The sequence below is a fragment of the Eretmochelys imbricata genome, chromosome 7 (assembly GCF_965152235.1).
Source record: "Eretmochelys imbricata isolate rEreImb1 chromosome 7, rEreImb1.hap1, whole genome shotgun sequence".
Lineage (NCBI taxonomy): Eukaryota > Metazoa > Chordata > Testudines > Cheloniidae > Eretmochelys > Eretmochelys imbricata.
Window position 1 is genome coordinate 44,927,830 of NC_135578.1, and position 56,610 is coordinate 44,984,439.

At 44.9% G+C, this 56,610-nt stretch overlaps 1 protein-coding gene across 2 annotated transcripts; it reads right to left on the reverse strand.

Moving 5' to 3' along the window:
- Positions 1 to 322: 322 nt before the first annotated feature.
- Positions 323 to 29,082, reverse strand: WDR82 (WD repeat domain 82). Of its 2 annotated transcripts, XM_077822961.1 has the most exons (9): positions 28,563 to 29,082; positions 15,489 to 15,586; positions 11,495 to 11,561; positions 11,150 to 11,249; positions 8,613 to 8,729; positions 6,996 to 7,151; positions 4,725 to 4,794; positions 2,218 to 2,360; positions 323 to 1,398 (listed from the first exon to the last, which is right to left on the reverse strand). In XM_077822961.1, the coding sequence occupies exons 1-9, from the start codon at positions 28,721 to 28,723 to the stop codon at positions 1,369 to 1,371; spliced, it is 942 nt and encodes a 313-aa protein (XP_077679087.1). In that variant the 5' UTR covers positions 28,724 to 29,082; the 3' UTR covers positions 323 to 1,368. The 2 variants fall into 2 exon arrangements, with proteins under 2 accessions (XP_077679087.1, XP_077679086.1); XM_077822960.1 differs by lacking the exon at positions 323 to 1,398 and having other exon boundaries at positions 2,227 to 4,794.
- Between the last annotated feature and the right edge of the window lie 27,528 nt (positions 29,083 to 56,610).

Genomic DNA, 56,610 nt, shown 5'->3' on the forward strand with positions numbered 1-56,610 from the left:
AAATACCAGCTGGTAGGCTTGATTTACTTTTTGCATTACCCAAAAATGGACCGCAGAGTGCAGTATATCACGAACAGAGGCATAATACTTCTGCAAGGGCATTCTTTACAGCAATGCCAGGGCAAAATACAAGAAAAAAAAGGGATATCAGGTGGATATCTCAAATTCTCCATTTGGCTTTGGATAACACCCATCCGACTTAAGCGAGCCATAGCCTTTTAAGCAATTGTTGAGAACTTGCACAATGTGTGAGGTAAATGCATAATGGAATGAAATCTTGTGTGTGAAAGTATTATTAACAAAAAAGGGATACAGGCCTGGACCCAGTTTGGGGAGAATTTAATGGAGCTTATTTACAGAACAGGAGGAGAAAGCTGCATCAATGGAAGGTAAACAGCCTGAACTCATCCCACAATACTGGCCCACATCATACTCTTCAATACCTAAAAGTAAAAAAATATGACCCCTCCCTACTATCCTCCCCCCATAATATTTACAAGTAAGATCAGCAAAGATGATACAGAAGGAAGATGCATTGGAGACTACTGCAGTTTCAGTCTTTGTTTTAATCATCTTCCTGCTGACAGACTCCTTTATTGCTTGGGATGCCCACCAGACCTCTTCAGTACTCTATGTGCCTTGGATGTTGGGATGATGAATGGCACAGAGGCTGCTTCAAGCTTTCTCTGCCAGCAGGCAAAACCTGTATGGTCTGCCAGACACTAGACCACTAGAAATTGATGATGGAGGCCATGATGCGACTATGCAGCCTTTGCCCAAGTGTTCGATAGCAAAAGAAATCTCCGTGCATCTGACATTTGGGTTAAAAACAGTCAGTCTACTTGTATTTGGCACAAATTAAGTTTGTATTTGTAGAATTCAACAGTGACACTGTAGAGATCCCAGGCGTGATAAACATGCAGGTGTGGGACAGAACTGCATGTCCCACTCATCCACCCCAGTTTGTCTGTAGGCTTGTGTGTTTACAGTAAGAGAACAAAACACAATTACACCTTAGAAACTGCAGCAAACTTTTCATAAAATCAGACTTTCCGTTATTCCTCCGCTGCGTTCTCAAAAGTAACACTGTGCCAGTTACAAGTTCTGCTGGAACCTATTGGACTTTGACTGGAAAGTAGGTACATGTTGCACCCAGCTTCTGGGTACAGCAGGATCAGACTCTCGGAGGTCAAATGAAGGAGTCCTTCTGAAGGAATGCAGCAAATAAAAGACATACATGAACATACGTGGGTATGATGGATGAGAACATACAGTCCAGGAGAAGTAGGCAGCTCCAACACAATCTTTGCAAGAACACGCTGCTATTAACAGTACGGAAGCCACCCAGTGGGCATTGTGGTTTCAGAATTAGTCATCTATGGTTGGCAACCAAAAGGCCTAAAAGAAGAAGAAAATGTAAGCATGGAGCTAGAATAGGCGCCTGAAATTCTTCACCCAGTGAGCCCCAAAAGCAAGCCAAGAAATCCGATACATGCTACCAGCAGTTTAGGATTAGTATCCCTGCTTGGACTGGTTTGGTATGCATGTCAAGCTGATGCTGCCAAAGGAAGCCGCTCATTCTATATCTTACACACAATACATGGGCATGCTCAGGCCTAGCAGTCCTCCCATACCTTCACTAGACAGTTAAGAACTCTACTTCCTAGCAAGCCCCTAAAACTGAACCTGAACAGGACCTTAAAGCCCCCGGTGTTTATGATGGAGAATCATGAAATGTCAGCCATATTATGGTGGTGTGAAAGAGCCCATCTTTCTGTGTGCATGCACATGCACTGCTTGTTCTCAATGTTTTCATATACATTGTTCCTTTCTGTCCCCAGTGCCAGGCTGTGGGAATCACAGGGAGGGCAGGATGTAAGTTGGACTGGCTCTTCCTGAGCTTAGGAGAGGACCTAGCAAAGGATGACTACCTCCTCCCACACAGCCATCCAGGGCAGCCTAAGAGAGGAGAATTAGAAAATCCTGAAGACCAGCCACTCCCCCAACCTCAAGCACAACCTCTGCATCAGGGGCTGTGAGAAGAGAAGCAAATGCATGGAGGGGACTTGTGGGTGGTTTCCACTCCTTTGGCACTGAGCAGTCCAAAGGGACTAGAACAGGATAGAGAATCTACTTCAATATTAATTATGGCCCATTGACCTACCAGAAATAAGGTGTTTGGCCCTCAGACTGAAAAGGATGGACCTGTGTTCTTACCATGTTGGAACATGCACTGGCAAAGGTCATGAATTTGGGATTGAACTGCAGACAGGTTATAGGACCTGTATGTTTCCCATCCAACACAGCCACCTTCATCCCACTCTCCCCATTCCAGACATGAATTTTTCCATCCTCTGAACCTGTGAGTTGGAGAAGATAAAACACACATAAAAGGCCAACAACAGAGGACAGAGAGTCAAAGTATCACTGGTAAACTGTAGCTGAGACACCAGAAGAGAGCTATCAGACCTACAGGAATCAATCTTTGATTGCCAGCTTTTTAAAAAGGTTGCAGGGCTAAATGCTGCCCATACAGAATGCCATTCAAAGTCAGTGGAATTTGTACATGCAAGTATGAAAGGAGAATTTACCCCAACTTGTTGTGGGGGTATAGTTACCGAGAGGGAGTATACTGAGTTGATCAGAATAACTTTATATACTCAAGTCTATATATACACACACCACAGATGGTGACACTTGGCATCAGCAGAGTGAGGTCTTGCATACATTTAAAATGCTAGTGGCACAGCAGCAGCTACGCCAATGTAGTGCTTCAGTGTAAACACTACCTATGCCGACAAGAGCAATTCTCCCATGGGCGTAGGTAATCCACCTCCCCGAGAGGCGGTAGCTAGGTCGACAGAAGAATTTTTCCACTGACCTAGTGCTGTCTACACAGGGATTTAGGTCGGCCTAACGATGTTGCTCAGATGTGTGGATTTTTCACACGCCTGGGCAACATAGCAAGGTTGACTTAATTTTCTAGTATAGACCAGCACTACAAAGAGAACAGCTTTGCTATGCACATTAATGACTTGAAGACCAACAGAGGATAAAAGGCATTGTTAAAAAGGTAGCTGTAGTGCTAAATAAAGCTCAATGGCATCCTAAAAGCCATCTGATTATAATCCTGCAATTTGCATATCATTAAAGACCTGGTTTTCAGCAAGCTGTGCATGTATCTACGCATCTACTTGAAAGATGGAATATTGTATTGGTCTGCACAAATTCCCAGTTCATACACAGAGCAAGGTACGCATTGGACTTTGTTATATGCTTACTAGTTACATGCAGAATCAAATCAAAGATTCACACATGCGCACAACAGCTTGCTGAAAATCAGGCAATAGAAGTGCAATCTAGCCACTGAAAATTGTGCAGTCTGCAAATATGGTATGGTAAACCAGATTTCAGTGAGTTACGCTAAATGTGAATGGCCAACCTTGTTAAAGAGGTTTCAACTCTCATGATCACCATACAAGTTTTTATAGCAGAAGTCCATACATTTTCATTTTAATGGGACACCTTGAATTTTTAAAATTGACCTCTTTTCAAAAATATTTTAGTCTTTGGTATAACCCCTTTTACATAAGATATCCTGACTTTTCAACAAAACCCCCAAAAAGAAGGTGGGGTTTTTGTTTCCTTTTTGTCTATATGGGATTTTTAGGAAAGAAGAAATTAAGTTGGCATTCAGGGTAAATTAGTCAAATTGCACACAGCAAAATGGAAAAAAAAAAGCATGATTCTGGAGTTTAGCAGTTGTAGGGACAAAGCTGAGAAAGAAGTGAATCTGTCCAACAACAGGAGGACTGAGGATACCAAAGAGTTTGAGAAGGGATATGTTTCCTGGCAAGAAGGGTAAAACATGCAAAACTAAGCTGTCTCCAAAGGATAAAACGAGGGTTTGGGGGGGGGGGGGGGGGGGGAGAGAAAAATAAAGAAAAAAGGGACAGCCACCAGAATAAAGAACCACCATCAGAATGGTCTTCCCTGAGAAACTGAAATACCACCCTAGGTTTAATTTTAGTTATTAAGAAGAATTTATGGGCAGGTTACTGATGACCAGCTAGATTTCAACATTAGAATATCTTTAGGAGGAATATGAATGAGATTGTGGAGTTGTTTTGCAGACCAGCTTTCATTCACTGAGAGCAATGTATCCTAGAAGAGCCTAGTTGATACTGCGCAGATTACAGTACACAGGTAGCCCAAATAAAGAATGTAGTCCACAGGTAGGATGGAGGGAGGCTGCAACATTCTAAACTATTCAGTTGCTTTTTCCTCCTACACAATTTTACCCAGGCTGCTCTGCCAATCCATCTCAACAGCAGCCTGAGGGGACCAACTCTTGGGGGTGATGGTAAGAGGGAAGTTCAGTCAGTAGCCCTTTCTAGCCTTCCTCTTGGCTGAGATTGCCAGCCAAGCTATCAATTAGCATCAGCTGTAGTGGTAATATGTGATGCAAACACTTGGCCAGTGGGAAACAGGGACAGACCTACTTACTAAATTAAACATTAAAGTACATTGTACTGAAATGACAGAGCATTGTAAGTGTCTCCCACAGCATAGTGAGGAAAGCATTTTGTAAGTCCTAAAATAGCCTCTTGCAGCCTTTAAACCAACTTTCAGTTTAATTATATTAATACCCAGTTTCAAAGCACTGAAATTGCTTTGTAAGAGGACACACAATGGCAGGCTACAAGGGGGTAAGGATATCTTACCAATCATTATGAACTGGGAATCTGGTGTGAACGATGCCTCCAACGTGACAGCCTTACTGTTATTATAACCCTACAATACAAAAGAGGTTAAAATGCCTTCAAGCCTGTGGCAAAGGAGACATGTTAAACCATACTTCCAGCTGAAGAACAGGAGCCCCTCCCTCAAGCATTACAGACTGCCCTATGCAAAGCTCTTCAAGTGCCACAGGAGGGGACAGAGCACAGATGTAAAGATTAGGAGTGGGGAATAATCTATCAAGGTACTAAACCAAACAAACACTTTTCCCTCACTAGCAGAGCTTGAAAGCTCCATTAAAGGGAGTTAAATATCACAAGTAATTTCTAAAAGGGAAGAGGGAGAGAAATTTTCAAGTGAGCCAAGATTAAAGGGCTTGTCTACACTACAAAGTTAAGTTGACATAAGGTAGATCACATCAACCTAACTCTGGAGGTGTACACACTACAATGCTCCTCCCGCTGCTTCAACACACCTGCTATGCCAACCTAATATCACCTCGATGAGAGATTTAAAAAACTTAAGGTCATGTAGTTAGAGCGATGCAGTGTCAGTGGAGACACTGCGTTGCTTACGTTGCTTACTTCAACCTAAGTGACCTCCAAGAGATGTCCCACAATGCCTGTCATGACCGATCTAGTCACCATTTTGAATTCTGCTGCCCTCCAGCCAGGTACACAGGCTTGCACTTCCTCCCCTTTTAAAGTCCCAGGAAGTTTTGAACTTGTTCTTTCTATGAGAGCTCTCCAACAGGAGCTGCTCAGTTGACCATGCCAGCTCCACACAGCAAACACGCTCCTGCCTGGAGTACACAGGAGGTGCTGGATCTCCTGGGTCTGTGGGGAGAGGAGACCGTGCAGTCAGAGCTCCACTCCAGCCTTAGGAACTTTAACAGGTACAGCCAGATTGCTTGGGGCATGGAGGAGAACAGCTTGTAAAAAATCAAAGAGCTGCGGCAGGCATACCAGGAGCAAGGGACGCAAACAGTTGCTCTGATGTAGAGCCACAGACACGCCGCTTCTATACACTCTCCATATATCTTCCAGGACCACAGCAGTATCCAAGGCACTCTACCCAGCAGGAGATTAAACACAATGACAGCCTCACAGTCATTCAGCTGCAAGAGCCTCATTGGTGTATGTCCTTGTGAATCCCGTTCCCTCCCCTTTAAAGGTGCTTTCCCCTGCATATATGAAGTTTACCTCAGCATTACACAGATAGGTTAGCATGGGTGTGGAAAAAAAAAATCTACTTATGGAAAGTATGAATTTATCTTTATTTATATTCATCACATAGTGTCTGCTGCTAACATTCACAGACAACAGCAACGGGTGCACACAGTCATTATTAGAAGGTTCATAGCACGGTGCAAACAAACAATGCCAGGCTCAGCACACTACAGCAACACACATTACTGTGGCTCAGTGTTAAAATGCTCCCTTCAAGGCCTCCCTCAGCCAAATAGCCTCCCCATTGAGCTCCTCTTCTAGCCTTTCAGGTTTCAGAGTGGTAACCATGTTAGTCTGTATCACCAAAAAGAGGAGTCCTTGTTGCACCTTAGAGGCTAACAAATAAAATTTGTTAGTCTCTAAGGTGCCACAAGGATTCCTCATTGTTCCTTGTTATAGCCTTGTGTTCATAACGCACAGCACAATACCAAACAGCAGTGCAGGATCCATGCTTTCTGACAGAGATGGCTGGCTTGCAGGTTACTAGGGCAATTGAGTACCCATTGAATGATTGGATTGAAAAACTTGCATAATATAATGCTAAACCTGCCCCCAAGGGACACTGCAAACCCTTCCCCAAGACACCCTGTGACCAGTTGCACAGTGGGATAGCTACCCATGGTGCACTGCTCTCAGTGTTGATACAAGAGCTGCTCCTGTGGATGTGCTCCATTGACACAAGGAGCATCGTGTGGACATGCAACGGTGTTTTAATTACAGAAATGGCTGTACGTCCATGTAACTTAAGTTACTTTAACTTTGTAGTGTAGACAAGGCCTAAGAAATCAGGGGTACAATCAGCGGCAAATTAGTAAAGAAGCCCTCTCTTTAATACTTATGTCATCCACAGGGCATCAGCTATCTCTATTACTGCAGCTGGAAGGGAGCTCCAAGAGACCTGCCCCTGGAATACATGGAACTGGGGTGTTTTATCCTCCAAACTAATAATCCCACATCATCCCATCCCTGACAAGGACGTAGCAAAGACAGCAGTTTCCAAGAAGGCAACCAAGACAGCATACTCACCCCAAACGTATGCAGCACAGCACCCTTAAAGGCATCAATCAGTCGAAGGAACCCTCCGTTGGTTGATATGAGGATGAGCTTCCCGTCATTACTGAACTTCAAGCCTGTCCACTCACAGGTTCGATCGTACTGCATCTTGAATGTAGCAAACGGACCCTTAAAAAAAAAAGTGGTGGGGGGGGGGGAAATGATTTGTATGTATGTGCACACAAACATTTACTTTGTTGGTAAAAAAGAATTTTCTATCTCCAGCACGGAAAAACATTTTAGATTCCTAAAAGGAAATAAACCAGACTGATATTGAACAAGCCAGTACTAGGTGCCATGCAAAGGATGGCAGGGGAAAGTAGCAACAACCTGTCATATATTGTGATGCAGCAGTGTTCTGACATGCCACGATTCTGCCATCTCCAATAGCAACCAAACCACAACAGGATGTTTAGAAAACTTGTGGTTTCACCACCATAAAAGAAACGACAGTGAACAAACATCTGGTTCACCACTACAGTCACCAGAGAGAAGAATCAATTCTCACATTACATCTGATTATACAGGGGCAGATTTAAATGTACAATATAGTGACCGTTTGCTAACAAGGCCCCCAAACCTAATTTAAACTAAGGGCTGGAGCATCAGCACTGTAGCTCTCATCTAAAAACAGAGCTGTTCTCCATCCATTTGCAGCTACTGTCGCCCAGTTACAGTTTTCCTTCTCTCTTGGATGTTGCTGCTAGGTCCACCTGACCTAGATATTCTTCCAGCAGGGCCAGCAAGGAGGAGGAAACATTAACTGCTGCTTCCCATGTGTTACAGGAAGCCTGAGAAATGGATTGAAGTTCCCACCGACTCCTATCAGCCTCCCTACACCCAGGGGCATCATCAGCTTAAGGTAGCAATGCCATTCAGCTCCTCAGTGATGATACCCATAGGCTTGCTCCCAAGCCCTCTGTCTAGTCTCTGACACCAGTTCTCCTGGAGCAGAGAATAAGTGGATTGTGCACTGGTAGATTGTGCTTCAGACCCCATTCTGTGTAGAAATGTGCCGGGCCTCTGAGGCAACAGCATATGCCTGAACCTCAGAAGGTGGACCAGGTTCATAACCAGTCTTGGAGATACTGTTATCAAAGATCCCAAATGACACAAGAAAGCAAGGCTATGGAAATGGAGTATAGTTCAGTGCTGAGTATGTTGGTGGAGGGAGCACGAGGATGTAAAGGCTTATGATGGGGAGAAAAATGTGCGGGGAGAGCAAATGTCAGAGAGGAAGAGGTAGGAAGGTGAGAAGTGGTTGGGTCAGTAGGTGGGACATAACCCAGAACAAATGCTTTTACAAGAAGTTGATCTGGGGACTCAGATTTTAATAATTCTCTGGCTCTGGGGTTAACTAGACTGAACTTGAAAGCAGATCCAAAATGGGATTTAAGGGTCTGGTGGTGGCACCTACTTGTACAAGAAACTCTTATACAAAGCCCTTTTTATATATTAAGTTTTATCTCCTTGGTGCTGCTGGCTGTAGCACATGCTAAGATGTTTCAAGGGATGCTCCAAAGTCCAGGGTTTACATGCTGTTTCTTGTAAGCTATAAAGTATCAGAAATGCATCTAGCTTGTCTCTTACCTTGTCAAAAGAGCGGAGATCGTACAGCTTCACCATTTCAGAATTGACTCCAGCAGCAAAGATCAGCCCCTCTGGGTCAAAGGAGCATACAGGCTTCCCCTGAAGATGCATTAAACCCTAGAACATGGAAAACAGTTAAACTTGAATTCAAGTTGGGAATACTGGCGTATGCACTAAGTCCATTTCTGACAGCTCCCTCAGCCGTGCACAGATCCAGCAGGGCAGTCTGCTGGTAGAACAGCTGGGTTTTCAATGGTCAGTCTTCAGTCTTATCAAGTTTCAGAGTAACAGCCGTGTTAGTCTGTATTCGCAAAAAGTAAAGGAGTACTTGTGGCACCTTAGAGACTAACCAATTTATTTGAGCATGAGCTTTCGTGAGCCACAGCTCACTTCATCAGATGCATACCGTGGAAACTGCAGCAGACTTATCAAGAATCTTTCAAAAGGCAGCTTCTCATGTCCCACACTGGCACTAGCCTCTCAACTCTGTACATGGAGTATCAACAAGTGGCTAAGTGGCCATTCATCCAGAAAGGGTATGAGGAACTAAATACATGGCCTCAACTCATCCCTAGTGGCACGTGATTATTATGGAACACTGTGAAAAGGACAATCCTAAGAGGTTAGTCAATTTAATACATTCTAAAAGTTAGAAGGTTTAGGACAGAGAGATGAGAAAGACTTTATATTAGCTTCACTATTAAGGTGAAATAATCTGATTGGTCTGAATTACTGCTGAAGAAATTTAGGAAAACAATTCAGATACACCCCCTGCTCAACACCCATCTACATCTCCTATGGGAAAGAAACTTGCATCACAAGAACAAAAGTAACCAACCAGAACAAGGAGTGCTGCAGAGGCAACATACTACACACTTCTGTGGGGAAGGGAGACGCATCTTGTATTAGTAACAATTATCAGTTCTGAGAGTTTCACAGAACACTCCTGCTGGAAGTGATGGAGGTTGTGGGGCTAAAAGACTGACCATTCAAGGAGATGAGCACCCACATGCAGCTCTGATAAACACTGTCACTACCTATGCTGATTTAACACAAAAACAAACCTTCTAAAAGCTAGGAGGCAAAAAGTGTTAAACCAAAGAGATCAGATTCCCACACAAGGGTTAGCATAAGAGTCAAGGACAAAATTCTCTCTCACTCCACACAAACTTTGCACTGGTTTAACTACAGGTGTTACGTTAAACAACATAATGCAGCTTTGTTTAGTGGACACTCTTGCAACATTGTGTTTAGACAAGCCCTCAGCGTGAACCTGAAAAACAGGGGAAATTAGACTTTTAAAGAGATAGTTTACCAGTCTTCCCTAAGACTAAGATTTTTACAATGTCAAAATTACATAAAGTCGCACATAGAATGGAAGTGAGATGTGGAGAACAATGTCATATCAGCAATATCTGCTGACTTCCCATGAGACCAAGCTAAAATTTAGAAAGCAAGAGGCTCTTACCAACATGCACACTACCAAAGAAAGCAAGGTTTCTGATTTAAAGGGCTTATGCTTAGGCAGGTATAACTATGCTGCGAGTAAAAAAAAAAAGTTTTCAATTTGTGCTTTACATCTGGTCCTCATGAATCAGTGACTGTCTCCCTCTGAAGCTCTGTACTCCCAGTAAGGACGGAGGCATGTTTAGGACCTGCCAGCCTCTTCAACAAACGTTTTATCAACACTGCAAATATCGCAAGAGTCAAGGTGTGTGAATGCCAGGTACTTTCAGTGTCCATTTTATAGGAAGGCCTATTCAAGTTTCTGCTTTGGAGGGATTTTACTATGAAACCAGAAATAGTAAGTACAGCATACTGGAGGTAACTGGTAATAACAAGAGATGTTAATGAATATACAATGTTACGGTAAGCTTTAGACAGCATTTTGGATAATTGACAAATTAGTTATAACATCCACAGCACTTGAAACAGTAAGGGCTTATCATAGACAAAGTTGCAGTGTTAACATCGGGTGAATCTTCCAGCTTCCCCAAGTTTAATTCAGCTGGGAAACCCTGGAATCCTCCTGGCTCTAAGTTTGCTTGTGTATTTAACTGCTTAATGTTTTTCATTTTAAAAAAAACAAACAAAGCCAGACCACTCAAGTAAGGGGTCCCATTCTGTCACCACTGATTCCAAGGTACATGGGAGACTTCTAGAGAAGACTGAAGACTGTTTGAGGCTACGGTGTCATTAATATGCTGACAACATCCAACTAGCTCCTTGTTTCATCAGCTCCAGAAGTTGCTCTTTTCTTGCCCTTCCAGCACTTCCCCAAGATAGAACCTGGAGGAAAGTGAGTGAGGACACAGTGTATGCACAAAGTGAATACCTAAACAGGGATTCTGCCTGAGATGACTTCTTTCGAATTCCAGGAGTGCTGGTGGCAACCATGTAATACTTTATGATAGTATAAAAACGAGACCACCTATTTATTTAATCTACAACCCATTTTTCATCATTTCAAACTAGAAGCTTTCTTGCACATTTCATGACAACTGTCAGCAGACATACAAGTGAATTTGGTATCCCACCTGGCAGTTTGGAGAGCGGAGATCCCAAAGTCGGATGGTTTTATCGAGTGATCCAGAAATAAAGGTATCATCCACTGGAGACATGGACAGGGCAACCACTCTGCAATACAGAAGATTAGATAGATCAGGTATCACACAGGTGTGCAAGAAAGTTAGCAAACTAACTATTATCCTGTTGGCTTCACACAAGTTCAAAATACTTAACATTTTTTATGGCATGAGAAGCAAAGTGAATTAAGTCTAACATGCTTTAGGTTCATTACAACACTGCTTTAGTCTCTCTTGTTCTGTTTCATAGCCACCAAGATCTTGATCACCGAAGTGTCCCCTTGTCACATCTCTTACCTCTTGCTGTGCCCTGGAAAGTATCGGATGTATTTATTATCATGTAGGGAGAGGTAACGAATTGTATCTGAAAGAAAATATAAGGAACACATAAGTATATATCATACAATAAACGTTCTCCACCAGATAGCAATAATGGTCTGCTTTGTCTTCAAGAGGGATGCTAAAATGGGATCAACTGAATTAGAAACTGAAACAAAGCAGTCTGGAAGAAAAAAAACAGCAGAACTAGTGAGGATGGTCCCAATGGTCTGGAGAGAATACGAATACTTCATGTAGTGTAAATGAATTGCCATGAGATGTATACAGTTCTCCACTCCAAAGTTACTGAAGCAAAATAAAAATCAAATAATTGTTCAGTTTTTACTCAAGCATTTCTCACAGAACTACAGCCTTCTAAAAGTTCGTGCCAGCATTTCCTGTTAGAAAGGAAGGGAGTATAGATTTATCATGCAAATACCATAGTCCTGTTAATGCAGCCATGCAAGAAGAACTGTCTCCAGCTAAATAACCACAGCAAAGGTGTGAACTTTGTCACTCAAAATGACAATGAGGCCATGTCTATGCATACAGCTCTTCCGTCAGCATAAGAAACCCACCTCCACGAGTGTCATAACCTAGGTCGGTAGGAGAAGCTCTCCCTCCAACATAGTGCTGTGCACATTAGCTCTTATGGTGGTATAACTTATGTCGCTCAGGGTGTGGAATATTCACACCACTGAGTGACATAAGTTTTGCTGGCATAGGCTGTAGCGTAGACATAGCCCGAGATGCAAATGTCAAAGCCAGGCTGGGACCATTTAAATACTAATTGCTAAGCACAGGCATTAAATACCTCAGAAGAGGCGGCTTTTTTAAAACAAAAAACAAAAAACAAAAACAAACTTGTTCCCTTTGTGCTTTCTTGCACCTCTTCCTGACTGGAAAAAGCTTTGGGAGTAAAGGAGGAATAAGTAATGAGAACAGAAGAAAAGACCCTTTTCATCTAACAGCACTTTCTTTACAAAAACGTAAAATAGCACAGGACAAAATCAATCATAGTATTTTGAAGTCAGTAATTCTTTTAAGTGGCCTTCACCGAATATAGACTACAGTACTAACAGCAATTTTTCTTTTGGAAGATTCTGTTGAGATTTTTCACCGCAGATAGAAAGAATTCTACAGAACATAATTCACCTGAATACAAGTGTTGAGAATACTTTTACTTGCACATGCATTTGTGAATGGAGCAGTGTAAATAGGATCAAATTAAGTCTCCAACATCAGCAGTAAACTTTTATAGGGGAGACAAAAAGAGGGAAAAATAAAAGTAGCTAACTCCCTCCCAATTTCTTTTTTTACATACACCCTGTTTTAGAAATACAGATGGACAAAAAGACTGATGTTATAGGAAACCAAAGCAGGGGTTTTTTTTGTTTTTGTTATTAAGCTTTGACACCTGTTGATTGTTTATTCAGGTTGACATGTTCAATACAGTTACATCAACAAGTGGTGCTGAGACTGCAACATTAATACCAAATTAAGGTAAAGGTGGAAAATTCTGTTTTCACCTTTGTTATTACAATACTAGCTGGTGGGCTAAATGACTTTTCTGCAAGGCAGGGTGAGAGTAATGAGTTTGTAATCTGTGGAGAACACCTTCTGGACATCTGGAAGGCTAGAATATTTTTCTAATGCCTTTTTCTGTAAAATACACGTTATGTGGAAAATCCCTCAAATCCAACAATTCTCGACAAAGATTTTCCATTGAGTCAGCTGAGGTCAGAGTTCTGCACAGTCCTCCAGAGTCTGGCAAGAGAACTTTAAGGGTAACTTGGTGACCAAGCATGAATAGCTCAATCTGATGCATCATTCTGAAAGGCTTCTTTTCCTTTGGAGTACCTTCAGATGATCAAATGTCATAAGTCAATCCACCAAAATCAGGAGTTTTACATCCCATTATCGTTAGTACTTACCTGTTTTTACACAGCAAATTTGGTACATATTCCTAGTTTTTCTGCTAAAAACTGCAGTTACCTGTTTTAGAAGAACACAGGTGGAATCTTACCTTCCTCTGCTAAATACAAACCGTTTGTGAAGCACGAGTGGGTGATCCTTTTAGCCGACAGTGCGCTGTCCCAGGCAAGGCAGTGGCCTGTACAGTTATCTCCTGTACCGGGTGGTATCATAGACCCTCAAACTGTACAAACTACTACCTCAGCCTGGAATTAGGCAAGAGGAACCAGGTTTGAAGCTCTTGAGGAACCCTTCAGAAAGAACTGCATCAGAAGCAATTCAGAGGCATATATGTACTTGTGTGCAAATACCAGCATTCATACAGTAAAGGAATGGCTTCATTTCACCCTTCTCTTTCTGTAAATGCAACATCCTGAAAAGTTAACATCCTGTACACTTCCCACAGTTTCACTCATAGGGTCTATGCAAAGTATGGACCACCACAGGAGGAAAGCATGCTAGTTTTCTCAGGCCAGTTTACAATTACTTGCAGTACAAATACTAGTAATAAATCTTTTCTAATCCATTTCTATCACCAGTGTATTTGCTTTAAAAGCTACTCAAAGAGAAACCACTTACAAAATGATAATCAAACTTCAAACCATCAAATTACAAATACCACCTTAACACAATGGATTTAAAGACAATAAACAAATATTGCACCAGGTTAGAGCTTCTCTCAATGAATGATACCACAATGGAGATCAACGCAAAAGTAAAATACTATCATTACAATGAGACAGTCAATAAGTGCAGAAAATAAATTGTAACCATGAGAGAAAGCTACATGAGGATCAGAAAATTGATTGGGAGCTTCACCAGGAATGAAGTTCTCCAAGGATTCCTGACATTACAGCACAGCCATTTATACCAGCTGTTTCTGATACAGGGAAGAAGAATCACTTTGTGGAGGAAAGAATGTGAACCTGTGGGAGCTGATGAATTAAATCAAAAATTTTAACACCCAACTAATCCTTTGACCCCAGGCTCGGCAAGCAAGCAACTTTAATTCACTGAAGGTTATGAAGTGCAGTTATGACGAGAAATGACTATGGAAAAAAAGAGAGACACTTCAAAACAGATGGATTGCCCATGCATATTATACTGGGAAAGCAGAGGGGCCAATGGACAAAGTCAAGATTGGATGCACAAGAGATGTGTTCTACTCCAGGCTTAGTTAGTGATTTGCTACATCACCTCAATTTCCTGCCCTCCATTCTGTACAAACAGGGAGAATATGTCCCTATCTTCGTAAGGCACTTTGAGATATAGAGGTGAAAGATACTATAGAAATGCTATGTATTGTTTTGAGTCATCTGCTTGCTTTGACAATTCTTTTGTTAAGGTACTCTTTACCCCTGTTGATACTGCAAAGCCAACACAGCTATAAGAGCACACTTGCATGAGCCGGAATGGAACCCACAGAATTGTTAACTAAGTTCCAGATACAGAATCTTAATCAGTGATGAAGCACTAGCCAGAAGAAAGTTTGCCTCTTGATCTCAAATTGAATTTGAAAGGTTGTCAGAAAGAAAACATCACAAACAACAGTTTTTAAAATGTTAGCTTGAGCATCATTTGCTGTAGAGTCACTGAGTGGGGAAAAATCTTCACAATGGCGTTTTTCAAGGCATAACTATTCAAAACTTCACTAATAAGGTAGTAACTATGTTTATATGAAACAGTCACAGAGAAGCTAAACGATTGGACCCATATCAAACAGCCAAGAATAGAACTCATCTCCCTTCAAACAATTAAATCATGTTAACTCTGGTTATTATAGCAAAGAGGAACAGTAATCAGCAACAATAGGTCATTCATTATGTTAGGGAATGACTGAGTTATGCTTTAAAGATTAACATCTCTGTTTGCCACCATCCCAGAGGTTGCTAAAAATGAGCCATTCATATCAGTCAAGACCAAAGCTTTCCCCAGCCCTCCACTACTGTTTATCTGGGCGTGCCATCTAAGTGCAGAAAGATTAAACATGGTCACTTACCATCTATTTTGTTGGAGCTGTACACCACAGTGTTGGCAGCATGTGTGTATCTGATTAGGTCCACTCCATACTTTTTACTATACAGTGTTCTCTTTGGTCTGTCAAAAGAAAACACAGAAATAATTATGTCTACTTCAACACACAAGAGCTCAAGCTGCAACCTACCAACTATTAGTCTACTTTTTAGTAACTTAAAACTATAAATCCTTTGAGGTACCAGGTCCTTTTATATGAGGAAGGAAAACTGTTGAGATCATTAAGACCAGAAAACAGAACCAAAAGGGACCTAGTCACATCGTGCACTAATGGATTAGCCTTCCACCTCTGGGGACCTATATTAAAAACCTAAGATAATTAATAGGACTCATTTTAGTTTCTTGTGAACAAGGTATCACCACAACAGTCACTGTAGAATTTGACACATGCTCATGCCAGCTCAGGAAACACGAGGAATTGGGGGTGTTTTAAGCTAGGAATGGGCAACAGTTGACAAAGTTGTGTGGTATAAGCTACAGCATGAGACACTAAACCTAGTACAAGTTATAACAGTCTGTTCCTTGCTTTCACTGGTGCTAAATTCATGCACACACCATAAAGTGTAACTTGGATTCTTTCCCAAAACCTTAAAAGAACCCAAACCCCAAAACCTTAAAAGAGCCCAAACCTCTCTTTTTCATTCATTCTTGAACAGAGGAAGACTCTGGATCCACTTTAGGAAACGTTTTGGGAATATCTTCGACATTTCTTCCACAAGTTAAAAGGCCAATAGATAAATGTTATTGGGCGGGGGGGGGACACCCACACATACTATTTGCTTCTAGTACTCCAAAATTTCAGTAACCTCTATCCCGAAAGTCAAATTCTGACATGTCAAGAGCCTCAGTAAAGGCCTGAATATGCTAGAGGAAGTTAAGATACAAATTAATTTGTTTTGTTTTCAGAATACAAGTGGACAAAACTTTAACTGCAACATACTGCAGTGTAAGGTTTCAGTTTCTGCTTACAACCAGAGGGAACTCAAGGAGGTAGATTGTCTGAAACTGATCTGACAACCACCACATTTTATATATAAACCAGTATTCATTCAAAATTTCCAGAGATACTGAGTGACTTAGTATTAAAACTCCAAATTCCAAGAATCAAACCTGATACTAGCCCACTGAATCTTCTTCCAATACACACACATTCTATGTCCCGCCATAGTTTACCTTGGCTGTACCACTGATCAAATTCTCAAGCATTTTTTCAAATGTTAGAAGTTTAGCATCTCCACTGGCTTCTCTTCCCCATCACATCAAATGGGGATGTTTTGTCCACTCTTTAGAATCCCAACGTAACTCAAGCCAGGCTGGGAAAAATCATATTGCTCAGAGACCTAGAATAAGCATAAGCCGGAAAGTTGAATGACTTCGGGCACAGTAGCATAGAGCTGCTAGAGGGAGAGTGACCAAAGGAGCTAAAATGGAGTGCAGAAAAGAGTTGAGCTGCTGCACAGACAAGGAGAGACAAAATGACTAAGCAGAGCAATAAAATTGAGCTGCAAGGCAGAGGAGAGGAAATGGGCCTAGTTGATGTTAACTATAAAGTAGTGCCTTGGGAGAATGGGTGGGAGGAGTGAGTAGTGAACTACTTGAGCATGCCCAAGACTATGGACTTGTCTTCACTGCAGGCGTAATTGGAAGGCATTTTATCACAAGGTTAAGCGTTAGGTTAGCTTGCCAACCAATCCAGTGTAGGCTTTGAAGTAAAATAAACTTGACTATTTACTGCTGCAAAACAATTCAATTGGTTTTAGGAGGGAAATGGCTGCTCTAATATTTTGTTACAGCTTTGTAACCAAAGTTTGCTGCTGTTTCCAGAATCAGCCAGTTTAATTTGCAAATAAATCCCTGACTGCCACACTATTTTAAAACACATTTGTATTAAAAATTATACACAAACTGTCAATTTAAAAAATGCCTGGATACACTTTTTTTTTTTAAATCCAAAAAACTCAACACGCAGCCTGGATCTGCAGATGGTAATACTGAAGTCCCTGTGCCAACTAAATGGAACACTAAAGTTTCTTGTAAAAAAGATTAATGTTTTGTGTAATTTGCACAAAGCATGAGAATCTGATAAGAGCTGTCTTCTTGTAAATTGGTGCACGACCTCTAGAATTAATTCACTGAACACATTCAACTTTCCTTCTTATAATTGTACTAGGTCTCTAAGCAATGATTCATATTCGTATGACTCCTCTTTGGCTCATGAAATGTACGGAAACAGAAAATGTGTCATTTTGTCCATAAGAAGCTCTTATTAGATTACTCCATAAAAACCCAACAAGGAGATCCAAAAGAGTGTGTCTTTAAAAAAAACCTGGATTATAGTCACTGAACAATTTCAATTCTTAGAGATTTTGAAATATCCTGCCACTTGCAAGCCAAAAATGGCCTTAATCCTGGAACAATACAAACATCCACAAAGTAAAATACTTTGGAGGCAATTACAATGTGTCCTAGGGACATTCTCAGAACGAATACAGTAAGATAGGCTTACTGATGAAGCTACTGACAAGCCTGTACCTGAGCAAGAGTCAATGCCCATCCGTTTTGTACAGGTTGGGCAACTTTGTACTATCTTCTAGATGCAGCAATTAATATAGCAAAAACAATGAGGAATCCTTGTGGCATTTTAGAGACTAGCATTTATTTGGGCATAAGCTTTTGTGGGCGAAAACCCACCTCATCAGATGCATGTAGTGAAAAATATACAGTAAGCAGTATAAATATTACAGCACATGAAAATATGGGAGTTGCCTTACCAAGTCTGTGGGGGGGGTTGGGGGTGTCAGTGCTAACTAGGCCAATTCAGTTAAGGTGAAAGTGGCCTATTCTCAACAGTTGACAAGAAGGGGTGAATATCAAGAGAGGGAAAAGTACTTTTGTAGTGCTAACAAGGCCAATGTAATCAAGGTGGATGTCGCCCATTTCCAAATGTTGACAAGAAAGTGAGAGTATCAGCAGAGGGAAAATTACTTTTTGTAGTAACCCATCCACTCCCAGTCTTTATTCAGGCCTAATTTGATGGTGTCCAGTTTGCAAATTAATTCCAGTTCTGCAGTTTCTTGAAGTCTGTTTTTGAAGATTTTTTGTTGAAGAATTAAGTCTGTTATTGAGTGTCCAGGGAGGTTGAAGTGCTATCCTACTGGTTTTTGAATGTTACAATTCTTGATGCCTGATTTGTGTCCGTTTATTCTTTTGCATAGAGACTGTCCGGTCTGGCCAATGTACATGGCAGAGGGGCATTGCTGGCACATATCACATTGGTAGATGTGCAGGTGAACAAGCCCCTGATGGTGTGGCTGATGTGGTTAGATCCTATGATGGTGTCCCTTGTATAGATATGCGGACAGAGTTAGAGACTAACAAATTTATTTGCCAAGGTGTCACAAGGACGCCTCGTTGTTTTTGCTGATACAGACTAACATGGCTACCACTCTGAAACCAATTAATATAGGTTATTCTTGTATAAAGGTGCATAGCAATTGAATCTCCTCATAGTGATGCTGCATTCTTGATCACCCACAGACTTGTGCTTGCTAACCTGGATCTCAAAAAACATTGTCCATATCTTAAAGTGTGAATCTGTTTTGAAAAACTGTAAAATTTGAAGTTCTAAGTTAAAAAAAAGTGTTAACTAAGCTAAGCTGAGGCCTTTCAGACAACTGTAAGTAATTTTGGAGGTGTCCATCCAGGGATGCTGAGCTGTGAGTCAAACCACTGCAACAACGGTAATGATCAATCATTTGAGTTGTTACCCATTTGGGCCATGCAACAGAAACTGAGACGGGCTAATATAGCCCAATTTAGGTGCATTTATAAGATCAGGCAAATATGCAGACACATTGTTTACCATGATTACTTGCCATTTCTCACATTTCAAGGAGATGATCTCCTTCAGAGACTTTGGCATTGCTGACCCTTGAAAGCTTTGTTGCTTTAACTATGCTGGCATAAAACTGCAAAAGAATCCTAGTGTAGAAGCAGTTATACCAAAATGAAAGTGTACATACACCTGTAGAGCTTACTGAGGTCTGTCAAAGTGAAATAAGCAACACAAGTATAAAGCACCTTATACCAATAATTATGCTGATAAAAGCAATAGTGTACGTCAATTTAAAAAAAAAAAAAAAAACAGCAATCCCCTCACCAACAGTAATGCTGGCAGAACTCAGTGAGTTTAGACCAGGCATTTCAAAAGCTAGGAAGCACTATGTCAGAACACAGCAATGAAAGAGAATCATCCTGCCCTTATTTTTAAAAGCATATTATTAGGGATAACAAGTTTGAAAAGGTAAGGATTTCTGGCTCCTTGGAGGCAAAACTGTAGGACAAAAAACCGATCTACAGGCCTAATGCTGTCAAGTTTCACTATGGTACAGCAACCATCATTCAGTTTCCAGTGCTTTGAGTCTACACGATGGCCTAGTGATAAGAGAAATAATCCAATATAGCAATGTACAAATTAAGTATCTTCGAGGCCACTTTATAAAAACAAGTAAGGAGAAAAGTGGCTTATCAATAGATGCCTTTAAAATTGCACCTACTTTCAAATGCACAAATGACAGTGGATATGCATGTTTTAAAAAATCCTGTAACCAGGCAACCTACACTTTCAGATACATTTATCTTGACAAAACGTGAATTACCTTTTAGCACTGCAATATCAAACTGTGGATTTTCCACAATGACATTAATCTAAACAAGTCCACATCAGGACATGACACAGATATAAACTAAAGGCCCAAATGTAGATGCATTCAGTCTCATCAAGCTATTGTCTACTGACATGAAGTGTATTCCTGGGGAAATTCTGCACCAAAAAATTAAAAATTGTACACACAACATTTTAAAATTCCACAAAATTTATCAAAACAACACTATATAATCACGTCAGTTTCAATTATTTGGGTAATTTATTCCAAAGTACCTGTCAGCATGTATGCCTAACAATACAGACACACACAAAAATTCCCTTAGGAGTAGAGGGTTAAAGAAACCCCTAAGACAGGGGTGGGCAAACTTTTTGGCCCAAGGGCCTCATCTGGGTATGGAAATTGTATGGTGAGCCATGAATGCTCACAAAATTGGGGGCGACGGTGTGGTGGGCTCTGGGATGGGGCTGGGGATGAGGGATTGGGGGTGCAGGAGGGTGCTCCAGGCTGGGACTGAGGGGTTTGGAGGGCAGGAGGGGGATCAGGACTGGGGCAGAAGGTCGGGGTGCCAGTTTCGGTCAGCACTTACCTCAAGCAGCTCCCAGAAGCAGCAGCAGCAGCATGTCTCCACTCCAGCTCCTACGCGGAGGCGTGGCCAGGCAGCTCTACATGGCCAATGGGTGCTGCAGGGGTGGCGCATGGGGCGGGGACAGCGTGCAGAGCCCCCGGCAAGCCCCGGACCCTGGCAGGAGCTCGAGGGCCAAATTAAAAGGTCTGGGAGGCCAGAAGCGGCCCACAGCCATAGTTTGCCCACCCCTGCCCTAAGACAACCCAGTTCCTGTTTCTCTGCCCTCCTCCCCGGGCCAGACACTGCCCTCCCTAGCTCAGGCACTCACACCCCCTACTCCCCAGGGATCCAAAGGGAGAAACAGCCTGACGCTGGGTCCTGGGCTTGCATGGAGTTTCCTGCACACCGCCATCTCCTTCCTTCAGGGCATGCTGGGAACTGCAGCTGCCAGGAACTCTCCAGCTCCTCCTCCCCCTCCCCACAGCAGTGTCTCCCAGGTCCAGTGGCCCTTAGTGGCGGCCAGCTTCTCATTTCTGGCGGGGGGGGGGGGGGGGAGAGAAGGTTGGGGAATTCTGCACACGCAACATTAATTTCTGCAAAATTCTGTATTGCACAGTGGTGCAGAATTCCCCCAGGAGTAGAAGCGGGAGTAGGAACAGTACCATCATGGACAGTCACAGTAACTGCTCAACAGCGCCAGCATTAGTGGAGGATGTACAATCAAGATGTAGATTTCAAAGCTAGTGGACACCATCCATATTATTAGGGTATTAGATTTTACTTGAATTTGAAATAACTTACAGTCTTAGTTTAGGCTCAGACAGGCAGGGGCAGTAACATTTTAATTTGTATGAAAGCAAAAAGACATACTACACATAAAACCAAGTGACATACTGAAAACAAGTATAAAAAGAATCCACACAAAGTAGTCCAAAACAGAACAAACAGAATGCAGAGAGATGCCATTCAACAATCACAGCAGCGACAATAGTTCATTTTAACTTGTTTGACAGAATAAAAGCACAGGCAAGAAACTTTTTTCTTGTCAAATAATCACACCACCTCTCCCTACTCATATGGCCTACCATTTTATTATACAGTCCCACACCACCTCCACTCGGCTATTACTGCCCTTTTCATCCACTTCCCCTACAAGGCTGTGTTTTTTTTATTTGTTTTTTTAACTCTAACCAGCTTATGTATACCTTGCAGCCTACTTTGGTCATTCATGCCACTCCACCCCTCACTGAATTCCTAAAAGCTCACCTCTACAATAAGATGCACAGCATAAGATTTGAGAAAATTCTTAGAAAAACAAACCTTAACACTTGAGATAATCAAGATGTGCTCATGCTTAAACTGAGCAACCACATGACCATATCTGTAACCCTAGTCACTTCTTGTACCATCCACACGCTACTTTTGGTCACCCTTTCATGTCACATCAAAAGATCGAATTAGGGACCACATCTTTGTCTTCTGAGATGCTCCATGCTCAATTCTGGGCCCTATAACAAACACACACTATCTTTGGTATAATGCTATTAGCAGAAAAGCCACATCAGAAAGAGACACTTTTTGAGACAGACTAAGTAAGTGCACCAGGATGTTTACCTTTTCCTGAAATAATTTTATTTAGGAATTATGGTTTGGCTCACTTTGATCTGAGTCTTATAGTAAATGACTCACGTCTTCCATCTACAGATGTTCTATTCCCAAAACACAATAATTTACATAGAATTAGTTTATATATATTTTTTCTTATACCGAATCAGAAAGTGCATTTTTCAAGAGTTCTGTGAATTTATTTATTCCCATGATTGATGTTCTACTACATGCTCCAAGATTACAAGATGAATTTTATTCACTCATGAATCAAAATGGCTCTATTCTCATTGTCTAAATCCATATTTGCTCAGTTTCTGAAAACATCTACATTCACTGAATCATAGAACTGGAAGGGACCTCAAGAGGTCATCTAGTCCAGTCCCCTACACTCAAGGCAGGACTAAGTATTATCTAGACCATCCCTAACAGGTGTTTGTCCAACCTGCTCTTAAAAATCCCCAATGATGGAGATTCTACAACCTCCATAGGCAATTTATTCCAGTGCTGAACCACTCTGACAATTAGCAAAAAGAAAAGGAGTACTAGTGGCACCTTAGAGACTAACCAATTTATTTGAGCATAAACTTTCATGAGCTACATCCGATGAAGTGAGCTGTAGCTCACAAAAGCTTATGCTCAAATAAATTAGTCTGTCTATAAGGTGCCACTAGTACTCCTTTTCTTTTTGCGAATACAGACTAACACGGCTGCTACTCTAAAATCTGACAATTAGGACGATTTTTCCTAATGCCCAACCTAAACCAACCTTGCTGCAATTTAAGCCATTGCTTCTTGTCCTATCCTGAGAGGTTAAGAACAATTTTGCTCCCTCCTCCTTGTAACAACCTTTTATGTACTTGAAAACTGTTATGTCTCCTTTCAGTCTTCTCTTTTCCAAACTAAACAAACCCTTTCCCCCCCCCCCAATCTTCCCTCATACATAATGTTTTCTAGACTTTTTGATCATTTTTGTTGCTCTTCTCTGGACTTCCTCCAATTTCTCCACATATTTCCTGAAATATGGCACCCAGAACTGGACACAATACTCCAGTTGAGGCCTAATCAGCACCGAGTAGAGCAGAAGTATTACTTCTCATGTCTTGCTTACAATACTCCTGTTAATACATCACAGAACGATGTTTGCTTTTTCTGTAACAGTGTTACACTGTTGACTCATTTACTGTGTGATCCACTATGACCCCCAGATCCCTTTCCACAGTACTTCTTCCTAGGCAGTACTTTCTCATTTTGTATGTGTGCAACTGATTGTTCCTTCCTAAGTGGAGTACTCTGCATTTGTCCTTATTGAATTTCATCCTATTTACTTCAGACCATTTCTCCAGTTTGTCCAGATCATTTTGAATTATATTCCTATCCTCCAAAGCACTTGAAACCCCTCCCAGCTTGGTATCGCCCATAAACTCTATAAGTGTACTCTCTATGCCATTATCTAAATCATTGATGAAGATACTGAACAGAACCCGACTCAGAACCGATCCCTGCGGGACCCCACTCATTATACCCTTCCCGCATGACTGTGAACCACTGATAACTACTCTCTGGGAACCATTTTCCAATCAATTATACACCCACCTTATAGCAGCTCCATCTAGCTTGTATTTCCCTAGTTTGTTTATGAGAAGGTATTGTGAGACAGCATCAAAAGCCTTACTAAAGTTAAGATATACCACATCTACCATTTCCCCCCCATCCACAAGGCTTGTTACCCTGTCAAAGAAAGCTATCAGGTTGGTTTGACATGATTTGTTCTTGACAAATCCATGCTGACTTATTTATCACCTTATTAGCTTCTAGGTGTTTGCAAATTGATTGCTTAATTATTTGCTCCATTATCTTTCCAGGTACAGAAGTTAAGCTGACTGGTCTGTAATTCCCCAGATTGTCCTTATTTCCCTTTTTATAGATGGGCACTATATTTGCCCTTTTCCAATCTTCCGGAATGTCTCCCAACTTCCATAACTTTTCAAAGATAATTGCTAATGGCTCAGATATCTCCTCAGTCAGCTCCTCAAGTACAGTAACTCCTCACTTAAAGTTGTCCCGGTTAATGTTGTTTCGTTGTTACATTGCTGATCAATTAGGGAACATGCTCATTTAAAGTTGTGCAATGCTCCACTTTCTCCACAGCTGGCAGCCTCCCTACACTCCCCCCAAGCACCTCCTGCCCGCCAGTAGACCCCGCGGATCAGCACCTTCCCCCTCCCCTCCCAGCCTCCTGCCCGCAGCAATCATCTGGCTTGCGGCATTTAGGAGGCAGGAGGGAGGGGAGGAGGAGCAAGGGCTCGGCATGCGGGCTCCCCCTCCCTCCTGAACACCACAAACCAGCTGATTGCCCCGGGAAGGAGGCGGGAGGAGAGCCTGCGCACCAAGTCCTTGCTCCTCCCCCCTCCCTCCTAAACACCGCAAGCCAGCTGATTTCCCCGGGCAGGAGGAAGGAGTGAGGACTCAGGGCATCTCCCTCCTGCCCACAGCAATCAGCTGGCTTGCGGCATTCAGCGGGGGAGGGGGGAGGAGCGAGAACGCAGCATGCGAAATAAAGGGGGAGAAGGTGGGGGGGGAGAAGAGGTGGAGTGGGCGGGCTGAGGGTTGAGCCCCCTTCCCCTAGTGCTTGCAGAGTAGGGGAAGCTGCAGCTGCGCAAAGTGCTTCTCCTAGCCTACAGCACCTTCAGCCTCCTTGCCTGCCTGCCTCATCTCCAGTGCCAGTGGGCTGTGACTGTGTAGGGTAAGGCAGGGGCACCTCCCAACAAATGATTGAAGCTGGCTTTCAAATCCTGAGTGATGACGATCCTGACAGGGAACCCAGCTCCAAAGTGATTAGGGGAGTTGGTCATCTAATGACTTGCTGTAAAGAAATTTACCAAGGAAAAAAAAAAAAAAAGGAAAGCAAAACAACACTCTCTAGATGTTTTTTCAAGTCCAGAAAGTTCAGCAAGAGGAGCAGCCGGACAATCCACCCTCTTCCACTCTCTGACCCCACCACCTCAACCAAGCTTCATACTCAGCAATGATGATTGTAGTATTAAACTGCTTGTTTAAAGTGTATATAATGTCTTTTGTCTGGCAAAAAAAATTTCACTGGAACCTAATGCCCCCATTTACATTAATTCTTATGGGGAAACTGGATTCACTTAACATTGTTTCACTTAAAGTCACATTTTTCAGGAACATAACTACAACCTTAAGTGAGGAGTTACTGTACTCTATGATGCATTTCGTCAGTTTCTGGTCACTTGCTGGAGGATTCTCTACACCTTGAAGTCTTTAAACCATGATTTGAGGACTTCAGTAGCTCAGACATAAGTGATAGGTTTATTGCAGGAGTGGGTGGGTGAGATTCGGTGGCCTGCATTGTGCAGGAGGTCAAACTAGATGATCATAATGGTCCCTTCTGACCTTAATATATATAACTATGATTTGAAGATATTTAACTTCTCTAAGTAATTTTTTATTTGTTTTTCACTATTTTAGACTCTGATCCTACCTCATTTTCATTGGCATTCACTATGTTAGACATCCAATTGCCACCAACCTTCTTGGTGAGAACCAAAACAAATAAGTCATTAAGCACCTCTGCCATTTCCACATTTTCTGTTATTGTCTCCCCTCCCTCCCCGCCCATTGAGTAACAGGCCTACTCTGTCCTTGGTCTTCCTCTTGCTTCTAATGTATTTGTAGAATGTTTTCTTGTTTCCTTTTATGTCCCAGCTAGTTTGATCTTGTTTTGTGCCTTGGCTTTTCTAATTTTGTCCCTACATACTTGTGTTATTTGTTTATATTCATCCTTTGTAATTTGACTGAGTTTCCACTTTTTGTAAGACTTTTTTTTTTAGTTTTAGGTCATTGAAGATCTCCTGGTTAAGCCATAGTGGTCTCTTGCCATACTTCCTATCTTTCCTATGCAGTGGGATAGTTTGCTCTTGTCCCCTTAATAATGTCTCTTGGAAAAACTGCCAAATGTCTCCATTTGTTTTTCCCCTTAGACTTGCTTCCCATGGGATTTTACTTACCAGCTCCCTGAGTTTGCTGAAGTCTGCCTTCTTGAAATCCATGGTCTTTATTGTGCTCTTCTCCCTCCTACCATTCCCTAGAATCATGAATTCTACCATTTCATGATCACTTTTGCCCAAGTTGCCTTCATTCCCCTTTCTAATTCTCAACCAGTTCCTCCCTATTTGTCAAAATCAAATCTAGAACAGCCTCCCCCCAGTAGCTTTCTCCACCTTCTGAAATAAAAAATGGTCTCCAATACATTCCAAGAATTTGTTGGGATAATCTGTGTCCTGCTGTGTTATTTTCCCAACAGATGTCTGGGTAGTTGAAGTCCTCCCCCGAAGTCCAGTGCTTTGGATGATTTTGTTAGTTGTTTAAAAAAAAGCCTCACCCACCTCTTCTTCCTGGTTTGGTGGTAGATCCCTACCATGACATCACCCTTGTTTTTTACCTCTTTTATCCTTACCCAGAGACCTACAACAAGTCTGTCTCTTATTTCTAGCTCAACCTCAGTCCAAGTGTATACATTTTTAATATACAAGGCAATACCTTCTTCCTTTTTTCCCCACCTTGCTCTATAGCAGAATCATAGGTGTTTTAATTCTAGTTTGTAGGTAAAGATGTCAACTACTCAAAAGGGGTTCACACAAAGCACAGTAGAATCCCTTCTTCCTACATAATAGTGGCTATGTATTCTAGTGGAATGCCACAGTTTTTTAACTGCATCTGAAGAATTGAGTTTTTTACCCACAAAAGCTTATGCCCAAATAAATCTATTTGTCTTTAAAGTGCCACCGGACTCCTCATTGTTTTTACAGTTTTTTAAAGTTACTGATCATGTACAGTATGCCATCTTCAACTATGGAATTAAAATATATTTAAAAGGTTACCTTTTAAAATGGCAAACTGTTCTAGATGCACATCAAAACAGTTTCCTATTTCATCCTGTTCATTTAAACCCAAACAGGGTATTTAACATGCCTAAATCAAATTTTTGCTCTCTGGCTTAGATTTTCAATGGAAATACTGATCAAGAAATGAGTCTGCGGCAATGAGTAGCTAACAATAGGCATATTCCTCAAAGGAAAAATCATGGCAACTCCATTGACTTCAAAATTGGACCCATATACATAGCTATACTTACAGATGAGTTATCCATCAATTTTATTAACCAAATCTAAAATGAGAGAGCTTGAAAAATCCATTCATTTACCCATCAGTGAAAGCAAAGATTTCTGTGATCAGTGAAAAGTCCTGGGCCATCAATTAATAACAAATTTTAGCTCTTGTAAAACAAGATTCTAGTCTCCATAAGTGTGAAAATCACATTTGTAACCTTCCAAATATGACGCAAAAGTCTTCCAGTCTATATCTACAATGCTACATTTAGGAGCTGTGAATCACCACAGTTTCAGCTCCACCACAAGTAGTAACAGTGAAGGCTGTAGTGTAGATGGGACTCAGATGCTTTAATCACAGAGCCATGACAGAATCCAATAAAAATAATCTGTTCCAGCTCCATTTTCAAGTCATATTTTTTCTGGTGTTTCAGTTTTATACACTCATTTCATTTAAAAAAAAAGGCACCTATCCTAGGTTCCCTAGTCTGCAGACACACAATTACAATATTTTCAGCTACTGCTCAGAGCTCTGCCAAGCAGCAGCACAACCAAACACATAAGAATCTCTGATCAACTTTACTTTTGCTATGAAGAACCTTGTGGACAGCAAAGTAACAAAAATGTCAGTTTCACTCAGCAGCTTCTACCTGGGGAAAACCTGAGCATCAGCAACACTGGGGAGGTTCTCCCCACACCTAGGTGGCCGTCTTCCCTACCCCCGGGTCTTTCACATCAGCCTTTAGCTGGCAGCTTTAGCGCCCTGGCTAGCAGATATACACTAAGCCCGTGCTATTCTCCGCCCTTCCTGAACCCGCGTTTTCTCCCTGACAGGCTCCTCACCTGGGAGAGCCGATAATCCCGGGGGATCGATCCCTCCTGCTCCACCCGCCCAGGCCCCCAGGGCAGCACCACCACGAGGCTAAGTACCAGCCACGGGCACGGGGGGGGGGGGGTGCTGCAGTTGCACCTTCGCACGCCCATCACCACCCACGGGCCACCCTCCCCACTCCGCTCACCCCCCACCCGCGGGCAGATCTCCCGCCCCCCCCGGGCGGCCCGCCACTCACTTGCCCTCCTGGCAGTCGTAGAGCACGATGGAGTCGTCGTCGCTGCTGGAGATGACGGTCTCGCCGTTGGGGCTGAAGTCGAAGCAGTTTATCTTGTCCGAGTTCTCGCGGAAGACCTTGGCCACGCGGAAGCTCCGCAGCACGTTGTCCGTTAGCTTCATGCCGCGAGGGATGGGGCGGCGCGAGCGGGGCCTGAGGAGCCGGGCCTGGGCCCAGCGGGAGCCGGGCACGGAGGACGCCGGTGAACGTGAGAAGCCGGGCGGCGGCCTAGTGCCCGCGGGGCCTGCGAAGCAACGGAGAAGGGAAACCGGGCGGGGGCCTGAAGCGCGCGGGTCTCGGGTAGGGGCCGCGCGGCGCTAGCAGGCGGCTTCGGCACGGGCGGGCAGCGCCCTCAGGCGGGGTCGGCTCAGGCTGTGGAGAGGCGGCTCCTGCTCATTGTGTCCGCCATCTTCCTCCTACGGGGACAGACACTGCCGCTCACAGGGGAAGAAGGGGGCCGGCAGCGGGGCATTGTGGGGCGGACGAGGGGGCGGGGGGTCTTGTGGGAGAGCGGAGGAGCAGCGCATTGTGGGATTGGCGAAGCGCGAGGGCTGGAGAGGGGCAGTGCATTGTGGGACGCCGACGGGGAGGGGCGGCACTCGGAGAGGGAAGTGAAGGAGCAGTGCATTGTGGGATAGCGGAGGGGGACGTTACCCATCGCCGGCTGGCCCTGGCTGCCATTTTGTGTGTGGCAGCAGGACCGCGTCCTTCGCCGGCAGCAGCTGGGCCCGGGCCAGGAAGCCCCCTTTCGGCCCTATAAACTAGGCTACCAAGCCCCGCCCCCCCCACCTTACAGCTAACCTATCAAGCTTGCCCTTCTGTCTCAGCTGCTCAGCCCTCTTCCTGCCCCATAAACTAGGACCCGAGCCCCTTCCCCTGCCACATACACACTACAAACTAAGCCACCAAGGTCCCAACCCATGGCCACTAAGCCCGCTCCCTTCCCCATAAGCTGGGCCACCAACCTCCTGCCCCCCCCTACAAATTGGACCACTAAGGCCAACTACTACCTCACAACCGTGGGCCACAGAGCTCCTGTCCCACCCCAGGCCCTCAAGCCAGTCACATTCAGTTCACCTTCCCTGTCTCCGACCTCAGACATTCTCGTGGGGGCTCCTGCGGGGCCTGGGGCAAATTGCCCCACTTGCTCCCCCTTCTGGGTGGCTCTGGTCACCTTGCAGCCCCATCCACTAAGCCTTCCATCTCTCTCACCAGCAGGAGTTGGTTCAATAGAGGATATTACCTCAGCTACCTTGTCTCTGGATCTCAGGAGTCAGACATGTTTGCTGCCTTAGAAAAGTCTCTTAGGCCTCCAGATAGCCACTGATTTTGGGGGACCTGGATGAAGTCAGTGGAAGCTGCAGAGGCTTAGCACCTCTAGAAAGGTTTCAGAGTAACAGCCGTGTTAGTCTGTCTTTGCAAAAAGAAAAGGAGTACTTGTGGCACCTTAGAGACTAACTAATTTATTTGAGCATGAGCTTTCGTGTGCTACAGCTCACTTCATCGGATGCAACAGGGAGCTGTAGCTCACGAAAGCTCATGCTCAAATAAATTGGTTAGTCTCTAAGGTGCCACAAGTACTCCTTTTCTTTTCACCTCTAGAAATTAATCCCCTGGGTTCTGAAGTCAGAATCGCATAGGCACCCTTCTTTAGGAAAAATTGGCCATTTCTGTAGCTCAGTTTCCATCTCTGTAAAATGGGCCTAATGATAGCAATTCACCTTTGTAAAGCACTCTGAGAGCTACAGCTGAAAAGGACAAGTAGTTATACTTTAAATTAGTGCTCAGTTTAATTTGTAGTCTAGTACAGTACCCTAGTACAGTAGGGTTTTATGCTTGCTAATTTGGTAAAATTCAGACATATCAGTCTGCTTTTATTTTCCAACTAACGATTTAAGGGGGGGGCAGGAGGGGAGAGGGGACTTCAAACTACTGGCCTGATGTCATTCTTGCTTACTTTAGGGTAACAGGTAAAGGAAGGAAAAGGCTTCACACTACTGGCATGATGTCATTTCCAGCCACCATGTTGGAAGCTGGCAAGACTGAAGCATGAAGTTTCTTCTGAGGTTAGGATGTTCCCTATCCTTGACATATATGTACAAAATCTTCTGGGCTATGTGATCTTTGCAGACTAATGGCTTCATTCACTCTATTTACCTTCTCCTTTACAGAAAAGATATAGAGCATTTGCCTTTTTCCTAGGGCCTGATCCAAAGCCCACTGTGGTCTTGGATAATGCTCCTAGTGCTTCCATGACAGATATCACAGTCATGATGCAACATAGTGATACCATGGAAAAACAAAATCACTTCCTAATGTAATGTTGTGCTCATCATGTGACATACTCAAGATGTGATGACACTTTTCTGGCCTGACACGCTTTTTAGGACATGCAAAATGGCATTGCAATCAGGATGTGTGATTGTGTGGGTAAAATAGTTACAAAATTAGAACTGTTAGCACTGGCATCTGCAAACACTGAAAGAGCCACTCAAACTGTCCAGAAAACCACAACAAAATCTTTGTCTACAGAAAACACACATTCTGAGTTTTAGGAATTTCATCCCCATCGCTTTCTTGACTGGGGTCATTTGTATGAAAACCAGGCATTTGCAGTGTGGTTCAGACCCACAACCTTTATCACACTTTCAGTAGGGCTATTTAAATACCGTTACAAATGTAGAACTGCTTCCTCTTCCAGTCTTCTTCCATCATCTCTAAAATAAGTAGAACCACATTCTAATTTCTCCTCAGTTCTACGTTAATGCAAGTTCATGGATTTCAGGAGGTTAGAAAAATATAAAATAGAAACAGTACAACTTTCTAATCTCAAACATTGGAAGCAGGAAATAGAAGAGGAGTCTTTTTGATCAAATTAAATACTCTTATTGTGTTGACTTCAGGTAGATGTTTCCGAGTGGAATGTATTAGGAGTTTCAAAGGGGGAGAATTGACTAGAAGTCTAAAGGAGGATTATTATTTATATTGCAGTAGCAAGCAGGGGCCTTGGTCATGGATTAGGCCCCCTCTGTGCTTGGCACTGTACAGATAACAATGAGGCCCCATCCCAAAGATATTACAATGTAAGTATAAAGAGGAAATTGTGTCAGCCAAGACAGTATTTATTTCCCATCTGCAGCCCTTTTATTACAATATTGTTAGTTAACCAATGTAGAAGCAATGGTGATGTCACAGAGATTTATGACTATAGTGGGGATGAGCAGCAGGAATAAAAAAGGATCCTTAAAGAAGCAAAAATCTAAGCTTCATGTAAATATCCCTATAAACAGTACACTGGAATATATATATGTCAGCAGGAGAATGGTTTCAACTGAAACATTTTTTCAGAGATTTCCACAAGGCAGCAGCACTTTAACAGCAAATCCTCTATGTGTTTGCAAGAGGACTGTGTATTTAAAGCCCATAATACAGCCAATTAGTTTGGGGTTTGTACGTGTTTTATGTTTTTCTTTTTTATTTTTCGGGAAGATATTCAGGTGTCCTAACAATAGGTCATAGGTCAGGGGTTCTCAACTTTTGTCTTTCTGAGCCCCCCTATCCCCGCACATGCTATAAAAGTTCTGGGGCAGGGGGGCCTCAGGACTTCATCTGCAGAGGGGCCTTGGGGTTCTAGGCTTCAAGTGGCAGGGGGCGCATTCAGGCTTCAGCCACAGGGTACCAGGGCTCCGAGCTTTCTGCCCTGGTTTGCGGACCCCCGGTTGAAAATCACTGTGTAACAGGGTTCACAACCCGCCCCTCTTGCTGGGACCCGCTTGCTCTCCACAATAAGGCTCAGAGAGGCGCAACACCCGTGTCTTTATTTACTTAAGGTTGTCCCACCACCAGTGTCCATCTACATACAAGCTTTACAGGCAGTCAGCCTTTAGCTAAGAGGCCTCCAGCTCCCTCCCTGACTGATTTCTCCCTTGCTGCCCCCGCCTTCTGGTTCCCTCCCAGCCTCTATAGCCCTTGGCTTGTCAAGTTAGCAGGTGTTGCCAATCCTCAGGCCGGTGTTACCGGCACCCAGTGCCGAGAGGCTGAACAACAGCTTGAGTTGGTTCGTTACCCGGTGCGCTACACCCAATTATCACAACAGGGTGGAGAAGCAGAAAAGTTTATTTGAAGCTTCAAATAGGTACAGGGAGATTTGACTCTCAAATCCTGTACCCCCAGAGCAGGAAGTTACACAGGCTTTTATACATCCTTTTTCCCAGCATACTTATCCAATAGCAAGCTGCCCCAAGTATCCATATAGCCAGCCAATCCAGTTCCCAGCTAGTTCCCTGGTTCTCTGTATCATTTGTTAAACTATACGTAAAGCTGCTTTATTCAGCATTGTTCTTCCATATCTGCCCTGTTTGGCCTTGCTTAGTTTCAGGCAGTCTGACTCTGCAGCATATTGTTGCAGATCCTCAGCATAACTGCTGTGTGTGCCTCCAGGCTGGGGGGCCAAGGACACTTGGGCCTAGTACGCAGAGCTGCTGCGAGTGCCTCCAGGCGGGAGGGGGGGGCCAAGGACACCTGGGCCTAGTGCGAGTGGGCTTCATCGGCACTCGTGGTCTTCCATCCCCTCGAGTTACCTAGTGGCCATGCCCCAGTGTTCCCAACACCGGTATCAGGCCTTTTCTATCAGTCCCAATCTGCTTCCCTTGATTGGAGCTGACTGGGCAGGGGCTAATTAGGTGTTTTTGCACCAGCACCCCGCTACATACCTCCCCCCTTAAGCCGATGCCAGGCCTGCTCTTGCTCGGCCCCGCTTTTCTTGGCTTGGGGTTTTACTCTGGGGATGGCCTCCCTGCCCATCTGGGTGGTCCCCGGGCTCAACCCTTTGGGGTTTTGGCATGCCCCACCCACAAAAGGTGCATTGGGTAGGGGGTGGGCCACTCCACAAGTCCACCTCTCCCCAGAAGTCATCACACCAGTCACAACCTTGGGCAGGTTGCCCCGACCGTTCTCTTTCCTTCCCTGGTTGGGGAGATGGATCAGCACCAACTGACCCAAGGCTGCCACGTATCACCGGTTCTGGGCCTCTGCCTACTGGAGTTTGAGCCTCCCCCTTTTGGGTTCCTATCCTCTGAACTTCCTTCGGCTTTTCTTCCTCTGTCACAGGGATTCCCTCCCCTGGATGGTCCTGTCCTGGGACCTTCCGTTCCCTCTTCGGTCCCCTATCCTGGCTGTATTGTCTAGGGTTCCTATCATTTTCCTCTTGAGGGTGTGGGGCCTCCCCTTTCTCAAGGTCCACCCCCGGTGGGGCCTTGCCCCCTCCCTCCAGGTTCTTCCCTCTTGCTTTCTCTGTTGGTCTCCTCCCTGTGCCTTCTTTCCCTTTTGGAGCAGGGTTCCAATCCAACCCCGGTACCATAGGGTAGGGCAACCCCACTATTACCCCTCACCCACTTCCAGGCAGACCTTCCCTGCACCTCCAGGGGTACCTGGGCCACGGGACAATACTCCCTATCCCCGTGAATGCACTCCTCCACCATCCTTTCTCCAGGGATAAGCCAATGTGGCTTTACCAAGCGCTGCTGTATGAGGGAGCGGGCTGAGGCCGTATCCACTAGACTCCTCTGGGGCTTTCTTCCCACCCGCACAGGGATAGTGGCTATCCCACGCCTCTTCTTCCGCCTCCCAACCTTGGTCCAGCCACAGAATTCAGTAGCTCCACAGTCCATCACCAGGCAGTAACGGCTCTTATGCCCCAGCTGTCCACAGCGCCAGCATACAAGCTGTCCTGGGCAGGTAGGGGTTCCCTTGTGCTCCTCCCATCTCTTGTCTACCGGCTTCCCAGCAGGATGCTCTCAGGGTTTCTTGCCTCCCTCTGTGTCACGCAGGGTCCAATGCTCCCTCAGGGGGAAGTCTGCCTCTGCATATTCCTCCGTCCTTTTGACAGCAGCTTCTACAGTGCCAGGCTGATGTCGCTGCACACAGACCTGCATGCTATCGGGGAGGCACTGTACAAACTGTTTGAGGATCACCTGATCCATAACCTGCCCCACTGTTTGGGCGTCGGGCCTCAACCACCGCATTGCCCAGTCTGTCAATTTCTGGGCAAAGGCCCAGGGCCACACGCTCCCAGCTCACTGGGCTGCCCGAAACTTTTGCCGGTATTTTTCTGACAAAAGCCCCAGGCCGTCCAAGATGGCTGCCTTCACCGTGTCATAATCTCTAGCCAGGGCATCCGTCAGGGCTATATATGCTGCTTGCGCCTCCCCAGCAAGATATGGCTAGCCCCAGGGCCCATGTTGTCCTGTCCCATCCCATGCCCAGGACCACCTGCTCAAAGGTACCCAAAAAGGCATCGGGGTCATCCTCCAGGGCCATCTTACAGAGGTGGAGGCCCAGGGGGCGAGAGCCATCTCACCCCACAGGACTCATCAATTTTAGCAGGAGCTGCTGCTGCACCACTGCACGTTCTTTATTAAAGTCCTGCAAAGTCCATTGTTGCTTGGCCTGCCAAGCCAGTAAAGCTTGCCTCTCTGGCTAGTGGGACTGCTGAGAGGTCTGCAGTGTCTTCTGCATCTCCCCGTGTTGCTCTGTGAACCACTGCAGAGTGCCCTCCATCTCCAAGTCACCAAACTGTGTCTCTGGAGAAGGATCCTGGACAAGCCCCCATGTGTAACAGGGTTCACAACTCACCCCTCTTCCTGGGGCCCGCTTGCTCTCCCCAGTAAGGCTCAGAGAGGCTTCAGGATTGTGCAACAACTGTGTCTTTATTTACTTAAGGTTGGCCCACCATCAGTGTCCATCTATATACAAACTTTACAGGCAGAGTCAGCCTTCAGCTAGGAGGCCTCCAGCTCCCTCCCTGACTAACTTCTCCCTGATTGTCCAATGCCATCTGGTTCCCTCCCAGCCTTTATAGCCCTTGACTTCTCAGATTAGCAGGTGTTGCCAATCCTCAGGCCGGCATCAGGCCTTTTCCATCAGCCCCAATCTGCTTCCCTTGATTGGAGCTGACCAGGCAGGGGCTAATTAGGTGTTTTTGCACCAGCACCCCGCTACACACTGTCATAGGTAACATGGTCTTCACCCTATATTTCCACCACCTTGAAACCTGATCTTGTCATTCTTGTGTTGTTTCAGTTGCAAAAGGACTGCGGGGAGAGAGGAAGGAAATGAACACACACACAAAGAAATGTAAATACAAGCAGAACCCCATTTATCTTATTTAATTGAGACCAGGGCCAGATCAGATCATTAAAAAATTGGATAATTCAGAGAATGGGAAAGTGCGAGGCTGCATCACCATCTAGCGGCCATAGGAGAGATCTTCCGCTTCTGGACCTGCATGCTACTAAATCTCTTCAAACATCCCTACCACACATATTTTTCTTTAACATCCTCTTCTTGACACATGGTTTTGTTTCACCTTTAGAGCATTATTGCCCCCCTGTGGCCAAAGACATTTTGGGAAGTATTGCCAAAGGACTATTAATTTTTTAGCATCCAAAAACACACAACATGCACTGAAGAGCTTACAATCTAAGGCAGAGGTGGGCAAACTTTTTGGCCCAAGGGCCACATCTGGGAATAGAAATTATATGGCGGGCCATGAATGCTCACAAAATTGGGGTTGGGGTGCCGGAGGGGGGGAGGGCTCTGGTTGGGGGTGTGGGCTCCGGGGTGGGGCTGGGGATGAGGAGTTTGGGGTGTAGGAGGGTGCCCTGGGCTGGGACAGAGGGGTTCAGAGGGCAGCAGGGGGATCAGGACTGGGGCAGAGGGTTGGAGAGTGGGAAGGGATGCAGGCTCCAGCTGGGGGTGAGGGCTCTGGGATGGGGATGAGAGGTTTGGGGTGCAGGAGGGTGCTTCAGGCTGGGATTGAGGGGTTTGGAGGGCAGGAGGAGGATCAGGACTGGGGCAGGGGATTGAGGAGTTGGAGGAGGCTCAGGGGTGCAGGCTCCAGGTGGCACTTACCTCAAGCGGCTCCTGGAAGCAGCGGCATGGTCCACCTCTGGCTCTTATGCGAAGGCGTAGCCAGGCAGCTCTACATGCTTCCCCTTCCACAGGCACCTCCCATGCAGCTCTCGTTGGCCATGGTTCCTGGCCAATGGGAACTGCAGGGCGGTGCTTGGGATGGGGGCAATATGCAGAGCGGAGCCCCCTGGTTGCCCCTATGTATAGGAGCCAGAGTGGGGCCATGCTGCTGCTTCTAGGAGCTGCGTGGAGTGGCCCCCAGCCCTGCTCCCTGGCTGGAGAGGGGCAAGCTCCAGACCCTGCTCCCATGTGGGAGCTCGAGGGCCAGATTAAAACAGCTGGTGGGCCAGATCCGGCCAGCCAGCCGTAGTTTGCCCACCCCTGATCTAGGTAGACAGAATAGATGCAGACTAAGAAGTGATGCAGCACTGTTTGGAGCTGGGGGTATTACCTATAGCTTTCCCTGTCAGACAAGACTTCATAAAGATTGTATGTATGTCTATCCATGTAGGTACTAGAAGTTCCTCCTGAGTACCATCCTGGGGTTTGGCTTTATTTTATGCCAGAAACATAACATAAACCTCAGTCTAAGCCTTCTCCCTAAGTTTGGCTGTTCTTAGAGTTTCTTTCCATTACTTTCTCTGGCCTAGGTTTTTAGTTCACATATACTTGCGTTCTCCCCCTTTATATGCTGTTTGGAGATAACTGAACTCACCTGCCAGCGTGTCTCAGCAGCACTTACCCTGAATTGTAATACAGTGTTTAAACACTGAGCTTAGTGTGAGTCAACAAAAGAGCCCCTGCATTTCTATAGAGTGTCTTAGGGCTTGTCTACACATATGGCACCACAGAGGCGCAGCTGCAGTGCTTTAAGTGAGAGCTTCTCCTGTCAGCGTAGTGAATCCAGCGCCACAAGAGGCAGTAGTTATGTCAGCAGGAGAAGTTCCCCTGTCGACATAGTGCTGTCTACACCCGGGGTTAGGTCGCTAGAACTACGTTGCTTGGGGGTGTGGATATTTCACACTCCCATGCGACATAGTTATACCAATGTACATTTGCAGTATTGATCTGGCCTAAATCAGCAACCCTTTTAACAGCCCATTGAAAAACCTGAAATAATTAAATCATGATGAAAGCCTGATCTTAGACTTTAAGGCCCAGATTCTCAAAGGCATTTAGATTCATAACTTCCATTGAAATCAAGTTTTTTATGGGGCACAGGAAAATGATTCCCCTGGCATGTTTTAATTTGCAGGACCCAGGCCCTAATTATCTCCTGTTGGCCCAAAAGCATGATTTATCAATATCATCAGAAGGTGATTTACTTAAATACTTACAATACTTATCTATGTTTCAGAGTTGTGTAACACTGTGGGGCATGGAGTGACATTGTGTCACTCCCTTTTTATTCATTTTCTCTCTCCTTTCTGATAATTGGAACTCAATCTGTCAGTTTACACAATGTTGGAATTTATCTGGCAAAATGACAGCTTTAGATTATGGACAATGCCTTTACAAAATTTGCTAATTGATAGTAACAAAGGTTTAATTGCTCCTGCTTGTGTAATATTGATAAAATGCAATTGGGGCCTTTTTTGCGCTTATATAGGCTCAGATCCACAGAGATATTTAGAACCTAACCTTAGATCCTAAATACCTTTGAGGATCATTCTAAGCCATTCTTATGGCATCTAAGATGCAAATAGGCACATAGTGAAATTTACTCAGATGGGACTATTCAAGTATGTAAAGTTTCTCATGTACATAAGTATTTGGAGGATGAGGGCCTTGATGATTTTTCACCATGTGTTTTCCTTATTCCATCACTTCATAACTAAAGGCTTGTGTGAAAGACCTGAACTCTATGACTCAACCTCTTTTGATCTGATTTCTTCATGAAACCTAAATAAAAACAAATATTAAAAAAAAATACTTGCCACTTTTGCAGGATGTCTGTGGTTTAACAGTATTTGTAAAGTTTATAGAAATCCCTCGCTGGAAGGTGCCAGTGAAGTGCTAAGTAGTAAAGTATTTGTTATTACAATCCCGTAGACTCTGGGTTTCTGTCCCACTTGGGGAAGGCTCTTTCTCTCTTCTATCCCAGTCTGATCTTTTCTCCTTCAGAACTTTATCTACCTTCAGCTTGCTGCTTATGACTGCTATTCCCAGAGGTATTTAGTAATGGAAAGATTTGAATGTCAGAGGAGAGTTCATTCATGAAGACACTTAGTAGTTTGAAGGCATCTTTCATCCTAGGATCCAAGAGCGCTTCGCAAAGGTGGGTGAGTTTTGCTAACCTCATATAGTTAGGTAAATGGAGGCACAGAGGGGTTTAAGTGATTTGCTTCAGACAAGTCAGTGGCAGAGTCAAGACTAGATTTGTCAGGTCCTTGCTCTAACCACTGGGTGACACTGCCTCCTTGTTTAGAACACTAGAAACGTGTGTGGCTCTTAAATGATCATTAGTCCTAGTTGAGATGTAGTAGAGAACCCAGGGAGTTCATAGAATCATAGAATATCAGGGTTGGAAGGGACCCCTGAAGGTCATCTAGTCCAACCCCCTGCTCGAAGCAGGACCAATTCCCAGTTAAATCATCCCAGCCAGGGCTTTGTCAAGCCTGACCTTAAAAACCTCTAAGGAAGGAGATTCTACCACCTCCCTAGGTAACGCATTCCAGTGTTTCACCACCCTCTTAGTGAAAAAGTTTTTCCTAATATCCAGTCTAAACCTCCCCCACTGCAACTTGAGACCATTACTCCTCGTTCTGTCATCTGCTACCATTGAGAACAGTCTAGAGCCATCCTCTTTGGAACCCCCTTTCAGGTAGTTGAAAGCAGCTATCAAATCCCCCCTCATTCTTCTCTTCTGCAGGCTAAACAATCCCAGCTCCCTCAGCCTCTCCTCATAAGTCATGTGTTCTAGACCCCTAATCATTTTTGTTGCCCTTCGCTGGACTCTCTCCAATTTATCCACATCCTTCTTGTAGTGTGGGGCCCAAAACTGGAGTTACAGAAAGGAGGGAGAGAAAGATGGCACAGGTCTGTTTTGCAGCATTGGTCTGGGGAGCTTGGGGAAGGATTATACCACACAATCCCTCCATGAAATCCCCAGCACTCTGAAAAAGCACTTGCAAGGAATGCACAGGGAGGGAAGGTCAGGTGGTCCCCAAGGAAACTATAGGGTGTGTATGTCAAATCAAGCTATTGTGCACAAAACCGATACTGATACCTGGGAAATGCTGCACACATCAGTTCTCACCTCCTCTGGGATGATAGTTGGCATTGGTCTGCATTGTCTGTGGAAGGCAAGGAGACAACGGTGACCCCTTCCAGTGCAGAGAGCACTCAGGAGAGCTGCATTGTTTCCTTCCTTCACTACATACAAGGAAGGTGTTCGTGGAAACCCAAAGGTGTTATAAGAATTGGGGCTCCCAAGATCTGAATGAAATGCTGCTGACATGAGCATACATCCCCTCCATCCTACTCACGTGCTTGACTAGCAAGTACATCTTCTGTCAGTCACCACGTGTTCTGGGCTGCATTTGTCTCACAGGCCAAGCTCCTCAGAGTTATTTAGGCACCTAAATTTCAATGAGAGTTAGGATACCTTTGAGGATCTGGACTACAGGGACCACTGCAGTAGCCACTAGGTGAGCAGGGAAGACTTGAAGTATCTGTGCCCCCTTTGTGCATCTTACTCTTAAATCTGCCTGCTGTCCGCTAGGTCTATTAAACCCTCAAACCACAGCTGCAGATATTTTTCCTGTTATAAAGTGTATGGTAATTTGATGTAAATTAATATACATTTTAAAAAAACTAATTATAATCTTTTTATTTAAAGGAGATTAGTCTTTTAAAAATCTAACCCTCCTGGAATAATGCTGAGGTCTTACTAGGACCAATACTGGGGCCAGTACTGGGGTCTGTATTGAAACCAGTGCTGCAGTCTTACTGGGTCCAGTACTGGGACCAGTGCTGGGACCAGAACTGGGAACAGTGCTTAGCACTCTACTGGGATCAGTACTGGGGTGTCTATTGGAACAAGTGCTCGGGTCTTACTGGGCCCAGGTCTGGAACTAATACTGAGAGTCCCCTGTACTGATCCTAGTAAGACTCCAGCACTGGTCCGAAGATAGTTTCCAGTACTGTTCCCAGTACAGACTCCAATACTGGTTCCAGAAGTGGTCCCAATAGAGACCCCAGCACTGCTCCCAGTACAGACCCCCACACTGGTCCCAGCGATACACCAGTAATGGTCTCAGTGCAAACCCCACACTGGTCCCAGTATAGATCCCAGTAATACTCCAGTACTCATCCCCATACTTATCCCAGTAAGATACCAGTACTGGTCTTTGTACTGGTCCCAGTATAGACCCCTGTATTGGTCCCAGTAAGACCCTTTCTAATCTTGCAGCTGCACTTTGCTTTCGTGCACTGGAGGTGTCCTCCCGACATGCCCCGTGCTGCTTATCTGCCGCACATTAACCGTCTCCTTCTGGGGAGTGTGAAATGTGGCCATAAATCATCGTGTGCAGCTGGAGCCAGGAAACTCTCACTGTTCCATCGCAAACTGCACAGGGTGGAAATCCTGTCCCATCAGGCCACTGATTTATGCTGAGGATGTGAGACCAACCGAAGCCACATTGCCATTGAAAGAGGCTGTCTAACATAGCTTTTCACTGAGATAAGTTGTTTCCTGTCTCTGTTACTCTGAGCTGCTTTCCCTGCACCCTTCAGCTCACACCTGGTTATGACTCGTCCAAGGCTGGTTGTGTTTATGCTGTTCTTGCTTCACCAGGATTCACCCCTCCTCCAAAGGGGCCAAATTCTGCCATCGGATCCATGGTGCTGATCTCAGATGATCACCTTGGTGGCAGCAGTTTGGGGCTGAAACACAGGTATAGCCACTCTGAATCAGGATGGATCTCCTGTCTGGCACACTGGGGCCAGTAAATCCCAAAGGGGATGTTCAATGCAAATCGCCACTCAGCTAGTTCTGCTCCCTTAACGCTTACTGCAATGGAGGTCAGTTCAGAACTGAAATTAGTTTTGAATTTAAGTGAAAGTTATTCCAGTCTTTAAGTAGAAGTGGGCCATGTTGATTTTCACAGTATCTCGTTTGTGCATTCCATAGGGCTGGGTTTTTCATTGTGGTAAAATCTGGATCCTTCCTAAAAGGAGTTAGTGACCATCTTATAATTACAGGATAGCCCTTATATGGCATTGCCATCCTCAGTACATATGCCTAGCTAGCATGACATAGGAAGATCACAGCAGTTTGCAATTTTGTCAAGGCCTAATCAATTTCATCCTGTAAGCTTGGTACTCTGGATCTCAGGAGAGGAGGAGTACCTCCCTGCCATGCTGACTCAACAAGCCAGCTCTTATCTCCAGTGCCCTGGGCTTGGGGACCACACCTGCCAGAGGGAGCTCGCCCCATGTTGCTTTGTTTACATGAAGCAGCAGGAGCCTGGCCTCACAACAAAAAGAAAGGAAATTCCAAAATAAAAACATCATCCCCTTGCAGTGAAAGTGGCTTATTGCAGCTCAAGGAAAGGTGCAGTGTCAAACACCTCAACGAAAAACCCAGCCCTATGGAAAGCACGAGCCAGGGTTACACTTGTCTTATAGCTCAGCTCATGCACATACACTACTACCCCAGAAACCATCTCAGTGATCAGCACCCAAACAGTGTGAACTCAGTCCCTACTTTTAGGGCCCAATTCAATTATTTTGGGGCTGGATCCAGCTTCCGCTGAAGTCAGCAGTAGTCCTTCCTTTGGCTTTAATGTTAACTGGTCTTTATATGTCTTATTACAGGCCAGACTGGTAGATCCTCTACCTAGTATTAAGGTTGCCTGATACTTCCCATTAGAAAACCCTGTTTTCAGTTGCTTGTAACTTTGCCGAGCTTTAACTGTCCAGGTGAAGTTTCCATGCTAGTTGTCTCCCTCAGGCTGGCATGGTTCTGAAAATTTCAGCCAAAACAGGCATTCCCGCAGAACATTTAGATTCCATCAAATCATTTTCAGACAGAAACCTGTTCCATCAGACAACTTTTGACCAGCTCTGCTTTTGACCTTAATCTCTGTGCCTCAGGTTACCATCTGTAAAATGGAGATAACACCCCCCCTCCTCTCACAGGCGTGTTGTGAGGCTAGGTTAATCAATGTTTGTGAAGTGCCATATAACAGCCTACATGGAATGTTACTGGGTGGCTGGCCCCTCAAGAGGAGATGGGCCCTGCCCACCTGTGACACAGGCTATACTCCCCAGACGGAGGAAATGAATTGTGATGTGCGACAAATGGTTATGTGACTAAACCAAGCCTTGGGGGTGGAGGGAGTGTTAGAAAAAAAGAGGCTTGTGGACAGTCAGGGGGGACAGGCTGAGAGCTGGAGCAGAGAACAGGCTCCTAAGGAAGGAGGAGCTAAACCCAGTTGGAAACTGGTGGAAAGATGCTGCAGGGACCCTGAGAAACCAGGAAAGCAGCAGAGCAGGTGGAACAACTCCAGGTAGGAGAAGCCTAGGAGAGGCCACTTGAATTATTTTGGGACTTTGAGGATGGTTTGAATTATTTTAAACTTTTTGTTAATAAACCCAGACCCCAAGGAGGGGTGTTACTAGACTGTGAAAGCTTTTTCTGAGTTATTGAGGAATCCAAACAAAGGGAAACTGAGGCAGCATGCGTTGGAGCCACCTCTGGCCATGAGGAGGTGCTTGGGAGGTGGCCAGCTCGGTTACAAGGAAATTAATAATTCGGTCTTCAGAACAGGGTTTGAATAGTATGCGGTAAACAAGGCCTGGGCCACACATTGAAGAATAAGGATAAAACGAAGTTTGACTAGCTGATCATTCACTGAGCACCATCCACCCTGTGCGCTAAATGATGCAGGGGTCCTGTGGAAAAACAACAGTGCGAAGCAGTGGGAAAAGGGGCTAATGCAATCCTTGAATGTGTAAACAGGGGAGCAGTAAGGAGGAGGAGAGAGCTGATTTCACCTCTGTTTACAGCATTTGGGAGACGAATACTGGAATCCTGCTGATAGTTCTGGTGGCCACATTTCAAAAAGGATGTTGAAAAATTGGAGAGGCTGCAGAAAGAGTCACAGCACTGATTTGAGGCTGGGGGAATGCCTTATAGCGAGAGACTTGAAGATCTCATTCTGATTAGCTTATCAAAAAGAAGACTGAGAGCATTAAAGTGCATTAGTTCTGTCACAGGGAGAAAATACCAGGTTCTAAAGGATTCTCTAATCTAGCGGGAAAAGGCAGAACAAGAGCCAATGGCTGAAAGCTGAAGCCAGTCAAATTTAAATGAAAAATTAGGCACATATTTTTAACAGTGAGGGTGATTAACCATTGGAATATACTACTAAGGGAAGGTTTCAGAGTAATAGCCGTGTTAGTCTGTATTCGCAAAAAGAAAAGGAGTACTTGTGGCACCTTAGAGACTAACCAATTTATTTGAGCATGAGCTTTCGTGAGCTACAGCTCACTTCATCAGATGCATACCGTGGAAACTGCAGCAGACTTTATATATACACAGAGAATATGAAACAATACCTCCTCCCACCCCACTGTCCTGCTGGTAATAGCTTATCTAAAGTAATCATCAGGTTAGGCCATTTCCAGCACAAATCCAGGTTTTCTCACCTTCCACCCCCCCACACAAATTCACTCTCCTGCTGGTGATAGCCCATCCTAAGTGACAACTCTTTACACAATGTGCATGATAATGAAGTTAGGCCATTTCCTGCACAAATCCAGGTTCTCTCACTCCCTCACCCCCCTCCAAAAACCCACCCCCATACACACACAGACTCACTCTCCTGCTGGTAATAGCTCATCCAAACTGTTGGATGAGCTATTACCAGCAGGAGAGTGAGTCTGTGTGTGTATGGGGGTGGGTTTTTGGAGGGGGGTGAGGGAGTGAGAGAACCTGGATTTGTGCAGGAAATGGCCTAACTTCATTATCATGCACATTGTATAAAGAGTTGTCACTTAGGATGGGCTATCACCAGCAGGAGAGTGAATTTGTGTGGGGGGGTGGAAGGTGAGAAAACCTGGATTTGTGCTGGAAATGGCCTAACCTGATGATTACTTTAGATAAGCTATTACCAGCAGGACAGTGGGGTGGGAGGAGGTATTGTTTCATATTCTCTGTGTATATATAAAGTCTGCTGCAGTTTCCACGGTATGCATCTGATGAAGTGAGCTGTAGCTCACGAAAGCTCATGCTCAAATAAATTGGTTAGTCTCTAAGGTGCCACAAGTACTCCTTTTCTTTTTACTACTAAGGGAAGTGCTAGATCCTCCATCTCTTGATGTCCTCCAAGGGGTCATCTTGATGTCATCTCTGGATGGCTTTGTGGAAGATAGGCTTTAGCCAAGCACAAATTATCTAGCTTAATACAGGAGTAACTGGGTGAAATTGAATTGCCTCTGATACTCAGGAGATCAGACTAGATGATCTATGGTCCCTTCTTGCATTAAACTGAAACTACTAAGTATGTGATCATGGAATTAAAGACTGTTTCATAATGTGTACACACAAGAGAACTGAACTAAGATTGTATTTGCTAACTTGGTAACTCTCATTTTCTAACTTTTGAGGGCTTGAATTTACAACAGCAATAATGTTCTTTTAACATAGTTCTTTTGTTTGTAACTAGTGTTTATAATGCAGGATAATGAACTGTGCATTATATTTCCTTTGTCTGATGGTTTGCTGTATCATGAAGAGTTCCTGATTTAGTATATTGGGTGTCATTTCATGTTCTGGCCCACACATTATGGTTATTCTATGTTTGCACAGTTACTTCATCTCTAACGGTATCTATCTAATTAGGAGCCCATGCAATTATTTTGCTCCTTAAAAAAGATTACAGTTTGGATATATTTACGAACTACAGTGTTGGGAGCTATACGCAATTTTTAATTAGTTAGATTCTGGTAGCCTTAAACTCAAAGCATTTTTGATTTTGTGGACGACTATGGTTGCATGAAAGATCAATCTTTTTATAACATATGTACTATTATTATTATTTTGATTATACTAGCATCTAGGGGCTCCAGCCAAGATCAGGGCCCCATTGTGCTATAGGGTTGGCACCTCTGAGCTACAAAAAACCAGGACATCTGTTATGCTCCTGAGCGCATAAAACTGGACAGCTGGCAATGTGTACTGAGCTCACGTGCAGATTTCCCAGGACGGCTGCCTCCAAAAAGGGACAATCCTGGGAAAACATGGACAGGTGGCAACCCTACTGTGCGAAGCACTGTGCAAACGCGTAGTGAGAGATGGTCTCTTCCCCCAAAGAGTTTACAGCATAAATAGGCAAGGCAGACACAAGAAGTATTATTATCCTCGTTTTACAGATGGAGAATGTGATTTGCCCAAGGTCACACTGGAAGATTTGTAATCAGAGGAGTGAGGTTCTGGAACAGCCTCCCGCTACAAGTTGTGGGAGCAAACAACCTAATTCATTTTAGGCTAGAGCTTAATAAATGTCTGAGTGGGATTTTATGTATCAGTGTACACGGCAGCCCTGGGATCCCTTCCAGTTCACGTCTTATGATCCTAAAATCTCATGCTTCAGGTAGACCTGTAAGGTCTAGAAGGGATTTCCTGCCACCCCCAATGTATTATGGTGTGTGGTTGTTCTGGTTTGATTTTTGTCTCCTTCCTCTGAAGCAGCAGAGATGGCCACAGCTGAAGAAGGGACATGGGACAGTGTGGCCAGTACTCAGAGGTGACACTGAGAATTCTTTCTTGAGCACTGTCTGGTGCGTCTTACTCACATGCATAGTTTCTAACTGTCACCGGATGTGGGAAGGAATCTTCATCTAGGTCAGATTGGCAGGGATCTTGGGCATTGGCACACCTCTGTCCCTCCTGTTCTCTGCCTTTGGCACACCATAATTTAGTGTCCTGAGGGCTGTAATACTTTGCACTAATTTTGATGGTTAGCCTTGGTGTATAGGTGGCTGGGGTGGCCTATGCTATACAGAAGGTCAGACTAGATGAGCGGTTTTCAAACTGTGGGTCAGGACCCCAAGTGGGTCACAACCCCATTTTCATAGATTCATAGATATTTAGGTCAGAAGGGACCATTATGATCATCTAGTCTGACCTCCTGCACAACGCAGGCCACAGAATTTCACCCACCACTCCTGCAAAAAACCTCACATCTATATCTGTGCTATTGAAATCCTCAAATCGTAGTTTAAAGACTTCAAGGAGCAGAGAATCCTCCAGCAAGTGACCCATGCCCCATGCTACAGAGGAAGGCGATCGGGGTCGCCAGGGCTGGCATTAGATTTGCTGAAGCCCAAGCCCCACTGCCCTGGGTTGAAGCCCAAGCCTGAGCCCCACTGCCTGGGGCTGAAGCCCTTGGGCTTTGGCTCCTTTCTCGGGGTGGGGGGGTTCGGGCTTTGCCCCACCTAGAGCAGCAGGGCTCGGGTGGGCCTAGGCTTTGGTTCCCCCTCCTGGGGTCATGTTGTCAGAAGGGGTCACGATGCAATCATGTTTGAGAACCCCTGGACTAGATGATCTGATGGTCCCTTCTGGCCTTAAACTCTATGTGGCAGAGGCAAGAATTGAACACAGATCTCCTGAATCCCAGTCCAGTGCCTTAACACCAGGCCAATTTTCCTGTACAAATAAGTTCAAAGGTAACATTTTCAAGAAGAACCTAAGTTCCATTTTCAAAGCAACTCAGGAATCTAAATCTCAAGGAAAGTCTTTATGCACCATTCTGAAAGAGAGTTATTAGGCTGCTGGTTCATTTCAATGTATTGTTTGTGTAGGTTACTACTTGCCTTGAGGTACCAGAGTTTGGCTCTTAGGTAGATCAGTTGAGTTACACAGGGTGTGGAGTGCAGGTAGAATTTGGCTCTTACTCAAACTCCCTGTTTTAATTGACACTGAAATACATACCAGTATGCCAGAAACCACACCATGCATATTAAAAGTCTGTATTCTCATCTGCAAAATACTCACAGCAGCCATGATTAACACTTGCATCAATATGATACGTACATAGCAAGACAATATCACTTCTTTAAACTCCCATCAAAGCACACCTAACCCTAACCTGGGCCACTTTCCAACCCTGGGTGTTAACTATGGCTCATGGCAAAAGTCCCTACAATTATTTTGGACCTGGCATAGTAACCACTTTGTCTCATCTCAAGCCAGAGTGATGCTACACTTGGTTTTTTTTCTTCTCTAACGGTCTTAAAATAAGGTCAGAGTAAATATAACCCACCCCTGTTGGAAGTGGGGAATTTGTGAAGCGATCTGTCCCTTCTATTCTTATTTTTAGTAAGCAGGGCAGTTGTAAGGGCTGCCTAGCTCAGTGGTTTAGTTGGGGAGTTTTTTTTTTTTTTGGTCAATTTACTGCAAGATTCCAGCTGAGTTAAAGTGAACTTTTTTTCAGTTTCACTTGCTGTCACTACTCAGGACTGCCATCAGAAGGAGATCACAGGCAACGCTTGCACTGCTTTCCATATCACTAACTGGGAGTGAAATAAATAGCGCGCGGCTCATTGTAAGGCTCCTGAAATGAATGTGTGTAGAAACCTAAGCTAGCTCCTTCTCCCCAGTGCAGGAGGAGTGTCAGTCACTGGAGAGCTCTGTCTCTTTCTCCCCTGTTTTCACCATTAGCTCTACTGGGGCCAGGTCAAGTGGAGCTGTCCAAGTTCTTGACAGGTAATTTTGCTTCTTTCTTATCGCGTTACCGAACCTGCATTTGAAATGCATGTGCACAGCTCATGTGTTAGAAATGGAGAGATCACCTAGCTCTGGGAAAGCAATGATTATTAATTGCATCTTGGGAACCAGAAAGCTCTGCACAGAAATAGGTCATGGAGCAACATCTGGTCCTAGTCCATCCCTCTGCCAGATCCCTGAGATGTCTTTGCCCACTGGCCATGCAGAGGACCATCTCCTGGGTGTGTGCATGAGGACACCACATAGTAAATGCCAGTTACTGGATTTGGGTGCCCCAGTGACTGCTGAGGGTTGGAGCTTTGCATAGGGACTGGATGCTATTTGGGATAAGAGAAGCATAGGATTGTTTTAGTTTGTGCTAATAGGTTTCTCTTTATTCTCTTATTTCTCTGCTGGTTCTGGATTATTCCCACTGAGTCTGCTCTGGATTTCCACAGGGAGAGGTGTCTAGACAGGGAAATTAGGACTCAGAGCTGGGGAAGGAGGTTAGTAGGGGAATCTGGGACCTGGGACAAAGACCCTGAAAGGGATCTGCTGATCGGATTAGGGGGGTCTTCAACCTGGGAGGCGCTTCAGGTGTCTTGGATCCAGACATGGACCTTGGTACTTTTGGTGGGAGGGTGCTGGGGGAGTCTGGGACCTAGGACCATGCCCTCGACCTCAGGACCACCCCTGTATGTGAATCTCCATGAGCTGGGCTCTGATCCCACCTTTCCTCTCTAGCTTGGGGCTGGACGTGGCTCAGACACCCTGTTTAGCTGAGCATTTCAGCAATACCCTCCAGCTCCCAGCAGTCCCAGCCTGTACTCAAGCTGCTGCCATGGCCCCAGGATTTCAGGGGGGGAGTCTAACTCATGACTTTGTGCCAACATATCTCCTGCCAACCTGGCCCCATGGGAGACACAAGGCTGTCTTCACCACGCAGCAGGGTGTAGCAAGCAATTCCTACATGTGCCCGCAAATCTTGGGCTGTAGCACAGGCTCCCTTGGTGCCTCCCCATCATCTCCTAAGCCAGGGCTTGCCCTTGTGCTCACTAGCACAGCAAGTGCAGTGAGCTATCAGATATAATCACGGCCCCCTTCTTTAGCTCCTTCGCCCTGAGGATCCCAAAGTGCTTTACAAACTGTAGTGAATTAACCCGCCATTTCCCCCATCCCCGGAGGTAGATGACTATTAATATCTGAATTATTACTTATGCCATAATTTTAGACAGGGAAACTGAGGTACAAAGCAGCTACAGAGGCTGTGGGAGAGCCACAGGACTAGATCCCAGATCTCCTGAGTGCCTATCCCCTGGTTCTAACCACTGGGCAGAGCTCCCTTTTGTGAGTATTGACATTTGACCTCTGTTCATATCCATCACCCAGCAGTGCTACTCAAGGTTCCTCCATGCTCTGCCTGGTCAGAGTCCTGATTGTGAAGGCTCCAGGACCCTGGTAGATGTTGGGGGAGGGGCTGTTGGAGCCTGCCAGTCACTGTAAGAAACATGGCCATCCACACTACAGGAAATTAACAATTCCATGTGATGGCACATGCCCTCCTGTGCCAATACTCCTAGGAAGACACCCTGGGGACTCATAGCTGCTAGGGACTAAGGGTTGAATGCTCAAAAGGAGTTAGGTGCATAACTTCCATTAACTTCATTAGAAGTTAGGCTCCTAAGTTTTATTTAGGCTTTTAACTATTTTTGAGTAGTCAGTCCTAAATACCACCAGTCCTCCTGTGTACGGAATCCTGAGGGCCAGGGACAGCTCCTACTGTAAGACACTGTTAGAGAGGACAGTGCACACCTGGCAGCACGCACTCAGCCCCTGCGGGGGATAGGGGAGAAGACAAAAGCTGAGGCAATGGAAGAATAAAAAGGAAAAAAGTTTGTGCCTCCAATTCCACCTCCCCATGTCAGCTTTCAGATTAACGGCACCTCCCTGCGACACATAAAGCTGGGTTGACAGCCAGCGTGACCTGGGATGTTAACCTTCCCCAAAGTACCTTTCCTAGGCAAACTCATCGGAAAAGTAGCAATGACCAGGCTCCAGCAGTCCCATTCCTTTCAGATGAAAGCCTACCACCCGTGACTCATGTGCTCATCTCCACAAGACTGTGGTACTGTAATCCCTGCTGCCTAAGGCAGCCGGCCAAGGCCTGTTAGACTCCAGGCTGTGGGCTGTGGCAGCTGTGAGCACATCAGATCGGTTCTGCATGTTTTACACCAGTTCCCTGATTGCTTCTAAATCATCTAGTTGAAGGACGTAGTCCTAATCTTCCAGGCACCAGATTTTCAAAAGTATTTAGGAGCCTAAACATTCAGAGGAGTGCCTAGTGTGATAGGCACCTTTGGAAAAAAATAAGTCCCATTGATTTCAGTCAGAGTTAGGTGCCTAGGCACTTTTGAAAATCACACTTGGTGCCTATCTGTATCTTTAGGTGCCTAATGCTTTTGAAAATCTTGCCCAAAGTCCTCCAGGGTCTTGAATCAGGGTATGTCAGGGCCCTCCTCTCCATATATGCTCCACCAAGACAGCGGTGCTCACTGGGGACACAAACTAGAAGGGGCTACAGTGAAACTGGCACAAGCTGGAGTCAAGGCATTCTTAATGCTGGGTCCTTGCCTGTGGAACCTCCTACTGGAAGAGTTCTAGGGTAAATCCTGGCTCTACTTAAGTCAGTGGCAAAACTTCCATTGGCTTTAGTGGAGCCAGGATTTCACACCTAGTCTGTCTGTTTTTAGAGGCAGGGGCAAAACCTGCCCTTTCCTGGGAGAAGGGCAGGGAGAGAGGGAGAATTCTGGACTGTGTGGCTGGACTCTGGGATAGCAAGAGCAGAACCCGCTGGGATGATTTATATGATTAACTTAATGAATTTTGCACCTAGACACTACTCTCATTGGCACCCAGGTGGCTGGGCAGACAAATAGATTGACTGGAATGGCACTAAACATGGGTTTTCTGTCTAGAAATCCCTCTTACAGCGGGTTGAAACTGGATGATTCAGGAGCTGGGTAATGGGAAATAGAGACATTTACACCTACATCACTGGTTGAAACCCAGCCGAGGTCAGCAGTAAATAGCCCTTTTGTGGAGGTAGCTGTCTGGTGGCCCCTATGTGAAATGAGCTGGTGGCACTAGTCTGTTTCTTAGCAGACAGTCCTTTGATCCTGAAAGCCGCCATCACAACTGGCAGGACTCAGCAGCCTTGCTGGCTATGGAGGGACTGAATGGACAGAGAGTAAACTCTTCCCCCCTGGCTTATTCAGGTACTTACCCCATGCCCATCACCATAGTATCTGAGCACCTAAAGGATTATTCCCATTTTCCAGTTGGAGAAACTGAAGCACAGAGAGAGACTAAGTGACTTCTCCAGGGACGCCCAGGAGAATCTCTGGTACTGTGAGGAACGGAACCCTCAGAACCCAAATAGAGCTTCTCCCTCAGCCCCCGAATTGGCCTTCTCAGGACAGGTGTGAAGCTGGGAAGCTTGCACACCTGCTGTCCTTGTACCTTATGGGACTAAAGAGAAGATTCCAGTTTCCTGCACTGTGAGTTGGGAACCTTTCACCACCACTATAAAATACCTGGTCAATGGTTTGCTTTAGAGGCAGCCCACCTCTCCCTCTCCTGAAAGCAAAGGGTTCTGTTGTCAGTGATGGGCATAGAAAACGCAGAACTGGTACTCATCTCTGCAGGTTCCTGGGGCGCTGGTTATACACACTTGGAAACTCACCTCGTTAACATTGCGCGAGGGCGGAATTTTTCCAGGTGATTTGGTGCTGCACTGTTTCTGCAAGTGTATTTCTCTGACATGTCAGGGACAGGCTAGACAGGATGGCTTCATTTCCATATAGGAATCTTCCAGGGAGATTTGCCACTGTCCCCTTCTCCTGGAGATAACATTTAACTTCCCAGACAGTGCAGTGCACTGGCTGAAGAGTTCATAGGAAACGACAGTGAGCCCCGATATCTCTTGATCTGCCAGCAGCATCTGTAGAGACATGAGTGTCTGGTTTCTCGGAAGGTGAAAGTAATTTCCCATAAGGTTAAAGCAGATCATTCTTGCTACAGTCATTGAAACGAAAGGTTTCTCTTTGCATTGCCTTGCCTTCTCAGTCCCTGTGTATTCAGTATTCTGTCCTCAGTTTGATGCAGGGCTCGGGTCAAATTCTGCTCTCACAGCTACTGGTGTGAATCACGCCTGACCCATATTGATGTCAGTGGAGTTACTCTGGACTTACATCATAATAAATGAGAGTGGACTGTGGCTCTTTTTTTTTGTGAAATGAGAGTTTTGCTCTGTGAATGTTTCCTTTTGAAGAGAAAGCCACAGTTCTATAGTCAAGGCTATAACAAGAGCTCCATTATCTACCCTCTCGATAGTCCTTTAAAAAAGGTTGTGTGTACTCCACATTTTGCAGGTGTGCATGGTGGCTGGAGGATAGGTTTCTGGCAATCATACAAACCGTTTCTGAGGTCGGGGTCTTACAGAAAACAAATGTATTTTTGGCATGTATTTCTACAAAACGAAACTGACTTAGCAACTGCAGATTTCCCTAAGGAGATGAAGTGCTCAGGAGTGTTTCTGGAAAGTGGGGTGTTCAGTTTTGGAGATAATAGAAAGGTGTGAATACATTACAGGCCTCCACTGAGGGCATTCTTGTCATTCAGGCCTGGTGCACTTTGCAAAATTCATCACAGGTCCACAAGTTCTCTTATGGCAATTATAAATCTTATGGTGTAATGGCTAGAGTGCTGTCTTGGACTCAGGACACCTGGGTTCTAGTCCCATGACTACCAGTGGCCTGCTGGGTAACCTTAAGCAAGTCACTTTGCTTATCAGTACCTCAGTTTCCCCACCAATATAACATGAATGAGGTTACCTCTTTGTAAAGCCCAGAGATCTACTGATGAAAAGTGCTCTGTAAGAACTAGGTACTATGATTGTTACAAGTGCTGCTGTCTTGTACAAGCCTAGCATCGACTCCTGTGGTGTTTAGAAGCCACCCCTCCAAGGACTTTTGCTTGCCAGTCTCTTCTAATCCCTATGCCCCAACAAATACACACCTTTGGGGAAAAAATGTATGAACACACTGTCAGCTCCAGGTGACCTTCATACATTTTTCTGCAGGCCTAATAGACTTTATGAAGCTTGCCACACACTATAAAGTTTGCCATCGGTCTGGTAGAATTTAGAAAGTGGTCCCTGTACGGGCACTAGGCCTCTCCGAATCTGTACAAAGGAAAACACTTGAGTTCTGCATGCTATGCCTGCTAAGCTTGAACATGTACACCCAACACACAAAGTCTGGGGTTAGTCCACCCCTAAGCTACTCAGCAGGGGGATAGTTTCCCTGCATGCACACATCCCCTGGGAAGTTTGCTAGAACTTAGAAGGAAAGCTGGAGGGATTTATAAGTTTCATTGGCAGATCCAGCACAAGACCCAGAGCTCCTGTTCCAGGGGTTTGTCAAGACCTCTGTTGGATCCAGCACTCATTACAAGCGTCATTAGACTCAAAGTTCTGACTGCAACGCCGAGGTGTGTCAGATCAATCCATACAAATAGAGTGGGCTGGGGCAGAGGGGGATGGAAATTCCCCATGCAAAAGATTGGTTGAGCTAGGATTAAGGTTGAAAGATCATATCAACACATAAGGTAAAATCCTATTAGATCATTGTAGGTTTACAATAAACAAATGTTGGAAGATCACAAAATTCTAAGTTAATCCTGCACAATTTAAAAATAAAACCCAAACAATTAAAAATATGGAAGTGCGGAATTAAGGTACCATAGCAACCTTAATTCTGCCCCCTGTCCCTGCACACTCCCTCTCCAAATACATCCTTTACATTGTATTCCCAATCTGGCCAATGGCCTGCTAATGACCTTGGGCAAATCATTTCACTGCTCTGGGCCTCAGTTTGCCCAAGTTTTCATTATCTGTGAAATGCAGATAATGACACCGACCTCCTTTGTAAAGCCATTTGAGAGCTACTGATGAAAAGAGCAATATAAAGGCTAGGTATTATAATTATTTCATTGGCAATGTCAGCCACTCCCCATCAGTAATGCTCTCATTCTGCATTAGAGGTTGTCCAAAAATGTCCATTGAAAGTAAATTGTTTTCATTGTCTGAGTGGCATTTCTCCAAATACAGTAGGTACCCACTGTCCACAGGCTACCTGCATGACTACAGTTTCTTCACCACTGCTTTGCTCAGCAAGCCAGCTTCACTAACATCTTGTCATGCACTTCACATATACATGCTATAGCCATGTCCATTCTACCTGTTTACTCATCTTCTCTTCTACGTACGCCACAAGCAGCCTCCACAACCCACTCTCCACCACTATTCTAGAAGTGTCAAAGCCACAAGAAACTGAGGGAAAAATTAGGCCCTCCGGGACACCTGTGCAACCCAGTTTCCAAAGGCGCAACTGGGTAGAATTTAACAAACACTGCCATTCAGGTGAGAACAGGAACTTCTAGGCATTATTTTAGAACAATACAGAAAATCTTATGCTATTCTATAAATCGACAGTGCACCATCACCTGGGATACTGTGTTCCACTTTAGTCACCTCGGGTAAAATCTTCTACAGTGATTCAAGCACTCGGCAGCCTAAATCTCATTGAAAGCCAGTGGGATGTAGGCTCCTAAGTACCTACATCACTTTTGAAAATGTGATTCACCTAAGTGACTTAGGAGCATTCTTTAAAAAAAAGTTACCCCTGGGATGAGGGGAACCCCATCGTGGGCGAGAAAAGGTTAAAGGTCACTTAGGAACATTCACTCCACCTGCATGGTGGTTAGATAGCTACTTGTCAGCCAGAAGGAGCAGGACTTAAAGACAGATCAAGTGCTAGCTGATACCTGGGCCTTATAAGTAAGCTGAGAGTGTTCAGACGCAGGGAGAAGCAGTTGGCTGGCTTGCTCCTCTGAAGGGCTGAAGGAAGACTAAGATGGGGTGGACCAGTGTGGGATACCAGAGCTGGGGAAGGCAGTGGAACCCCAGGCAAGGGTTGAGAATAGGATGGGGTGTTACCTCCCAAGGGGTTTGGACTATTCACTTCTCAGCTGGAGGGCTGAGTGGTGTGCAAAGACAGACAACCTGATGGGCATGCTGGAGATGAAACCCCATGCAACATTACACTCTAACGCAAGGGAGCACACTGGTGGTGAGCACTCACCATTCCAACCCCTCATTCAGGAAAGGGAGAAAGAAATTGGCCCTGAAAAGGGCAATAACAATGATCCTCGGTTGAGGCGGGGATGGAGCTTCCACAGGAGGAGAGATTAAATGGACCAGGAGTCTTGAGATTGGCAAGAAGAGGAGAAAGAGCTAAGGGCTTTCTGTCGGGGGGAGAGAGACGCATTGTCTTTCCATATTCAATGCTGTGATTCCTGAGCAGAGAATGGTTTTGGTTCTCTGGCCACACTATTGTTGACTATTTATTTTGTGATCAGAATTCCTGCCGAAAGGGGATTCAGATAAGGCTGCAATCTCCATCTACTTAGTCACTCCAGCAGGGCTCAGTTCGCTAGGCTTAGCATAGTCTTCTAGATGCTTTCTGTATTCAGTGCAGTAGGAAATAAAGAGCAGAGATCTGGCAGGTCAGATAGCAAGCATAGTAAGCATCCTTCCCAGGCAGAGCAGCAAACTGGAAGCTGTGCTGAGAACCAGGCAGGCACTGGCTGCTCAGCCCTCCACCAGGGATGGTCTGACACATAACCAACACAAGTAACTGCTGGGCGCTCCACCTATCTGCCTCAACTCAAGGCCGGATTTGCTCCACTTCCACCACCCTCTTCTGACAACAGAACCCAGGGAGAAGGTCCATTGACCCAATCTCCCATCACCAGCCCTGGGGTCAGAGGGTGAGGAGCTTCACAGTCTGACTTCCCTCTTCTCTCTGGCAACAGGACTGGAGGAGAACAAGCATGAACAAGAAAAATGACTGGTCCCCACTGTGCTCTCAACAGCTCATGGCCTCAGTTACTACTTGGAACCATACATGCACTAAGACCAGAGCGGATTCCAACCACAGAGAGCTCTCAATGGGACTTGGGGAGAGAAGGGTCAGATGGGAAGGGATGGAGTGGACATTAAACAGTTCTGCTCTTCTGACATCTTTCCCTCGATGTTAGTTTGTCTAAAGCAGTTATACAGGAACCAAACAAAATAATGTGTCGAAATGAAAACCCACTGAGAAAGACCTGGCCCTAGGTTGTACCTGCTTGCTGTATCCTTCACAGGTTACTCCATCCTACTGGAAACAGTATCACTGATACAGCACCTGTCATCCAAAGGAGCTAAATGTTCTACAATCCCTGGGCTGAATTTACCCCATACTGTCATTGTCCATCTGG

Excerpts from the sequence above, each read along its gene's own strand:
- WDR82 (XM_077822960.1), bottom strand. The coding sequence starts at position 28,723 with ATGAAGCTAACGGACAACGTGCTGCGGAGCTTCCGCGTGGCCAAGGTC. Across the intron at positions 11,562-15,488 it reads CAGCTCCAACAAAATAGATG|ATACAATTCGTTACCTCTCC; the intron begins GTAAGTGACCAT and ends ATTTTCTTTCAG. Across the intron at positions 4,795-6,995 it reads CTGTGCTGCATACGTTTGGG|GGTTATAATAACAGTAAGGC; the intron begins GTGAGTATGCTG and ends TTTGTATTGTAG.